At 39.4% G+C, this 71,831-nt stretch overlaps 5 protein-coding genes across 7 annotated transcripts in view; 2 read left to right on the top strand and 3 right to left on the bottom strand.

Moving 5' to 3' along the window:
* Positions 1–4,951, top strand: part of trim25 (tripartite motif containing 25) — a 32,857-nt gene extending 27,906 nt beyond the window's left edge. For all 3 annotated transcript variants that reach the window (XM_039673550.2, XM_039673551.2, XM_039673549.2), the window contains 2 exons: positions 15–74; positions 2,946–4,951. In XM_039673550.2, coding sequence (XP_039529484.2) covers positions 15–74; positions 2,946–3,478 — 593 coding nt within the window. In that variant the 3' untranslated portion in view covers positions 3,479–4,951. The remainder of the gene's footprint in view (positions 1–14; positions 75–2,945) is intronic.
* Positions 4,952–28,407: 23,456 nt separating this feature from the next.
* On the bottom strand, positions 28,408–47,080 carry dgke (diacylglycerol kinase, epsilon). The gene is made up of 11 exons (XM_039673548.2): positions 46,218–47,080; positions 45,036–45,192; positions 43,546–43,665; positions 43,231–43,374; positions 42,794–42,951; positions 42,647–42,695; positions 40,973–41,086; positions 35,542–35,613; positions 34,172–34,299; positions 33,656–33,767; positions 28,408–31,262 (listed from the first exon to the last, which is right to left on the bottom strand). Exons 1-11 carry the CDS (start codon positions 46,649–46,651, stop codon positions 31,041–31,043), a joined length of 1,710 nt encoding a protein of 569 aa, XP_039529482.2. The 5' UTR covers positions 46,652–47,080; the 3' UTR covers positions 28,408–31,040.
* A 527-nt stretch (positions 47,081–47,607) lies between these two features.
* c8h17orf67 (chromosome 8 C17orf67 homolog) lies at positions 47,608–50,695 on the top strand. The gene is made up of 4 exons (XM_039673389.2): positions 47,608–48,500; positions 49,553–49,641; positions 49,835–49,972; positions 50,434–50,695. Exons 1-3 carry the CDS (start codon positions 48,296–48,298, stop codon positions 49,949–49,951), a joined length of 411 nt encoding a protein of 136 aa, XP_039529323.2. The 5' UTR covers positions 47,608–48,295; the 3' UTR covers positions 49,952–49,972; positions 50,434–50,695.
* A 1,143-nt stretch (positions 50,696–51,838) lies between these two features.
* Positions 51,839–53,888, bottom strand: cbx8b (chromobox 8b). Its single transcript, XM_039673731.2, has 5 exons — positions 53,699–53,888; positions 53,509–53,552; positions 53,127–53,192; positions 52,960–53,026; positions 51,839–52,746 (listed from the first exon to the last, which is right to left on the bottom strand). Exons 1-5 carry the CDS (start codon positions 53,765–53,767, stop codon positions 51,934–51,936), a joined length of 1,059 nt encoding a protein of 352 aa, XP_039529665.2. The 5' UTR covers positions 53,768–53,888; the 3' UTR covers positions 51,839–51,933.
* A 4,877-nt stretch (positions 53,889–58,765) lies between these two features.
* On the bottom strand, positions 58,766–62,586 carry LOC120480512 (E3 SUMO-protein ligase CBX4). Its single transcript, XM_039673730.2, has 5 exons — positions 62,389–62,586; positions 62,159–62,202; positions 61,781–61,846; positions 60,615–60,681; positions 58,766–60,536 (listed from the first exon to the last, which is right to left on the bottom strand). Exons 1-5 carry the CDS (start codon positions 62,455–62,457, stop codon positions 59,193–59,195), a joined length of 1,590 nt encoding a protein of 529 aa, XP_039529664.2. The 5' UTR covers positions 62,458–62,586; the 3' UTR covers positions 58,766–59,192.
* Between the last annotated feature and the right edge of the window lie 9,245 nt (positions 62,587–71,831).

The following is a 71,831-nucleotide window of genomic DNA, read 5'->3' as shown; positions in this document are numbered from 1 at the left end:
TTCTCTCTTTACAGCTCAGCCTCTAAGTTCACCGGCTGCGCAAAACTTTGTTAAAAGGAGTGAACTTCTTAAATGTGAGTAGATAGTTTCTCCCTGTTTCACAGACAAGACTTACGCCCAGTCCCAGACTAAAATGCATGTTTGAACTGAAAGCAACTTTCACTGACATATCTTAAAATATATCAGTGCCATTGTTTTGGCTCAAGATGCACACCAGTAATTTTTTTTTTTTAAAGGCATATTTATAAAATCTACTTTAATGCCCTAACTGTACTAAGGCCTAATCATGGCTTAATCTAAGCCCTGTCTGTGAAACCAGGCCTTAAAGGTCCCGTATTATGCCCCTTTTCACAAGATGTAAAATAAGTCTCTGATGTCCCCAGAATGTGTATGTGAAGTTTCAGCTCAAAATACCCCACTGATCATTTTCTACAGCATGTTAAAATTGTCATTGTTTGGGGCTCAGAAAAATGCGCTGTTTTAGTGTGTGCCCTTTAAATGCAAATAAGCTGCTGCTGCCGGCACAGGGGGCAGAGATTCATGAGCTCACGCTAAGTCTCTCAGGAAAATTTCATTTCACGGAATGATGATAATATCAGAAACTCTCAGTAATGGTGTTCATTTCGAGTCGGACAATAATGCCTACAGAGTCAGAGTGCTGTATAGAGATAGAACAGGTATAGTTTAGTAGTTTAATTACGGTTATTATAACGTATTTGTCATCTGCTTGTATGTATCCATTATTTATTAATAGCCTACAAGTCTGCTGTTTCAGACCAGGGGCCTCATTTATAACCGTTGCGTACGCACAAAACAGGCCCTGAAGGAGGCGTACGCCACTTCCGACGCATAAGTTGTGATTCATAAAAACAAACTTGACGGGAAAATTTGCGCACCTGCACGCAAACTCTGACCCATGCGTACGAACGTTTTGGAGATGGAGCTGTTTGGCGACTCCGATGGTGAGCTCGAGTTAAATGTCTTTTTGGTCACTTTTAGACAGAAAATCTTAGGAAATTATACATATACAGAAAGATAATAAAAATATAATTTCACTCACCAAACCTATCACTTAAAGCAAATATCCATCCCTTTTTAAATATCCGCGCCAGCACATGCGTTGGGCCATTTAGTGAAACTGACGCACAGTCTATCTAACGGCAAATGAAGTAAAACCGTAAATCTTCATTATGAGTCCATCATAAATACAGTGCATGTTCACAATAACAGTTTAAATACATAAATGAGTGATTTAAACTATGTTTTACTTCTGATATAAACATTTAGATTAAATATGCCACTCTCATTAATTGAGTTAAACACTTAAACTACATGAAATCATTACTGAGTTACAACATTTTTACATTCAATATAAATATTTGTTGTGGATGTGATGCTTTTGAACAGTTTTCCTCTGGCATGCTGTGTGTGTTTTAATGTGTTAACTACATAGATAATTGCTTATCATGATAGCAGATTGTCGGAGATAATGGTTTCTTGCAAATAATGCACAAAGGTCTATCCGTTTCCATTAAAAATATAAATCAATTAAAATACTATTTGGCCCGTGGAAAAGATTAAGAAAAACTTTCTCTGAAATGCATTTTGCACTATTTTATTTTATTTATTTAAAAAAGAAGGGAAGGATGGGCTAAATGATTTTTATTAATGTAGTGACGGCACATTCGTATTTCATATTTTCCTAACGTCTTGTACCTTTAAACATGTTATCATGTGGATGAATAATCATATGTAAATGAAATGTAGATGAGGACATGCGTAGTAAAACTAGGCGTTGAAATCTCCATATATGGTTATTTCGGGGAGGAGACGCATGTGCGCAGAATCTTCCGCTGACTGGGATTTATAAAGTGAATTCCGCACAGGTTCTGGCGTACGCACGGTTTTATAAGTCTGAATATTTTTTTGCGTACGACATTTTTGGCTTTCGGGCGTACGTACACTTTTAGTGAGGATTCTACGCACAGTTTTATAAATGAGGCCCCAGGTCCGAATGGTGATCAAACATATACTGATGAGGTTAATAAAGTGTATTGTACATCATGCAAAAGATGAAAGGTCAGTTTTACTTCAGAAAATCACAGTAAGAGCTGAGTAAACACAGTAAGTTATAAGAAGTGCGCAAGTTGAGGGAGCATTCCTGTGGGCGGACGTTAGTCAAAAAACTGTTCTACTGACGTCATTAAATTAGGAAGTAGAGGGATGTAGTCCAAACCATAGATATCATATAGGTAGACGCCCTATCGGACGCTACAGCCTATTGGCACGGACGAGCCGTGGGGCCGCCATCTTAAACCGGTCATCCGCTCCGCTCAGTCTAATCTGTTTGGCAGGTGATATGGCTGTCAGCACATTTAATGAATCATATCTCACTGAATACAGAACTGATTTTCACGTGGGTTTTTTGTTGCAAAGGTCATACATGTAGCTATGACACAGGACACATGGGATATTTTATTCACAAAATACAAACATTAGTCAGGTAATGTTAAATGTTAAATCTCACTTGTGAAAAGTAATTCCCGAGCGATAGTCCGCCGATTTGAGTAAGAATATGCTGCACAGTGCTCTGTCATCTACTGCTGCTATGCAACACAATAGGAATACGACCGGTTTAAGATGGTGGCCGCATTTCTCAGTGCCCAGTGGCCAATAGGGCATACTCTCTATATTATATATATGGTCCAAACAGGCTGTTCGATGTAGGCTACTTCTGTTAAATAAAATATCTCGCTTGGCATTGAACTTTGAGCTTCATAATTTTACAGATATTATTTCTACTCCTAACAACAACATTACACACTAACTAAAGTTTGAAACATGGGATCACGAAGAACGGGACCTTTAATATTTTATCCAATTGTCCATCTTCATCACCTTGTGTGATAATCACATTTATGTGCTTGTTTTTCTCTCTTGTCCAGATGGCACTATCCTCAATTTTGATGTCAGAACAGCTCACAAGCGACTTTCCCTGTCTGAAAACAACACCAAAGCGACAGTTTCGGATGACCCTGTTAACTATCCAGATATTCCCCTTCGCTTTTCTGTCTGTTCCCAGGTGCTTTGCACAAAGGGTTTCTCTCAGGGCCGTCATTACTGGGAGATCAGAATGAGCAGTAACAACTTCTGTGGATTGGGCCTTGCATACGGAAGAATTGACCGCAAGGGTCCTGCTAGCCGCCTTGGGCGTAATGCAGAATCCTGGTGTGTGGAGTGGTTTAACATGAAGCTTTCCGCATGGCACAACAGCATCGAGACGGTGTTGGCAAATCCCAACCCAAGCCGTGTGGGCGTCCTGCTAGACTGCGATCAGGGAAGTGCAACTCTCTATAATGTGCAGGACCGGTCCTTCCCCTTCCACACCTTCGTCTTCCCTTTCACTGAGGCTGTTTATCCAGCTTTCTGGATCTTCTCAAATGGTTCTTCTGTGTCTCTGTGCAAGCTTAGCAACTGAAACTATGAGGTGAACTGTTATACATTTTTATTAATGGATGTTTTGTTCATCTTTGCGACGCAAAGAAGTTTCTTTTTGTAATTCTCTAATCATTTTGTCCATCCATTGAAAGTCCACACAAGCTTCAAGTTTATAAAAATATCCAGTGAGGATTGTTCTCGCATCAAAACCCTCAAAGCAAGCATATTTGAACTTGTTCATCAAGCATGATTGAGCTGCTGTTGACCGTATTAGATGCTATGTGTGTGTTGGATATTGTTATGTGAATAAAATCCTAAATTAAATTTGTTCAGCATATGAAGTGATAATTTCTCTTCAGAAGACTTGGATTAAACTGCTGGATTTATATGGATTACTTTTACGATGTCTTGAAGGTTGCTTTGACTTTAAATGGATGGACAAAAATATGCAAGTATATTATAAGTAAAAAATAAATCTTAATTTCTGTTGAATTAAAGGAAATCACAAGGGCGAGTAAATGAATACAGCACTTTCATTTATGGTGGAACTTTCCCTCTATTTTTTTATTACTATTATTATTAATTTGGTGTGTTTTATTATATGATTACAATATGGGTGTCTTTCAAAGGACCTTGGCAGACAATAAAGCCAGGGTTGTCATATTACATTTTTAATTCAAAATTTAGTATGTTGGGATTGTACAGACTTTATAAAGCATACTTTGTAGTCTATAAATGTTCATTAATATCTTTTAATATTGACCAAAAAATTTTGATTGATGGGTGGACTTCATAAAGCATACTATGTAGTCCATAAATGTTCATTAATATCTTTTAATATTGACCAAAAAAAAAAAATGATGGATGGATGGATGGACATCTAAAGGCTAATACAGTCAAACTCATTATTGCAAAATAAACCTCACCAGAGTGTCAACCAGAATCGAGTATTACAAAAAGCCACAATAGTCATATGTCATCGATCCATTAAGAGGTAAATTCAGTGTACATAGGTTTGCAAATGTGACGTTCACTGTTCTCTGAAATCTGTTGTTGCAGATTTTAGGTGTGAGTTGTTTGAAGTGTTTAACTTCATAACATGATTACTCCTGACATTTGTTGGTTTTATCACATGGGCAAAGTCCATTGCTAGTGAGCTCCAGATAGAGTTGTCTTGGTTCCTGACCAAAGTATCCTGGCTTGCTCCAGTCAGAACTGTTTTTAAGTGTTTCATGTGAAGAATTAGTCCCTTCACATAAATTCTGACACATTTAATGTGTGACAAGTGGTCAGACAAAATAAAAATAGGTTTCACTTTGGAGTAAGGAAATATTTGTCTATAAAAATATTATAGATGTTTTTTTTCTACAAGAATAGCTCAGTAAGTTCTGTAGTGAAGCATATTGTTTGATTTATGCAATATTAAAATTGTGGTTAATGTGGCATGTGAAATAATTAAACATTATGATTCAGAATTATGTCAATAAAGGCATGAACATACCAATGTTGAGTATATATGAGTACATTTAATATTGTGTAGATTTCTCTCATTTTCAGTTTTTATCACACTTCTTGTGATATTAAGTTATGGGATGACTTGATCCTGCTTCTGAAATGGTGATTGTTTTTTCAACTCATTTTGTTTTCAGTGCTGTACAATGAAATGTTCAATAATAATAATAATAAAAAACAAATCTTTAAACAAAAAATGTGTTCTGTTTTAATTAACTTTAAATAAATGATTTAGCTGAATCACCAACTTGTAATTTGATTCACAACAAATATACAAACAAGCCTACATTAAACACACTGCAGGAGAAACGTCTCGGTTACGTATGTAACCCTCGTTCCCTGAGTAGGGAACGGAGACGTTACGTCGGATGACGGAGAATGGGGGTTTCGCCTAGAAAGCCAATCCTTATCCTTAAGTATTAAAAAACGAGCCAATGGCAAAGAAATGCCATGGGTCTTTGGAATTTGCATAGCGTATCTCCGCCTCACCCCGTGAGTATAAAAGGAGGAAGTGGACGCAACCGCAGTATGTCTTCGCTGAGGAGCCGAGACTGAACTCAGGCGTCTACCCAGCGGTACAGCGGAAGTGGCAGGGAGGCGTAACGTCTCCGTTCCCTACTCAGGGAACGAGGGTTACATACGTAACCAAGACGTTCCATTTCGTAATCACTCCGAGTTACGTCGGATGACGGAGAATGGGGGTCCCCCGTGTAATCACGCCACCTTCACAGCTGTCTTCTAGTGCCCTGCGCAAGTCTGAACCCCTGTCGCACTTAGCTTACTGACGAGGAGTCCTACTTGACACAGGAATACCAAGGTACACTGGGGAGCATATCCCAGGGGAATATGCCACAGTATGCCAACCGTAGGGAGGACTTACGAAAACACATATGGCCCCGTGGGGCTCCATATGGAGGATACTGGAGTGACCAACCCGAAGGGCGGCTGGAATCTGAACTCCAGGGGTGGCAAGGTGGCTTGCCGAGGGAAGACACATGCTCAGAGAGGCTTACAGTGGAGAATACACATGTGGAGGTTACAGCAGGAACCATGCACACGGAGGCACCTAGCCGACACCCAGGCAACAGACACTGGCGCCAGCATCAACAGTGCTGGAGGACTCAGGGCTTCAACGGAAGGCTCAGCTGAGAAGAATTCGCACCTATCCAGTCCGTGGAGTGGAGTGGCGAGCAAGCGAAGACACCTGAGCGGGTCCAGTACTGGCCGGTTGAGCGAGTACAAGAGAGGACACAGGCTCCACTCGGAGGTTATAGAATCTCACAAATGTGTTAGGTGTCGCCCAGCCTGCAGCTCTGCAGATGTCTGCTAGCGAGGCGCCATGCGCTAGAGCCCAAGAGGAAGCCACACTCCGGGTAGAGTGGGCCGTCACACCAAAGGGGCATGGTCGACCTTAATGCTGGTCAGCCAAAGCGATGCTGTCCACTATCCAGTGAGACAGCCGCTGCTTTGAGAGAACCCTTCCCTTCTGGCTCCCACCATAACAGACAAAGAGCTGGTCTGAGGTCCTGAAACACCGCGTTCTGTCTACGTAAGCCCGGCAGGCACGTATTGGACAGAGCAGTGCCAAGGCTGGGTCTGCCTCCTCCAGGGGCAGCGCTTGCAGCTTCACCACCTGGTCCCGGAAGGGAGTGGTGGGAACCTTGGGCACATATCCAGGCCGGGGTCTCAGGATCACGTGAGAGTAAGCCGGCCTGAATTCCAGGCACGCTTCGTCAACAGAGAATGTGTGCAGGTCTCCTACCCTCTTGATGGAGGCCAGTGCAACCAGGAGCGCTGTCTTCATTGACAGGAACTTAATCTCAACTGATTGCAGAGACTCGAAGGGAGGCCTCTGCAGGGCACTTAAAACCACTGAGAGATCCCAAGAGGGTACGAGAGGAGGGCGAGGAGGATTCAGTCTCCTCGCTCCTCTCAGGAACCTGATGATCAGATCGTGCTTCCCCAACGACTTACCTTCGACTGCTTCATGAAATGCGGCAATTGCAGCCACATAAACTGTCAGGGTGGAGGGAGACAGCCTTTGCTCCAACCCTTCTTGCAGGAAGGAAAGCACGACAATGATCGAGCATCTCCGGGGGTCTTCTCGGCGAGAAGAGCACCAGTTGACGAAGAGGTTCCACTTCAACGCATAGACGTGTCTAGTGGACGACGCTTTAGCGGAAATGATGGTAGCCGCCACCGTAGGTGGCAGGGTACTCAAACCTGCCTCATCCCATCCAGGAGCCACACGTGTAGCCTCCACAGATCGGGACGAGGGTGCCACAGGGTGCCCCGTCTCTGAGAGAGGAGGTCCTTCCTCAGAGGAATAGGCCAAGGAGGTGCTGTCGCGAGGAGTACCGGTTCGGAGAACCAGGTCTTGGTGGGCTAATATGGGGTTACCAGCAAGACCTGCTCCTCGTCCTCCTTGATCTTGCACAGAGTACGTGCGAGAAGGCTCACTGGGGGAAACGCATACTTGCGTAGGCCCCGTGGCCAGCTGTGCGCCAAGGTGTCTGTGCCGAGCGTGCCCTTCGTCAGAGAGTAAAACAGGGCGCAATGGGATGAGTCGTGGGAAGCGAACAGATCTCTCTGTGCGTCCCCGAACTGGTCCCATATCAGCTGGACCGACTGGGGATGGAGTCGCCATTCACCAGAGACTGGACAGAACCGCGACAGCTCGTCAGCTGCCAGGTTCCGCTCTCCTGGAATGTAAATAGCACGAAGGGACCTCAGGTGCTTCTGACTCCATAATTGGAGGTGGCGTGCGAGTTGTGACATCCAACGTGAGCGTAGACCACCCTGACGGTTGATGTACGCTACTGTTGCGGTATTGTCTGAATGGACTAGTACGTGTTTACCCCTGAGCAGCGCTCGAAAGCTGTGCAGGGCAAGGCGTACTGCCAGCAACTCGAGGCAATTGGGTTCTGTCCAGAAACCCGCGGCTGCTTGACCATTGCACATGGCTCCCCAACCCGTGGCAGATGCATCTGTGGAGACAACAACATATCTGGAAACTCGCTGCAGAGGGAGACCGGTCCTCAAGAAGCTGAGGTTCGTCCACGGGAAGGTTTGACGGCAGGTTGGAGTTACTGGAACTCTGAGCGTACCACGATGCCATGCCCACCTTGGGACTCGATCGCGAAGCCACAGCTGAAGCGGTCTCATATGAAGCAATCTGAACGGCGTTGCCACGGCTACGGATGCCATATGCCCCAGGAGCCTCTGAAAGTTTCAGTGGGACCGCACTCTTGCCCTCGAACTGTCGAAGACAAGTCAGCAGTGAGTGTGCGCGCTCGTTCGTGAGCTGTGCGGACATGGTGACCGAGTCTATCTACATACCGGAATCGAGTATTACAAAAAGCCACAATAGTCGTATGTCATCGATCCATTAAGAGGTAAATTCAGTGTACATAGGTTTGCAAATGTGACGTTCACTGTTCTCTGAAATCTGTTGTTGCAGATTTTAGGTGTGAGTTGTTTGAAGTGTTTAACTTCATAACATGATTACTCCTGACATTTGTTGGTTTTATCACATGGGCAAAGTCCATTGCTAGTGAGCTCCAGATAGAGTTTTCTTGGTTCCTGACCAAAGTATCCTGGCTTGCTCCAGTCAGAACTGTTTTTAAGTGTTTCATGTGAAGAATTAGTCCCTTCACATAAATTCTGACACATTTAATGTGTGACAAGTGGTCAGACAAAATAAAAATAGGTTTCACTTTGGAGTAAGGAAATATTTGTCTATAAAAATATTATAGATGTTTTTTTCTACAAGAATAGCTCAGTAAGTTCTGTAGTGAAGCATATTGTTTGATTTATGCAATATTAAAATTGTGGTTAATGTGGCATGTGAAATAATTAAATATTATGATTCAGAATTATGTCAATAAAGGCATGAACATACCAATGTTGAGTATATATGAGTACATTTAATATTGTGTAGATTTCTCTCATTTTCAGTTTTTATCACACTTCTTGTGATATTAAGTTATGGGATGACTTGATCCTGCTTCTGAAATGGTGATTGTTTGTGCAACTCATTTTGTTTTCAGTGCTGTACAATGAAATGTTCAATAATAATAATAATAAAAAACAAATCTTTAAACAAAAAATGTGTTCTGTTTTAATTAACTTTAAATAAATGATTTAGCTGAATCACCAACTTGTAATTTGATTCACAACAAATATACAAACAAGCCTACATTAAACACACTGCAGGAGAAACGTCTCGGTTACGTACAGTATGTAACCCTCGTTCCCGGAGTAGGAAACGGAGACGTTACGTCGGATGACGGAGAATGGGGGTTTCGCCTAGAAAGCCAATCCTCTTCGAGTATTAAAAAACGAGCCAATGGCAAAGAAATGCCATGGGTCTTCGGAATTTGCATAGCATATCTCTGCCTCACCCCGTGAGTATAAAAGGAGGAAGTGGACGCAACCGCAGTATGTCTTCGCTGAGGAGCCGAGACTGAACTCAGGCGTCTACCCAGCGGTACAGCGGAAGTGGCAGGGCAAGGCAAGGCAAATGCAAGGCAAGTTTATTTATATAGCACATTTCATACACGATGGCAATTCAAAGTGCTTTACATAGAAGAAATTAAAATAATCAAAAGAAATCAGAATAATTAAAACAGTTTAGAATAAAAAATAAGAAATAATGAAAAATAAAAATTATGATAAAAATAAAATACAGTAAATTAAAACCATTTAGAATAAAATGAAGTAAAGTAACAGTCGGACGAACAGTGGTACAGTGCTCATTCAGTAAATGCACAGCTAAACAGATGTGTTTTGAGTCTGGATTTTAATGTGACTACTGTAGGAGCACACCTGATCTCTTCTGGAAGCTGGTTCCAGCTGCGGCTGGCATAATAGCTAAAAGCAGACTCTCCATGCTTAGAGTGAACCCTTGGTATTTCTAGCTGATGTGATCCTAATGATCTGAGTGATCTGTTGGGTTTATATTCAGTTAGCATATCTGCAATATATTGAGATCCTAACCCATTAAATGATTTATATACCAGTAATAATACTTTAAAATCAATCCTAAATGTAACTGGCAGCCAGTGTAAAGACCTGAGGACTGGTGTGATGTGTTCATATTTTCTGGTCCTGCTCAGAATCCTGGCAGCAGCGTTCTGTATGAGCTGCAACTGTCTTATGGTCTTTTTGGGAAGGCCAGTGAGGAGGCCATTACAGTAATCCACCCTGCTGGTGATGAAAGCATGCACAAGTTTCTCTAAGTCTTGACTGGAAACAAAGCATCTAATTCTTGAAATATTTTTCAGATGATAGTATGCTGATTTAGTTATTGCTTTGACATGACTGTTGAAACTAAGGTCTGACTCTAGAGACACACCAAGATTCCTGACTTGGAACACAGATAATTTGCCTGTATCAGTATTTAAGCGAATATCGTTTATTATCTTTATGAGCGCTGTCTCCGTGCTGTGATGCGATCGGAAACCAGATTGAAAATTGTCAAAATATCCATTTGAGCTTAAAAATTTGTTTAGCTGATTGAAGCCTATGAAAGGAAGATTTGAGATCGGTCTATAATTGCTCAAGATGGTCTTATCCAGATTGCTCTTTTTCAGGAGGGACTTGACAACTGCAGTTTTCAGGGAGTTCAGAAAACTCCCAGAGCTAAGTGAGGCATTTACCACTTCTAGGAGATCTGCTTCTAAACAGTTTAACACACTTTTGAAAAAAGATGTGGGAAGTGTGTCAAGGGCGCAGTTTGATGTTTTAAGGTGCTGTACGGTTTCTACCAAAATTTTGCCATCAATTTCTTCGAAATCAGACATAGTAGCTACTTTCTCAGGTTGCGGTCTGATCTGCCTAACCCCAGAGCAACTCAAGGATGTGCTGATCACCTTTCTGATATTATTGATTTTCTCAGAAAAGAAACAAGCAAACTCACTGCACTTGCTGTCTGAGAGCATTTCTATGGGAGTCTGGCTTGGGGGGGTTTGTCAGTCACTCTACAGTAGCAAAAAGAGTTTGTGTTGTTGTTTATATTGCTATTGTAAAAAATGTTGTTTATATTGCTGTTTATAATATCTGAGAAGAAAGTCTGTCTGGCTTTGCCTAGTTCCCTATTAAACGCATGGATGCTGTCTTTGTAGATGTTATAATGGACTACAAGTTTTGTCTTCTGCCACATGCGCTCTGCTTTTCTGCATTGTCTTTTCATATTTTGCACTGCTGTTGAGTTTCTCCAAGGTGCTTTTTGTCTACTATTCTTCCTGACTTTTACAGGAGCAATATCATGAATTACACTCTTAACTTTTGAGTTAAAAGAATCAAGGAGAAAATCAACAGAGTCAGCAGATATGCTTGGTTTTAAAGATATAGCCTTCATAAATAGCACACCAGTGTTTTCATTTAAGCATCTCTTCTTGACAGACACAGCTCTAGCTTCAATGGCAGGAGAGATTAATATATCAAAGAAAATACAGAAATGGTCAGACAGTGCTACATCCTTAATAACAATCGATGAGATGTTTAAACCCGTACTGATAAGTAAATCTAGAGTGTGTCCACGATTGTGTGTGGGACCGTGTACATGCTGTGTCAGATCAAAAGTTTTTAAAACAGTTTTGATTTCTTTTGCCATATTGTTTTCTGCATTATCTATGTGAATTTTAAAATCTCCAGCAATGGCAAAACAGTCAAACTCAGAGGCAATTGTTGATAGCAGTTCTGTAAAGTCCTCAGCAAAGGCTGGAGAGTATTTTGGAGGTCTGTAAACAATGATAAGTAAAATACGTGGAGCACCTTTTAACACAATACCCAGATATTCGAAAGAGGGGTAATTCCCAAATGATATTTGCTTACATTGATAAACATCTTTAAAAAGAACAGCTAAGCCCCCGCCTCTCTTAACCGCTCTGCAGACACTCATATAAGTAAAGTTAGGAGGGGATGTTTCGTTTAGGACTGTTGCACTAGCTGTCTTCTAGCCAAGTTTCAGTTAGAAACATGAAGTCCAGGTTGTGTGTGGTTATTAAGTCATTGACTAGAAGTGATTTATTTTTAATGGAGCGGATGTTTAAAAGTGCTAACTTTATAGTCTTACTTTTTGTCCCCACAGCAGTCTTAGTTTGGCATGTAATAGGCACCAGATTAGATGGGTTTGCTGTACGGCTGTTGAAGGCCTTAGATTTTCTATCATGTAAATGAACAGCAATAGAGAAAGATTCAGGCACACTGGGTTCCCGCTTGTTCTGATAACATTTGATAAAGTTATTGTTTTCATAGAGAGAACCCAAAATATTTCACTTAGAGCTGGTATCAGTTGTTTTTGGTTCACCTCGAGCTGATGGAGGAGGCTGTTAGCCCTGGCGCTGTGGCAGAGGCCGAAGAGCTCTCCGAGGAGGAGGGAGAGGGCGAGCTGGGCCCGAAAGCTTTGGTGGTTTTGGGTCCTGCCGTTTTTTGGTTGGTATCTGGGGGCTTGCAGCAAAAGAGTGTGATGAGTTTGGTTCCAGCAGACACCAGTTGTTCCATTTTCTCTGAGAAGCACAGAAGTGGAGATGCTGAAGAGAGTGATAACGTGTCAGGTGAGATGGGCTGTTGCTCTGGTGTTATTGGAAGGTGTAAAATGCTGTCCTGGTTTCCCTCGCTGTTTTCCAGAAAGTCGTCCTTGGGTGCTGAATCTGGGAGCAGTTCTGATATCATGTCATAGTCTGACTGTGGTGAGCTCTGTGGGCAGGGCTCTGCTGAGATTGTATCCGTGAGCAGAGGTTGTTGTTGTGGCTGAGTGGTGTTATCATTGTCCTTGTGTGATGTGTCAGCAATATGTCCATTCAGGTGCTGAAGTTAAGTCCTGTGGTCGTTCATACTGTATCCAGGTGTGTGTGTGCCATCCAGGTTGAATGGATTGGCACACACAGCAGAAGTATGATGGAGGGAGAAGTAGATGTTGTCCTTTAGTACTCTTGAACCAAGTTTGTTTGGGTGATGGCCATTCCGTTGAAACAGTTGCCTCTGACTCCAGATAAGATTTAAGTTGTCAATAAAGTTCACTCCTTTTATATTGCAGGTTTTTTGCAGCCATGTGTTGAGCCCAAGCAACCGTGAAAACCTGTTTGTTCCTCTTGCTGGGAGTGGTCCACTGATGAATGTTTCAACTTTCAGTCTTTTAAGTGTTTCAAAAAGTTCATTGAAATCCTCCTTAAGGAGTTCCGACTGCTCTTTATGAATATCATTTTTCCCCACATGAATGATGAGTCGATTTGCAGTCTTATGTTTCATCAGAATGTTCTGAAGTTCCCTGTTTACATCAGAAGTTGTTGCTTGCGGAAGGCAGCATGTAGTTGTATCCCTGATACTAATGTTTCTGATTATGGAGTCGCCCACTATCAGAGTCCTGGGCCCCGCTGTGCTCTGAGCTGAGTGCCGCTGTCTGCTCGACCTTGAGCGCCGGTTAGCATCAGTGTTAGCTACAGGCTGACTCAGTCTGTGTTCGATCACATTCGTCAAATTCAGGGATTTCTCATTCATTAATACTTCGAATCTGTTCTCAAGATGAATAGGCGGTGGTAGGAGACCAGTGGTTGCAATCCTGGTCAGAGTCATATCTGGGGTAGATGATGCTACTGCTGAAATATGTGGTGCTCGTGACAATCTGATGTCTCGAATGCCTTTGGGTCTCGCTCCCTGTTTGTGCCATCGATTTGTAAGTCGACCGGCTTGTTTCTCTACAGTCAGTATAGCCTGTTGAGGAGCACTAGATTCATGGGACTCACCGGCTGTATGCTGAGGGCGTCCATGACGAAGCTCTGTTGTGCCTTCTGTCTGGTTTGTCGGTCCCGAAATTAACTTTGTTTCAAGAACTGCAATCCTTTGTAAAAGTCTGTGGCAGTTAGAGCAGCAAGTAGATTCCCGAAGAGGCATTTTCTTATCCTTATGAATGTAGGGAGTTGTGTTTTCTCTTCCCCGGAATGTAAGCAGTGAGAGGCTGGTTGAATAAAAGTGTGAAGTACTTTTTAAGTAATCCCAGCGTCTGAGCACTGTGCTGATTTGCTGAAGTTAAAATTAGGTGAAAAGGAGATAAAATATATAAAAAATATTAAAGCGATAGAGCAAAGCGCGGAGCAGTAAGCAGGAGCGTCCGAACAGTAGCTGAGCAGGAAGTGTAATAGCTGAGCAGGGAGGCGTAACATCTCCGTTCCCTACTCAGGGAACGAGGGTTACATACGTAACCGAGACGTTCCATTTCGTAATCACTCCGAGTTACGTCGGATGACGGAGAATGGGGGTCCCCCGTGTAATCAGGCCACCTTCACAGCTGTCTTCCAGTGCCCTGCGCAAGTCTGAACCCCTGTCGCACTTAGCTTACTGACGAGGAGTCCTACTTGACACAGGAATACCAAGGTACACTGGGGAGCATATCGCAGGGGAATATGCCGCAGTATGCCAACCGTAGGGAGGACTTACGAAAACACATATGGCCCCGTGGGGCTCCATATGGAGGATACTGGAGTGACCAACCCGAAGGGTGGCTGGAATCTGAACTCCAGGGGTGGCAAGGTGGCTTGCCAAGGGAAGACACATGCTCAGAGAGGCTTACAGTGGAGAATACACATGTGAAGGTTACAGCAGGAACCATGCACACGGAGGCACCTAGCCGACACCCAGGCAACAGACACTGGCGCCAGCATCAACAGTGCTGGAGGACTCAGGGCTTCAATGGAAGGCTCAGCTGAGAAGAATTTGCACCTATCCAGTCCGTGGAGTGGAGTGGCGAGCAAGCGAAGACACCTGAGCGGGTCCAGTACTGGCCGGTTGAGCGAGTACAAGAGAGGACACAGGCTCCACTCGGAGGTTATAGAATCTCGCAAATGTGTTAGGTGTTGCCCAGCCTGCAGCTCTGCAGATGTCTGCTAGCGAGGCGCCATGCGCTAGAGCCCAAGAGGAAGCCACACTCCGGGTGGAGTGGGCCGTCACACCAAAGGGGCACGGTCGACCTTGCTGCTGGTCAGCCAAAGCGATGCTGTCCACTATCCAGTGAGACAGCCGCTGCTTTGAGAGAGCCCTTCCCTTCTGGCTCCCACCATAACAGACAAAGAGCTGGTCTGTGGTCCTGAAACACCGCGTTCTGTCTACGTAAGCCCGGAGGGCACGTATTGGACAGAGCAGTGCCAAGGCTGGGTCTGCCTCCTCCAGGGGCAGCGCTTGCAGCTTCACCACCTGGTCCTGAAAGGGAGTGGTGGGAACCTTGGGCACATATCCAGGCCGGGGTCTCAGGATCACGTGAGAGTAAGCCGGCCTGAATTCCAGGCACGCTTCGTCAACAGAGAATGTGTGCAGGTCTCCTACCCTCTTGATGGAGGCCAGTGCAACCAGGAGCACTGTCTTCATTGACAGGAACTTAATCTAAACTGATTGCAGAGACTCGAAGGGAGGCCTCTGCAGGGCACTTAAAACCACTGAGAGATCCCAAGAGGGTACGAGAGGAGGGCGAGGAGGATTCAGTCTCCTCGCTCCCCTCAGGAACCTGATGATCAGATCGTGCTTCCCCAACGACTTACCTTTGACTGCTTCATGAAATGCAGCAATTGCAGCCACATAAACTGTCAGGGTGGAGGGAGACAGCCTTCGCTCCAATCCTTCTTGCAGGAAGGAAAGCACGACACTGATCGAGCATCTCCGGGGGTCTTCTCGGCGAGAAGAGCACCAGTTGACGAAGAGGTTCCACTTCAACGCATAGACGTGTCTAGTGGACGACGCTTTAGCGGAAGTGATGGTAGCCGCCACCGTAGGTGGCAGGGTACTCAAACCTGCCTCATCCCATCCAGGAGCCACACGTGTAGCCTCCACAGATCGGGACGAGGGTGCCACAGGGTGCCCCGTCTCTGAGAGAGGAGGTCCTTCCTCAGAGGAATAGGCCAAGGAGGTGCTGTCGCGAGGAGTACCAGTTCGGAGAACCAGGTCTTGGTGGGCCAATATGGGGTGACCAGCAAGACCTGCTCCTCGTCCTCCTTGATCTTGCACAGAGTACGTGCGAGAAGGCTCACTGGGGGAAACGCATACTTGCGTAGGCCCCGTGGCCAGCTGTGCGCCAAGGTGTCTGTGCCGAGCGTGCCCTCGGTCATAGAGTAAAACAGGGTGCAATGGGATGAGTCGTGGGAAGCGAACAGATCTCTCTGTGCGTCCCCGAACTGGTCCCATATCAGCTGGACCGACTGGGGATGGAGTCGCCATTCACCAGAGACTGGACAGAACCGCGACAGCTCGTCGGCTGCCAGGTTCCACTCTCCTGGAATGTAAATAGCACGAAGGGACCTCAGGTGCTTCTGACTCCATAATAGGAGGTGGCGTGTGAGTTGTGACATCCAACGTGAGCGTAGACCACCCTAACGGTTGATGTACGCTACTGTTGCGGTATTGTCTGAATGGACTAGTACGTGTTGACCCCTGAGCAGCGCTCGAAAGCTGTGCAGGGCAAGGCGTACTGCCAGCAACTCGAGGCAATTGGGTTCTGTCCAGGAACCTGCGGCTGCATGACCATTGCACATGGCTCCCCAACCCGTGGCAGATGCATCTGTGGAGACAACAACATGTCTGGAAACTCGCTGCAGAGGGACACCGGTCCGCAAGAAGCTGAGGTTCGTCCACGGGAAGAAGGTTTGACGGCAGGTCGGAGTTACTGGAACTCTGAGCATACCGCGATGCCATGCCCACCCCGGGACTCGATCGCGAAGCCACAGCTGAAGCGGTCTCATATGAAGCAATCTGAACGGCGTTGCCGCGGCTGCGGATGCCATATGCCCCAGGAGCCTCTGAAAGTTTCAATGGGACCGCACTCTTGCCCTCGAACTGTCGAAGACAAGTCAGCAGTGAGTGTGCGCGCTCGCTCGTGAGCTGCGCGGACATGGTGACCGAGTCTATCTACATACCGAGAAAAGAGATCCTCTGCACGGGCCAAAGTTTGCTCTTCTCCCAGTTGACCCGAAGGCCCAGACGGGTTAGGTGCCGGAGCACAAGGTCTCTGCGTTCGCAAACCTGATCTCGAGACTGTGCTAGAAACAGCCAATCGTCGAGGTAATTGAGGATGCGAACCCCGTGTTCGCTAAGTGGAACAAGGGCTGCCTTGACAAGCTTCGTAAAGACGCGAGGGGACAGAGCCAACCCGAATGGGAGAACCGTGTAATGATATTCCATGGCCCCCGAAAGCAAACCGAAGAAACGGTCTGTCGAGGTAAGATGGAGACATGAAAGTACACGGCCTTCAGGTCCATCGCTGCAAACCAATCCGAGGACAGCAGCACAGACGAGCCATCTCCAGAGGACTCCAGCTCACCTTGTGATGCGGTGATAAACATGATGTCATCAGCTGGGGGACCAAATAAGAACGCGGGCGGGCACCGCCCACTCACTCTGGACCATGTGGGTTGCAAAGTGAAAGACGGGGTGTGGGCCGAGGAATTTTCGTCGGTTTAGTTTCAGACCTGACGACTTTTGGTTACCCTGGCCACTAGCCGAAGAATTATCACACGTGGAGAAAAGTAGTTCGGGTTGTGGATGAGGGGACTCTCACTCTAGCTCACTGAGTCTCAACCGTTATACATTGCGATGATCACGTTCCCACTGAGAGAACGTGACACACCCACGAGCGCTGTCTGAGCGTGATTAAAGCCCAAACACGTCAAACAGCGCTCGCGGCCATCAGCTGACTCTATCAGAATACCGCACTCAGGAATACACGGGAAGATCTTCTTTAAAAAGACGCGTCTTTAAAAAGACGTGCCGCGTGCACACTCTTTTAGTGAGAGCAGAAAACTCCACGGAAGGGACCAGGGAGAGACACACACACTGGCAGACCACTGCTCAGATCGCAGGCAATGTGAAACTCGCTGGGTACCGCCGTCACACCAACACCAGAGAGTTCGCTCGTCTCGAAGAGGTGCGTCACAGTAGTAACTCAGATTGTGTGGCTTGTGGAGTGAAGAAGTTCTCTTGGCTCCGAAGCGAAAACATACCGTCCGCTTCATCCTTTTATACTCATGGGGTGAGGCGGAGATACGCTATGCAAATTCCGCAGACCCATGGCATTTCTTTGCCATTGGCTCGTTTTTTAATACTCGAAGAGGATTGGCTTTCTAGGCGAAACCCCCATTCTCCGTCATCCGACGTAACTCAGAGTGACTACGAAAGGGAACTACAGATCAACACTGCTTTATTTGCATTTGAAATATAAGCCATAAGCCATGGGTGTCAACCATGTCATGTTTCTAGCAAATAGAAGTCAGTGCAAAATATCCCAGCCTTCAATATTCAATAATAATAATGAATCATTACATTTATATAACGCTTTTCTTGGCACACAAATCGCTTTACATAGAAGGGGAAATCTCTTCAAACACCACCAATGTGGATAATCAACTTGGATGATGCAACAGCACGGCTGCCATATTGCGCCAGACATAAGCTTATTTTTTTTAAGGGACATTAAATAACCAGAGAGATGACATTGTTTAATGTCTCATTCGAAGAACTGTGCTTTTTGACAGTACAGTGTCCCCATCACTACTGGGGTGTTAGGACCTACACAGAAACACAGGGTGAGCATTCTGGCCTCATTCTTGCAACCTAGTTTTCACAGGTACTAACCAGGCACAACCCTGCTTAATTTCCGTGGGCAACCAGTCTTGGGCTACAGGGTGATATAGCAATACAGTGAATCCAAATTTAACACTCCCAAATGATTCAAATGATAAATCATTCATATTCCCACTGAGAATAATATTCCTGTTTAAAACTCATTAGAGCGTGTATAAAGAGTGTCTAGTTTTAGTAACATTACAGGCGTCTTCAGGAAACAAAACAACAGTTAGAAAATGTAAATATACAGTTCTAAAGAGGTTTGCATCACAACCACTGCTTCAGTATTTATACACATAAACATGATGGAAAAAAGTAGTTACAACATGTCATTTAAAAATAAATTTTCCTTGACTAAATAGGTGCTCTTCGGTCATTTCGGACCGAAAAATTTTCTGTTTTGAAATTTTAAAAATCACAGCTTCATCGGAATCTTACGAAACTTGGTGACTTTTATGGCATTGGGTATGTGAACACACAAAAAAAATTGAGGTCATGATCCGAGCAGGCTAAGTGGTCATAAAAAAAATAGTCACACTTGTGCTCTTCAGTCAAAAATGACCGACCATAGGAAATGAATGGGAAATTGACAAAAACACAAAAACTTTGAGAATTTTTGTGTGTACAATTTACAAATCGGCCACAATGCAGAAAAAAGTGCTCAGCATTGAAGGGGTGACACTCTAAAACATCAATAGTGCAAAACAGACATACCCACCCCTACACACACACACACACACACTTTTATGCACAAAAACACCAATAAATTGTGATTAAAGAAATCTGTTTTGAATATTTAAAAATCACAACTTCTTCAGAAAATTATGAAACTTGGTGACTTTTATGGCATTGGGTATGAACACACAAAAAATTGAGGTCATGATTCGAGCAATTTAAGTGGTCGTAAAAAAATGAGTCACACTTTTGCTCTTCTGTCAAAAATGACGACCCACTTTTGCTCTTCAAAAGCAAAAGTGTGAGCAAAAGTGTGACTCAAAAAATGATGTACAAATATAGATTTGTGTGTACAATCTACAAATTGGCCACAATTCTAAAAAAAAGTACACCGCAGGAAAGGGGTCACACTCTACAACATCTAGAGTGCAAAACAGACACACCCACTAACACACACACACACACACACACACACACACACACACACACACACACACACACACACACACACACACACACACACACACACACACACACACACACACATATAAACACACTTTTATACACATACACACCAATAAATTTTGATTACAAAAAGTGTTTTGAATTTTTAAAAATCACAGCTTCATCGCGATATTACGAAACTTGGTGACTTTTATGGCATTATGTATGTGAAAAATTGAGGTCATGATCTGAGCATGCTAAGTGGTCTTAAAAAAAATAGTCACACGTGTGGTCTTTGGTCAAAAATGACCCCATAGGAAATGAATGGGAAATTGTAAAAAAATGAAAAAAAAAAAAAAATTGTGAATATTTGTTTGACATTTTTTTATAAGAAATAGTTTTTGAGATTGTTTCAACTATATATACAAATCCACCAAAAAAAAAAAAATGTGTTCATAAACAGCTGGGAAATTCACATGTCTCTCCATAGAGAGCTGTACATGACATCTAGTGGTTACACCATGATTCTACGCTTTTTCTCTGTAATCAGATGGTGCTAATTTTCTTCAAAAAATATTTTTTTTTCTGAAGGCCTAGACTCTATATTAAACTAAAATACTGCATTAATATTTTTGAAAAAAATAATATATATATAGAAAAATATATATATTTTTCCATGGCAAAAATAAACCATAAATATTGCATAAATATTAATAAATTCTAAATTGTCTCAAAATACTAAATTAAAAAGAATAAATATTATAGAACAAAAATAAATTGCATTGGTTTTACTGGGATGGAGAAAGTTTCATTTTTAGGTGTCCGGTCACTTTTGACGGGGAAGATAACAAGTGTGATTCCGAAACGAAGAGCACCTGAGGGTTAATATACACATTGCAATTTAGATTTTATTCTTTCCTAAGGTTTTCAGACATTACTGAACTTGTTTTAACCTCCTCCACTCTGATCGCCCGTGGGCGGGCAACAGAGCTACGTCATTATATTTAAACTTATTTTTTTTGTGTTTCTGGAGATGCTATCACCCCATATATAGTATCATTTTAAATCTTAAAATCTCATCTTTACACAGAATATAATGATATTTGTGTATATGGAAAAAATAATTAATATATAAAGCTTTAAAAAACAATCGTCACAAAATCGCTCCTCCCCCAAAATGTCAATGCAGAAAAGTAAATATTAATATACATGTCTTATGCAACTTACAAAACAGAAAAATCCTATATCAAAAGAAAGCTCTCATTCTCAGAAATGTGACTGTGTAGTTTGTTTTATTGTTTTAACGTCTCAGTTCAAATTATCTGAGCTAATATAGCTCACATTATCAACAGAATCGGGCAGTAAAATATGATTTCTGTGAAAAAACAAAGACAAACGTCTCATTTCTGCGTCGATTACATGTGCTCTGAGCTAAAATCGGCCACAAACTCTATATCATCTTTTACCTTAGGATGTTTTATTTCAAATGAGCCCATTTGTACTTTTCTGTGAGCTCATCTTGGTAAATAATCCACTGTTATGCCGCGGATGTCCAAAACACAAAACGCGCTCGACGGAAGAAACATGCGATCTACACATCATCATCAAACCGTGCAAGCGTCCTTTAGCAATGACGATGGTATATATATCAGGCATGTGTTCAAAGCTGAGGGTGTCAGCTTTCCAATCACATGTCAATCATGTATCTAGTTTAGTCACATGATGAATCAGCCAACGAATCAGTGGAGTAGGTGGGTGGGATCACGACCGGTTTTTTTGTCTTTATTTTGCATCATGTGATTCACGACGTTGTTGATGATAGGCGAGTAGATAGGAAGTGAATGACAAGTGACAAAGACGACTGACAGACAATTTGTGGATATATTAGTATTTTTCGAGCGTTTTGAATAAAAAAAAAATGCATCTGAAGATGGAAAAGCAGCTAAAAAGGTGTTCTCCTGCGTCGAAGCAATATTTGAAAAATCCAAAGGACGCATATATGCACTAAAAATGATGCTTTGCATCCCTTCGGTTATATTTGAATAACTCTTGCTCAGAATGTGATAGAGAAAAAATATTTTTTTCTGGTGGATACAGTGACTTAGTGTAATCAAGTAATATAATCAGCAGGTCCCCAGAGCAAACAGTACATGCATCACAGATTTTTCAAAAACAGGATAAAAAATAAATAAATTAAAAAAGGCCAATTTTTTAAAGTTTATCCTAATATTTTAAAACCTTACAATGCTATTTATGATTTTTTTCAATCTGATTTAGTAAATTTGAAGGGTTTTCTGTACAATGACACTAAATTTTTTAATTTCCTATACTGTGTGTGTCTAGGGTGAATATTTAAACTTGGGTGTGTTAAATGTAGGCGGAATTCCAAAATATGCCTTATACAGCAGTCTACAGTGCACAACTGTTACAACCCCTTGGCTCAAGGAGCAGCAACATGAATGGAGAGGCCATACAACGTAATCAAATTTGCACAAATTTGTATTTAATCAAAACAACAACATGACTACATTAAAGTATACAATAAAACAAAGTTAACAAACAACATCAAGCCTTGGACTGGAGAGGGTGAGAAAGTCAGGACAACCAAGCAGCAAGACCAAGCTCCTAGCAGCTCCCTCAGGAGCTATCCTCCAACTTCTTATGAGCAGCATGGTAAATCACCATCAATTCTCCACACCTGTTTCACAGCAATTAACCTGAGGACACAAAAAGTGTTACCCAGACACCTACTGTAAAAAATAAAGTAGTACACCCCATGATCCATCACACCTCCCTCCTAAAAACAGAGGCCCTTTTACAAAAAGGTACTCTGTGTAAACAATACATAAAAACACATACAAAGAACAGATTTGACCAGAAACATTTTTTTCCAGATTCAGAAATTCAACAAAATCATGGGTTACACTTAACCTCTCCTTCACCACCTACCCCTTATTTCTTCACCTCCTAATGCTCTCAGGCGCCTTGAGAACATGGAGATGAGGTGAAAGAAAGGAAAAACCCACAAAAATGTAATACAGCACTAGTTCGATGAAGCTCGTGACAAGGTATCCGCCATAATACAAACCCAATTCCATAAAAGTTGGGACACTGTACAAATTGTGAATAAAAACAGAATGCAATGATGTGGAAGTTTCAAATTTCAATATTATATTTAGAATACAACATAGATGACATATCAAATGTTTAAACTGAGAAAATACATAATTTTAAGGGAAAAATAAGTTGATTTTAAATTTCATGGCATCAACACATCTCAAAAAAGTTGGGACAAGGCCATTTTTACCACTGTGTGGCATCCCCTCTTCTTTTAATAACAGTCTGCAAACGTCTGGGGACTGAGGAGACAAGTTGCTCAAGTTTAGGAATACATAGTTCCCACAGGCAAAAAAATTGTCACTTGACCTCCCCAGAGACGCCATCTTTGAGGGCAAAACCGCTGTGTTTACCATAGGTGTTTACAACGTTTTATCAGAGAATGTCGTTTTACAAACAAATATTTATGTCTGTTTATATTGTTATGCAAATCATGAAAAGACAAAGTGTAATAGATTATAAAGAGACTATTAAAACAAGACTTAGAGAGGTACAATGCGAAAATTTCATTCATAAATGGTGTGTATCCTTATGCAACAAAAGAAGCACTGAGCACCGATTATGCAACTTTGCCTCAGATACAGTATTTTCATGTGTACAATTATCTGGTATTGGTGAGGAGTTTTTACACATGTGAGCAATTCCAAGCCTGGAAATCACTGGAGGCGTACGATCAGATTGACGTGGGGTTGGTTTGGTGACGTTTGCTCAAGTGCAATCAATGGAAAAGTAACTTAAGTCATCATAGCGAAGTAGCATGATGCTAATCTGTCTATTAAAAAGCCATAGCCTGCACAACTTAATTCCTATGTTCCCCAGTCACCGGTGATTTCTGTAATATGCATGTACTTGCGGGCGTCATGGTTCGGTGCATGAATATTAAAATAAATAACTCGCGTGCAATTTAATTAATGTAATGAGGAACTACATTATACGCGGGATCTTTAGGGACATGATCTGAGATTGCAATGCTGGAATGTGAGATCAAACAGTGGAAACAATGTTGTTTTGTATGTTTTTAATACCTTTGTTCATACAGGACATTATTCAAACTGCAATGTGTTAACTTATATTTATTTACACTCGCAATAAAACACAACATTGTGCTTTTGTCAAACAAATTCTTGCGTGTTTTGAGTGAGTTTCTTTCCTGTTTATGCTCGCCAGCCATAATCTCCGTCGTTGTTCGGACAAAAGCTTAGTCTTCTCACATCCATATGGAGTCTAATGACGGGTATAGTGTAAAATCCCAATTTAACTGAACCTCCGGCACGATTTTATCATCCATTGACTCAGCAGGAGATGACCATTTTCACTTTATAGCACGAAACTCATTTCACTTCGTTCAGCTCGTATTGCTTCTTCTTATGTTTTGCCCTAAGCAATGGCGCCGGGTCGGCAAATGCCCGTATGTTGTGACGTCATGTGGGAACTATGTATAGGAATGTTGTCCCATTCTTGTCTAATAAAGGCTTCTAGCTGCTCAACTGTCTTAGATCTTCTTTGTTGCATCTTCCTCTTTATGATGCGCCAAATGTTTTCTATGGGTGAAAGATCTGGACTGAAGGCTGGCCATTTCAGTACCCGGATCCTTCTTCTACGCAGCCATGATGTTGTAATTGATGCAGTATGTGGTTTGGCATTGTCTTGTTGGAAAATACAAGGTCTTCCCTGAAAGAGACGATGTCTGGATGGGAGCATATGTTGTTCTAGAACTTGGATACCTTTCAGTATTGATGGTGCCTTTCCAGATGTGTAAGCTGCCCATGCCACACGCACTCATGCAACCCCATACCATCAGAGATGCAGGCTTCTGAACTGAGCGCTGATAACAACTTGGGTTGTCCTTGTCCTCTTTAGTCCGGATGACATGGCGTCCCAGTTTTCCAAAAAGAACTTCAAATTTTGATTCGTCTGACCACAGAACAGTTTTCCACTTTGCTAGAGTCCACTTTAAATGAGCCTTGGCCCAGAGAAAACACCTGCGCTTCTGGTTCCCATTTAGATATGGCTTCTTTTTTGACCTATAGAGCTTTAGCCGGCAACGATGAATGGCACAGTGGATTGTGTTCACTGACAATGTTTTCTGGAAGTATTCTTGAGCCCATGTTGTGATTTCCATTACAGTAGCATTCCTGTGTGTGATGCAGTGCCGTCTAAGGGCCCGAAGATCACAGGCATTCAGTATGGTTTTCCGGCCTTGACCCTTATGCACAGAGATTGTTCCAGATTCTCTGAATCTTTGGATGATATTATGCACTGTTGATGATGATAACTTCAAACTCTTTGCAATTTTTCTCTGAGAAACTCCTTTCTGATATTGCTCCACTATTTTTTGCCTCAGCATTGGGGGAATTGGTGATCCTCTGCCCATCTTGACTTTTGAGAGACACTGCCACTCTGAGAGGCTCTTTTTATACCCAATCATGTTGCCAATTGACCTAATAAGTTGCAAATTTGTCCTCCAGCAGTTCCTTATATGTACATTTAACTTTTCTGGCCTCTTATTGCTACCTGTCCCAACTTTTTGGGAATTTGTAGCTCTCATGAAATCCAAAAGGAGCCAATATTTGGCATGGCAATTCAAAATGTCTCACTTTCAACATTTGATATGTCATCTATGTTGTATTCTAAATATAATATTGAAATTTGAAACTTCCACATCATTGCATTCTGTTGTTATTCACAATTTGTACAGTGTCCCAACTTTTATGGAATTGGGTTTGTATTATCTACCCCTCTAATATGGCGAATATCCAGGCTATAAGACTGCAAGAATAAAGCCCAGCGAATAAGTCGTTGATTTGGACTATGCAAGGACTGTAAGAAAGTAAGTGGATTGTGGTCTGTAAATACTACCAAAGAGACAGAGCCTCCCCCCACATAAACATCGAAATGTTGTAAAGCCCAGATCAATGCCAGTAACTCCTTTTCAATGGTTGAATAATTTCTCTGACACAAATTAAACTTCTTAGAAAAGAAGCCAATTGGTCAATCAATGCCGTTGTCATCCCTCTGCAATAATGCAGCTCCAGCACCCAGTCCACTCGCATTCACCTTTAAATGGAAAGGACGGTTCCAACGAGGTGCCGTTAACACGGGAGCAGAACTCAGCAAAAGTTTGGCATTATCTCTTCTGCCCTCAGCTTGTGTTTGCTTTTGCAGCGAGTTAAACAAAGGCTTAGTAAAAATCGTAGACAGTTGTCAGGGTCAAACTTTCTTTACTGAAGCCCAATTTGTGAAACTGTAACACAAATGAACAATGATTTCAACAAAAATATATCTTACAATATTACATTCAGTTCACATAGATCAAAACAACATTTAAGATGCACATAAATTGCCTTTACATAACATAGACGATAGCTGTGTTAAGAAGGACAATTAAGCCTCACAATTATGTGCCTATAGGGTTACATTATCATGTCGCATGTAATCATTCTCAAACGTGTATAACCTATCAAAACACATGTAATCATATTGTACTTTTTAGATTAATCTTTTAAACTTACAGATTGTGCCATTTCAAGAGTGAAACAAAAGGGATGGACGTGGATGCGCCTCTATACTCTGCACCATGGGCTCTAAAATCCAAAATGGCTGATAAACTATTAAAGGCATTGTACTCCTTAAAGTGACCACAAGAGCTGTGTCTAAAACCGCTCACTCGTTCACTCATTCACTAATCCCTATATAGTGTATGGCATTTGAGTGCACTATATCTGCAAGGAGTGAACGAGATGAAGTGAGTGAATTCGGACGCTGACGTTTACACTGTGCGTCGGAGAGTTGGAGCTGTCGCAGAAAAGGCTTCGTCACGCGTACTGATAAAACTCCTTTTATCTTACATTACCTACTTTATAAAATAATATTAACAACAATAACAATCATAATGACTTTATTTTGTAATTATACCTCCGTGCCAGCTTTGTAGTTTCATCGACTGAAATTGTACACGTTCACAGATGACGTGTCGTCGAGCGCCCTCCGGCGGCCGTTATTATGTTCAAAACGTCGATTAACGGATATTTTTCAAATCCTCCACTGGATGTAATGTAATCTCTGGTTTAAACTTGCTCGCGCCGAACTTTCATGCGCGCTCAGTTCTCTCCGCATTGGATTGTGGGAAATAGGGCTTCAGCGAGTGTACATCGAATGTACACTCGAATTCAGAGAGGATTGTGGGTAAAAGTAGTGAATGAATGTAGGGAATGATGTCGTTCACTCAGAATTCGGACACCACTACAAAATGGCCGACACCCGATATAGTGCACTATATAGTGGATAGGGAGCGATTTCAGACACAGCTATGGTGTCAGTAAAGTAAACTATAATATAACTAAGGCCAGGATATTATCAAAAGCATTTTGACAATCTGAGGACCATTCATATTTCCGTTAGCCTTTTAACAAATCCGTTAAAAGAGCAATCACTGTTGAGAAATTTTCACAGAATTTTCGATAATACCCAATCATTCCTAGAAATCTCATTAGCTCTTTCTTCGTAGAAGGAACTGGGAAATTATCAATGGCCTGGACTTTTGCCCTAACAGGACACACTTTACCTTGTCCTACCACATTTCCCAAATAAACCACAGTGGCACGTGCAAATTCACATTTCACTAAATTTATCGTCAACTTTGCTGCCTCAAGACGAATAAATAAAGCACGCAATTGGCAAAGATGTTCCTCCCATGTCTGGCTATACACCACTACATCATCCATACAGCACATCCCTCAAGCCCAGAGATTACCAAATTCATCAGACGCTGGAATGTAGCGGGAGCGTTTCGAAGACCAAAACTCATACGTTCATAAGAATATAATCCCGAAGACGTAGTGAAAGCACAAACTTCCTGAGCACGAGAAGTTAGAGGTACCTGATAATATCCCTGAAGTAAATCAATCTTCGTAACAAACTCAGCTGACCCCACCGAATCAATGCAGTCTTCTACTCGTGGAAGTGGAAAAGAGTCAGATTTGGTAACGGAGTTCAATTTTCTATAATCGGTACAAAACCGAAAGGTTCCATCTGGTTTCGTAACTAAAAGACAAGGAGAAGCCCAACTGAAACTAGATCGTTCCGCAAGTCCATTCTCCAAAAGATACTTAACCTCTGATTCCAAAAGTTTTTCAGGAGACACACGATAGAATCGCTGTCGAATAGGCTGGAAGTCACCGACATCAATATCATGCTGAATCATGTCAGTGCACGAAGGTGTATCAGAAAAAAGCACTTGAAACTCTGTTATCAGATGTATTAATTCCTTACCCTTATCTAGAGATAAATGCCCAAGCATAATCTCCAATCTCTTCAACTGCTCAGAATTACAGAGTCTAGGTAGAATTAAATATTCGTCAAGAACATCCTTCTCAACCCCATCTAACAGAGAACCACTTCCACCCCCTACAGCAAAAGCAACAGATTTAACTTCAGCACCTCCAACAGTGACATCTTGTCCAGCTGCACGGAACAAATAAGGCTTCAGTAGATTCACATGGCACAGCTGAGCCTTTTTCTTCCTATCCGGAGTGGAAATCATATAATTTTGTTCAGAAAGCTGTTCAAGCACAGTATACGGTCCAGAAAATCTTGCAGCAAAAGTGGAACCAGTCATTGGAAGCAAAATTTGTATTTAATCAAAACAACAACATGACTACATTAAAGTATACAATAAAACATAAAGTTAACAAACAACATCATCAAGCCTTGGACTGGAGAGGGTGAGAAAGTCAGGACAACCAAGCAGCAAGACCAAGCTCCTAGCAGCTCCCCCAGCAGCTATCCTCCAGCTTCTTATGAGCAGCATGGTAAATCACCATCAATTCTCCACACCTGTTTCACAGCAATTAACCCGAGGACACATAAAGTGTTACCCAGAAACACCTACTGGAAAAAATAAAGTAGTACACCCCGTGATCCATCACAACAACTGAATGAACAAAATTTAACAGGGAAAAATAATCAATCTTTACTGCAGAAAAAGGAAATATACAGCATATACTATATTTGGTCTTGTAAACATTTCCAAAGTATCAAAATCTCCTTCATAATTATCTATGAGAACTGGCTACCATTTTCATTTTCATTACTTTGAATATGAAATGAACTATGAAATGAAGCAAAATTATGAACCATTCAAATACAATACATCAGCAAAACCTCAGATGTATCAAGTTTACAGCAACGTTTTCCTTAAAGGATAGTTCTCTTTGAAGTTAATTTTTGGTATGTTTTAGCTTACCTCAAGGGCAACCAAGATGTAGGTGTCTTTGTTTCCGCAGTAGTTTCAATTTTGATATTTTTAGGTCTATGGTCACCACCACCCTTAAGAGCATCCACAGTGAAGTCCAAATTAAACATGATTTAATGACTCATAAGTGTAAATACACATTGATGGCCTAAGACACGAAGCGAGCATTTTGTGTGAGAAAACAAACAGTATTTATATCGTTTTACCTCTAGTAACCACAGCCACGTCCAAGTGATCTGAGGGTGCGGGCGCTTCAGTCTGCGTAAGGACTGGAAGTGATCTCTCGCGCAGGTGCGAAAAAAAATGTAACCTTGTCCGTTTATATATTGAAATCGTCTTCCATTGCAATTTCCTGTATATCTAAATATATTTAGATCTTCACAGTGAAAGGTAACACTTCCGAAATTTCTGTGTAAACAATGAGTGACGTACATGCGCGAGAGGTCACTTCCAGCGCCTGTGGAGACCAAAGATCACTTGGACGTGGCTGTGGTTACAAGAGGTAAAAACGATATAAATACTGTTTGTTTTCTCACACAAACCGCTCGTTTTGTGTCTTAGGCCATCAATGTGTACTTACATTTACAAGTCATTAAATCATGTTTAATTTGGACTACTCTGTGCATGCTCTTTGAGGTGGCCTCCATAGACTTCCATTATATGACTGACAGACACGAACGGTTTGACCTAAAAATATCAAAATTGAAAATACTGCGGAAACAAAGACACCTACATCTTGGATGCCCTTGAGGTAAGCTAAAACATACCAAAAATTAATTTCAAAGTGAACTATCCCTTTAACGTCATGTGCTTGAGCGCTTTATCAAAGTCGTAAATAGAGATAGATGTAACTCATGATGGCATTTCATATTATCACTCCTACAGCTATTTCTCTTTTCCAAGAACATCACTGATAATAAAGCATGTTATCACTTAAGCATGACTCACACAAAAGCTGTTTGTCACAACCGACCAAATCATTGTTGAGTCATGGGACTTGATGTCATGAAACTGAGCCTAAGTCAGCAAAAGATCAGGTGATGATTAGGTCACGAAGAGAAGCCACTGTTGCACTGAAACGAGAAGGACTTGGAAGAGAGGAATAAAATAATCCTATTAGAATGGTCATATTATTCTATGCAAAGTTAATCTCTTTATGTGCCACCATAAAGTGATTTTTTTTTTCACACACAAACAAAAGATGCATAAAACTAAGATATCTCTACAAAAAATGAGAGAACATTTAATAAAACATAAAACATCTGATAATCAGCATATGCAAAAAAGAAAATAAAGAATGGTTTCTTAATCCAGTGCATTGAAATTTTTTTACTGTTGTTTCATAAACCCAATAACACGTATGGAATACTTAAAATAATAAGATATCAATGGCACATTGTTCTACAATCTACTTTAGATTAAAGCAGTGCAAATTTGTTTCACAAAAGAAGTAACAAAAAAGAAGAACCCAAGCAAAATTATTGCACAGCTTAATTTATACAGCTCAAATACTCGACTTTCTGGAGTGAGTTGTATATTCACAGGCCTATGGCACTCACTATCAGTGAAAGACATTCATGTCTAAGCAGCTTTGGTTGCAACATTCTCCATTGGACTAATTGTTTCGATTGCCCGAGCTCTGCTTACAGATACATATGATTCCACGTTGGACTAATAACGGCTAAAACCTTAGCCACTTCCGGGTAACACTCCCTGTGAGTAAAAATATACACACAAATGTACAACAACAATGTGTACATGTACAACAAAAAGATTTTTCAACAGAGACAGACCTCTTGTGGACAGTTTTAGTAGAGGGGGTTGCCTAATGCTTGAAAGAGAAAGGCTTTAAAAATCATGAATAACCACTGCAGATGTTATTACTAGAGTAGCACATGCACATTATGTACATTTACAACTATGACATCATACACTTATCACATCAGGGTTTCTTCTGTTCATGCTGTGCTACTTTCTGGGGTAGATTATATCCTTACTAAGACTCTGACACGGTTTCCTGTGTGTTGCTAGCGGTGGTATTGTGATCGGCTGAGGGTTCTTCTGTCTCTGAGGTGCTGGAGTCGTCATCATCTGTTTGTTCTGCACTGTGGTACAGCATGAGAGCCTGGGTCTTATGGGTAATGGTGATGGTGCATGGACCCTGCGCCCACGGCTCTCCATCCACCTGCATTGGCATCCGAGAACTCTTCAATACCAGCTACCACAAAGAAAAGAAAAAGGATAATCATGTTTTTATCTTTCTGTTTGTTGTTGGACAGTATAGGTGTATATGACACAGAATGACTAACAGTGTGTGTGTCCACTGGCACAGAACGAGCAGAGCAGGTGTTTTCGATTAATTGAGTAAAACTATGGGTGTTAAGCAACATGTTTGTGCAGAGGCTTGTGGGATTGACAGCAGATAAGAGAAAGCATTGAGAGCTTCCGAGAGCATAAAAAAGTTGAGAAAGGCTCACCTTTATGCAAATGAGGAGCGGGCAATGTCAGCAGCAAATAGCTGTGAGGTTACGGTAGTTACGTCAGTCTATTGTAGGTTTTGCAGAAAAACCTGGTTTTAGACCACAATAATTTATTAAAGTCCCTGTAAAGGCAATTCTACAAAAAAGTTCTAAACACATTATAAATGTTGAATATGTATTGCTAAAACATATTACAAAGACTGTGAACTGTGAAGTACTGAAATGTGGAGTTAGGCCGTTAAACAGTTTTTCACCATTGCAATTTTACGGATTTTTTGGGCGGGGCTGAAACAGGGCTCGATGACGCACTGGAGCCCATGAGCTCCTGGACAAGCCCCTATTTGATGACCTCATCTCTCCCCTAACAATAGAGCACATTCGCATTCGCCGCTCAATCGCGAGTTACTGTCAGTCCTATTAGTAACTACAGCCTACAGTTTTCTAGCTAGCTATTCGACACAGAAATGCATAGGCTATTACCTGGATGCGATCATGTACAAAACGGATCGGTATCTTCATTTAAATTCCCTAAAAACGATCACATCAAGAAGAGGTTTTTAGAGAACCAACCTTGTTGACGAAGAGCTGAGGATAACTGCCAACACCCGTCTGTGATCGTTTTACACTGGATCGTTTTATAAACTTTCCTCAGAGACAACTTGGATTCACTGATTCTTCACTGATAATCCGCTGTTACTGGTAAACGGGGCCGAAACGACGATCTCCCGCCTCAGCGTTCATCCTCGCGTCTGCAAAAGCTAATCAGCTAATATCACCGTCAACAGCTTTCCCGCGAGTGGGCGTGGTTTCAGCACAGCCAGCGGACACGCCCCCAGCGTTTGAGAGCAGAGATAACTGCTCATATTTTCATGATTTTGATAGCTTATTTTATGTACTTGCCGGCTTTTTTTATAATTAAAATTTGGCTGGATGGCTAATAACACATTTTTCTGTGGTGTGACAAACTCAGAACACATACTTAATTTTGACTTTACAGGGACTTTAATATGGTGTATGGCATTAGTAAATGGTTAGTATGGTCATATCTTATTATGACCAAAACAGCATCAATTCGTCTTGGGAATTACAGATACAACAAGTCATTCACAGTGGCCAGAGGGAGTTTAAGCCATTCTTCTTCCACAACAGTATCAATGTCACTATGTGATGCTGGTGGAGGAAAACGTTATCCAACTTGCTCCTCCAAAAGGGCACAAAAATTCATAAAACCAAAAAGCTTGCTGTGTGTATTGGTGCATAGTCATGCTGATACACGGCGTCTTCTGGGTACAATGTTTGAACCAAAGTGCACATGGTCCTCCAGAATGGTTTGGTAGTCCTTGGCACTGGTGCTCATAAGGCACAGTAGAGAATGCCATGAAATTGCAGCCCAAACCATCACTGATCATGCTTCAACCCAATGCTTCACTCTAGGCAGTAACAGTGCAAGTGTAAAGCCACTTTAGGGCTTCTCCACACCGTCCCAAAGACTTGGGAAAGACAGTGACGGAGGACTCATCAGACAAAAATACATGTTTCACATTGTCCCAAGATTTGCACTGTTGGCAACAATGAAACATTTGGCATTGGCATAAGTGACTGAAGTGACTGACTCTTCTGTTTTGGTGGAAACAGGAGAGTCAAGGTACGAGTTTAATTCTGCAGTCTGACACACTGCTCTTATTGATGGAATATAAAATCAGTGAAGCTTGGCCACCAGACCAAGCATATATAGGCGTGAAGCTTCAAACAGTGTCTTGGCCAGTATTTCAGATTCATTGTCCAACCCCTGTATATGATACATTTTGAAGTTTGGATACTTCCATTGTGAATAGACTGGCTGTTAACAAAAGTTTAATAAAAATGACACCATTTGTTTTTGTTTTTTTGATTTGTTTTTTCAGGCAAACAAAACTTGTATCTTTCCAACAGTAATTCTGTGTATATATGATGGTTATATTTGCCATGTACTGAAACCAAACATAGATTAAACAAACTTGCTACAGACTCCCCGAAGGCGTTGTAGCAGTTTGAGTTGCCCTGAGTGGAGTTTTGCCGTTGCAGTGTACACGTCCACTTAAGCAACATTAAGAGTATGCTGTATGAGTAAAGAACATTTTTATGGTCTCACCCGTACAGTATGTGCCTGTCCCAGTCTCACAGGATTGGCCAGTTTCACCTGGATCTGTGCACAGTGGAATGATCCATATACCCCCACCACCTCTAATAAGCCATCATCCACACTGAAGAAAGAAAAATTAAGAAAATATTAAACCAGCAGTATTTTCAAATATCATCCTACAGTGATCCAGATCTATGAAGTTTCAATTAGTTTTAGCCTATGTTCACAAAGTCAAACTAAGGGCGTGTGTCCACCAAACACACGTTTTTTCCATGCGCCTGGCGTATGTAATGGACGAAAAATTAATTTTTTGCATGAAACAAATTATCTGCGAAATCAGTATCAAGTAAACTGTGATATTCTGTATTATAGCAATGGACCGTCTTAACGGAAAAAACGCTGCGCTGACAAAACGCTCTCAAGCGCCCAAAGCACGGCGTTTTCAGCTGGATAAAAACACTTTGGTGGACACACACGGCCTATGAGTCACTAAAGTGTACAATACAGTGATGTCTGGATTCTCACCGTGTTGGAGGATAAGGCTCATCTCCCATTCCCTCCCACAGTCTACATCCACCACCCCAGTAGCCGATATTACACACTATTATCCCCTCCAGATTGGGCAAAGTCACTTGCTCTCCATCCAGCTCCAGCTAAAGAGACACAATTATGCATTAACAATCATTATAACTGTAATTATGCAGTACTATGTGTAAAGATAAAACTATAAACACAGTGTCATCTATTAGAAAGACAATTCAGTACATGCAAGACTTCACCAATAATTTAGTTAAAGCCTGACATTTTTCCTGTTTCACTTGGATGTACATCAAAATATGGAGGAAATGATATGTTGCTACTTCGATTTCATTGCAACTTTAAAATGCACTTTTGGTCTGAGATGTGGTCGAGTGGTTACAGCACATTAATGCAGACTCAGTCACATATTCTCAACAACTATATTTTATTTTCACCTTCATAGCTGAAAACCACCCACCATGGATATTATTACTGTTTTAATACTGAAAAAACTACATGCTTCAACTATTTCTCCTATTTCTGATCAATGTGAGGAGCAGATGTGGCTACAAGTAAGCTATTCATATATAAGAGTGTAAATACTGATGCTTTCAAAACGGTTTAGTCCACTCGAGTCCATTTCTGTCAAATGGCATTTAGGTTGGATCTTAAGTAACTTTTTTTTTTGTATGAACCGGTTTAGAAAGTCATTATGTTTACAATCCCATTTGGTTCTGCTGTGGCACAGAAATAACCTGCAGATTAACAATAACAATATAGAGCACATTAACAATATAGAGCTTGATAATGTTTGCTAGAAATAGATTCTTAGTATTTGTAAAGAGTCTAATAATATAATATGCCAGTCTATTATCACACTTCAATAGAGTTTGTATCATCAGTTTTACTCGAGTTTGAAATGGTTATTAATCATTACAGCATTATTTAAGACACAACAGTGACCCAGTCCCAAATGGTACCCAAAAAACTTGCAGTCTTCCTACGAGTCCACACTTTCGTGATGCAACACTGCTTTGACTGTCAGGAAGAAGTCTGCCTTGGAGCTTGCTTCAGTGTGGGCTCGGCAAAAGTACGCATTGAGAATGCTAAATCATATGATGACTATAATAAAGGAAACCATCAAAGAACACTTTGCCTAAAAAAATCTTTTGTATAAAACATTGTAAGTCCACAAGTTCGTAAGTGCATATGAAGTGTGCCATTTGGGCCAGGGCCAGTAAGGTAGTAGGAAGTCAATGTCAAGGCTACAGTCTTCCAGAGAAAATGCTAATCATATGATGATAATAATAAAAGGCAACCATCAAAGAACACTTTGCCTAAAAACCTTTTCTCAGTGAGCCAGTTAAAATGTTTACCTCTATCTTCTTATCCAGATCTTTACATTCTTGCACTAAACAATCTTTGGTACCATAGAGGAAGTACACTGCCTATGGGAAAAAACAATTGGTAGTCTTATTAGCCATAAATTCACAAAGAAAATCTTATTTAATGAAAATGTAGAACATGGCAGTGCATTAATACAGGATAAATTGTGTAAGCCTACAAATAAGACATTAGTATTATTAACTCATATGTTTATTTTTAGCTTCTATTTATATTAGGTGTCTTTAACTACTATGTACTGGTGTTAAAACATCACAAATGTTTGGTATAATGCACTTACTGTCTTCATGTTATATTGCAAAACACCTTTGCTGCTATTGAGGTGAGATATGGTTAATGTTAAGGACATGTTTGGTGGAATGGTTGTTTAAGGCTAGGTTAAAGGGTTAGTTCACCCAAAAATGAAAATTAAGTCATTAATTACTCACCCCCATGCTGTACCAACCCCGTAAGACCGTCGTTCGTCTTCGGAACACAAATGAAGATATTTTTGATTAAATTTGAGAGCTGTATAACTACCACATTGGCTGCCTAAGGGACTGCCTCTTGACGGCCCAGAAAGTCAATGAAGAAAATGTTTAAATATCCCAAGTGACTACCGTGGCTCAACTATATGTTTATCAAGCGACGCGAATACTTTTTGTGCGAAAAAACAAACAAAAATAACGAGTTTATTCGACTATTTCTTTTCTTCCTTGTAGGCCAGAAACGAGACTTCCTTAGATTTCCACGACGCATGCGCGAGAATTGCGATCTGCTTACACCAGCTTACACTACTTCAGATCGCAATTCTCGCACATGCGTCGTGGAAATCTAAGGAAGTCTCGTTTCTGGCTTACAAGGAAGAAAAGAAATAGTCGAATAAACTCGTTATTTTTGTTTGTTTTTTCGCACAAAAAGTATTCGCGTCGCTCGAACGAAGGTCTTACGGGGTTGGTACAGCATGGGGGTGAGTAATTAATGACTTAATTTTCATTTTTGGGTGAACTAACCCTTTAAAGGGTAGGGGAAGGGTTTACATTGTAGTTATAGATGCAACTGCAGAGTAACTACAAATAACATGCATGTACACCTGCATTGTGCATTGCAAGTGCATTGTATCAAACATTTAATTAAATGTTAGTAGATTATGGTTATAAACGGTTAATATAAATCATATATAAAATTGTTTTTTATTTTATAATTGTGGATGTATAATCCAAATGCAGAATCATATTTTCTCAGTTCCTTTTCTAAGTGGAACTTCAAAGCTGTGTCTTGGTGTTGATGCTAAGGGGAATGCCATCAGCGTGACATCAATAATTTTTGGCAGATGGCAGTTGATGTCACACGTGGAAAGCCAGAGAGTATAAAAGGGTGCCTGGGTTACCATTTACCAGCTTTTTTGTTTTTAAAAGCTGTTTGTTTGCAAGCGTATGAAGTAAACAATACAGAGCATCGAGACAGTGTGTTCCTCCATGTAGGCGTTATCCTACACCTGAGGGCTTACATGAGCTCTGCGTCATCTGACTTGAAGTGGAGCAAATGTGTTCTGTGGGGTGGGGGGTACTCAGGGTTTGGGCCGAATTCCAAGCTCGGATCCCTCCCCCCGGACAGCACGCCAAATACGCATTAAACTTTACTCCCTCTAATTCACCTTTGGCTAAGCCCCGCCCCTCTTAGTTGCAAAAGGGGTTGCAATATGCGTTCGAAGGCTATAATAAAGATATACAGGTGAAACGCAAGAAACAACAACGAGGCTTCCAAAATAGAGGCAAAAGCATAACGTTACCGGTCAGTCAAAAAAAGAAACAACGCATTTCCTAAATCGAGATGGAGGCTGGGAATAACAATATCAGGGAGCAACACTGTTCATGCAAAGCTGGGTAGGTCTCTATTCACTTCTATAATCGTTATTACAAAGCAAACGGACTACACGAGTATAACGTTGTATTTAGCGTGTGCTTTCGTGTCAACAACCGGTATGAGAACCGAAATCATAACCTAAAACATTATAAAACTAGTATAACTTGTAATACGTATAACTTGTTATAGTATAACACACTCACGGTAAGGTTATAAGTAAAAAAAAGATGTGCTTGCTGATCTTTGCGGGGTTTAGCTGACTGAGGACGTCCACACAGTTTCCAAAGACGACACTTGTCAGGATTTTACTTCGGTTTTGGGAAGGCAAAAAACGGACACCCCCCTCCAACCTCTCTGGGAAACACGTATCTGTGTTACAAATGCCCGAGGCACAACGTTTAACCATATTTTGGATAAAACTACGACGGTAAGAGCCTGCCGAGACCAAAAATATGAGACGCCTGTGTTGAAAGTCAATGAAGCGCTGTGAAAAAGTGTCCGACCTCTGTGGGAGCTCGTTCTTGGCTGCGCTGTGATTGGTCAATCTACATTCTAGGGCGTGGCTTAGCCAAAGGTGAATTGTATGCAAGTGTGAACTTGTGAAATCTGTGCCAGACCACCTTAAGGCTTGTAGACAAAGCATATGCGGCAGTGGGTCAGGCTTGTGGTGCCCTACACAATCTTTGTGTCAACTTCACAGGATGTAATGTCTTCTTGAACTACATCGATGACTCGTCTGTGTTTCATAATTATTCATGAGGCATGTCCTTTTCCTACGAGAAGACGCCTTGCTTAATTATTCATGACAGCACACATTGATTTCCAATTACAGGTGCTTCAAACAGTGAGATCGCAATCAGTAAGTGAGAGATGCATTAATGGATCAAAAACGAGTGTTTGCTTTTGCTTTTTAAGAGTTTCTGCGTCACATAAGTTCGCTTCAATAGATTCTGTGTCTTCAACACAAATGCAATTCATCAACAGTGTAACCGGTCTTTATGGCCCTTTAAACGATCAAATGGTTTATAAAAATGCAGCAAAATAAGTCTCAAAAGTTATTAAAGATGCAACGGGGTGTTCATTTATAATTTTCAAATGCAGAGAACAAATGTGAATGGCTGTGCATTTATTTGTGTATCAAATTAACATTGTCACAGGCTATGTACTGTATACATCTGTGTAATTTATAGTGAGCTTACAAAACCATGTGTCCATTGTGTTGATTGTAATGGTAATGTGCAGCGTGCATTAGTGGGAAACTTTGATACTTTTAATGAGAGTGAAATAAAACTGTCTGAATCAGAAGCTGTTGCTATGTTGTCAGCCTTTCCCCTCCACTCTGCACACCACGCCCTCTTTTGTAGCATTTTCTCAAAACTGGTGAGAACTGACTGCTGCTATAAAAGGGGGTTAATGACCCTTTAAAATTACAACATCAGGCTTTGTCTTGGACTGATGATTCAAGTGGTGCATGTCGCACTCTTGTAATCTTGATATGGTCATTGGACAATGCTTGATGTTAGCACTGCTGAGAGTCACTGCTTGAGAAAGACAGTTGCTGTGAGAAGAAGCAACCACTCTTTGATTCAAGTGGCCTTTGTCATGTTCACTGGAGATTTCAGTAGTAATGATTATTGGATTATCTATCCAATAGAACGCTACGCATCTGATAGTCATTTTATAGGAGGTCACAGTGAACCTTACAACCCATTCGGTTATTCTTTATCATTACTGATCTGAGATTTACATTTACATTTATTCATTTTTAGCTGATGCGTTTATCCAAAGCGACTTACAATTGCTATATATGTCAGAGGTCGCACGCCTCTGGAGCAACTAAAGGCGCTTTTCCACTGCATAGTACGGTACGGTTCGGTATGGCTCACTTGTGGTGCTTTTCCACTGCATGATACGGTACAGTACGGTTCGCTTCGGGTCGCTTTAAATGGTACCTGGTCTGTTGAGGTTCCAAGCGTACCGTACCGGTACTAAAATGTGACGTGAAACACTGCAGATCACTGATTGGTCAGACAGAATCGTCACTACCAGCGTCACTAGCGTCATTGGATTTGCGACAAGAGACACGAGACACTTTTTTAGCAGTATTTTTGTTTTGCTGCCATCAGCCTCATTTTAAACACATTTTTCAGTCTAGCAGTTAAAAACAACCACATACCGAGAATCAGGAACACCATCCCTCGATAGTCTCCATTGTTCCTGTGTTGTGGGTTTGAAAATGTGGTGCTTTTAAGGTGATGTCATTGCAGTAGAGGCGCGCGCAAATAACGATCAGTCCCACACACTTTGAAGGGGTACTACTGCAGTGGAAACGCAAAGCGATCCGAACTGTTCCGCGCCGAGTCGAAGCGTACTGAGCCGAACCGTACCGTACTATGCAGTGGAAAAGCGCCATAAGGGTTAAGTGTCTTGCTCAGGGACACATTGGTGTCTTGCAGTGGATTCGGACTCGAGTCGCTCACACCAAAGGCATGTGTCTCATCCACTGTGCAATCACCACCCAGAGAGATGAATGATAGTAGATATTACTTAATCCTTATTTTGATTCTCTCTCCAGTACTTCTAGAGGGCTATATCAGTCGACTGTGAAGTCCATATGCACTTTTGGGATGATGTGAACTACCTCACATCCCTCTAGGACTTGTGGTTGTTAACAACTGTTGCAAAGAAAGCACAGGAATAAAGCAGGTTGTTCAGTCTTTTTTTTTTTTTTTTGGACAAATTATAAGGAAAAGAGAGGTTGGTAGCTGACTGGTTCTCTCTGTCTCCTGTATAGCGCACTGATGTGCAGATTTTGTAAATATAGTGCATATATTGCAGTCATGCGATGTAGACTTTTTCACAGTGTTATTGGTAGGTTGCATGTCCGAGGACATCCCGTCCTCTTCACTTGGTAGGAGAGTGGGCTGCCACAATGGTGATAAATTAGTCATGCCTCTGTTGCTACCCAGGTCAACTATTCTGCTTAACTTTCTGGAGGCTCTTGCTAGCAAATGATGAAGATAGTACCCTCTCTCTTTTTCCTCTTGCATAAGTCACATAGAACTTGGATGTTGACGCATTCTTATGACTCCAGCTAGATCCTTAGAGTCACTTAAGTGCTATACCTGCTCGGTTTGTGCATACTCACTCTGAGGCAGGCATTCTTCTGCATGGAGTAGCAGGTATTCCCCATAGCGTCAACACTAAGACTATTGAAATTCCTGCAGTCCTTCAATACTACAGTTCCTGAACTGAATTGAAGTACGTCATAGTAAACGTCATAGACTGCCATCTGCCAATGATTATTGATTGCTGTTTGTTTAGACACGTCCAGACACCAGTCACACAGACATCGTTCCCCATTGCGTCAACACCAATACTGGTCTTGTTCCACTTCTCATGGAACCCAGTTGCATTCGCAATCTGAGACATTATACAGAGGGAAGAAGAGCAACAAATTCTTACATATATAAACATATTTACACCAAAATATAAATATCTCAATAAACATACATTTCATTTTCCTGTCAAATGAGATGGATAAGTAATGCCTCAGACCTTATTGATGATTCGGCTGGAGAAAAAGGAGGGTGTTTTTTTTCTGTGTGCATGGAAGTTCAGTGCCATGAGAGCATCAGGACCCACTGAGAAATAATTATTCATGGCCAACACCTGGCGAGAAAACAGCCTTGAACTCAAATCAAAATCTCATTTTTTAAAGGGGTCATCAGATGCACATTTTCCACAAATTGGTATGATTATTTAGCATCTTCATGTAAAGTTTGTAACATACTTTGGGTAAAATTCCTCTTTAAATGATATGAGCCACTGCTCACCCCACCCCTCTCTTCTATGGGGTGAGTTGACACAAGACACAAAGTGCTGCCTTGGCAACCTGCATTGGGGGACAGTATAGACCCTTTCAGCAGTGACAACATAAACAAACGGTACTGCGCATGTGCATTAATCTGGCCCAAATTTAACTTCCGGCAGACTTGCGGAGAAAATCCATAACAAGTAAATAACCTAGTTGCTGGTATTTCTTGCCAGTCAAAGAAAATAAATGTTACCTGGTCAAACTGAAATGTGACACTACCAGAACCGTTGAACAAAAATTGGAGACAAGATGTTTTTCTACCGACGTGTCTGATTTACCGCAGTGTTAAAAAAACTGTGGCAAGCGCGACGGCGGGGTTTGATAAGGTTAACATAGCTCTCCTTATAATTATTAGCTAGGCTTCTTACATGCTTGCTAACCTTTTTTTAAGGTGGGTCTCCACATTGACAGCATGTTGGATGGATCTATGCAGCGCTGTTTATGATACTAACCATTCAATACACGGACTGGTCCGCTGTCAATGTGTTTGTGAGAGAGAGAGAGAGCGCGCGAATATGCGCTGCACGCAACTCTGCAGTCAATTACAACTTTTCCCATCTTAAATTATTAAAAACACGGAAATCAATACGTGGCGGTCAGCGCTGATAATGTGGTGGGCTGCCACTAATAAATGTATGGGAAACACTGTACCGGTTATCACTCAGATAAACATAGCTAGGCTATTTTAATACCGCCGTCTCCCTCATAGGAAACCTTGACATTTTTATTTTTAAAAATTGCGTTTGCTCCCTAGGTCAGGTTGCACCCCACAGCTCAACAACCTGCTCATCACCTTAACTTTCACTGCATTTGTAGTCAATGCCATATTATCCAGTAAACACTAATAAACGGACAGAACGGAAGTTAACTTTGGGCCAGCTCATCACCATGGCAACGCGTCTGATGAAAGCGTCTATACAAATGGTAAGGGCGGAAATATGCTAATACGGGACAGTCTGTTTGCGGTCGTGGGCAGAGCATAAGCAATATGACATCAGATTGCTCAGAAAATCCAAACGGCTTGATTATTGAGAGTGTTTAGTGTTTTTGAGGATTTAAAAAAAAAGGAGAGAATGGATTTTTTTTTCATTGTAAGGTGGTTGTCTCCACACACTGCAAATGCACATTTATATGCAAAGACCATATAAAAGTTAATTTTGCATCCGATGACCCCTTTAACCACCTAATAAATCAAAAGTACCCTGACTGATTTGACAAATACTATTAAATTAATACAGAGGTATTTCATGTAATTTTATGCTAATAAATTAGGTATGTTGGTTTAACATATAATTTTTTGCATACTCTGAAGAACTATAATGTTCCTGCTGGTTGTTCACAGACTGTATACTGACCTTTGGCTTACGAAAATAGTTTCCTTTGGAGACAACTTGAACTTTCCACCTGAAACATTCAAAGCAGGAATTCAAAATAAATTGAAGAATAACAAAATCCAACCTTCATAATTAATACAAGACTATACAGCACAGCCAGGGTCTCACCTGTCCATATTAACTACTTCAGCCTCTAGAACATTCCTGATGACCTGTTCTACTGAGATCTCACCAGCGTATCCTGCTCCCCATCCCAAAGAGTTTGATAAATCATTGCCTGTGCCCAATGGCAGGATGGTCACAAAAGGGATAAACTGATCTTGACCCTATATAGAATAAGAGACCAACAAACACAGGCAATATTTTAAACCCAAAAAAATAACAAATGACTTCTTTTTTTCAATGAAATAACACCACAAATGTGAAAATAATGCATCGTATAATGAAATTACACATCCTACTAGCCAGGGCACATAAATATATAGCATTTATATATTACAGCACTAAAACACACAAAGAAAAAAAATGCTTAGCTGATTCACAACTGATTTGAATCTAATGTATCTAATGTATCAACTAAACTATTTTGCTCATCCAGCTCTCACCTTCAGCTTCATGGTATCAATGGCATCCAGAACCCACCCCACTGTGCCGTCTCCTCCACACACCAGAACACGCACGCTGCCAGGGGGCAAAAGAGTACACAGCTGCAGGGCTTTAGAGGGGGGCAGCTCAGACAGATCAAACACCTAGGAGAAACAAATAAATTCGATTATCCATAAAAAAAAAAATAATAATAATAATAATATATATATATATATATATATATATATATATATATATATATAAAGAGACTGAATACATAGAAACAGGAAAACACTGGCCAGGTGTGTGAATGTGAGCACAGAGTCAACTTCTACCTGTACAGGGTTCAGAAGGGTACGAAATTCTCCCAGTAGAACCTCCCCCATGTTGTTGCCACTTCTTGTGTTTGCCAAGATCAATACCGGAGTCCAACCACAACCGCACAATGCAGCAAGCTACGTGCATACGAATAAACAATTAAACATTCAATTAGTTTCATTTTACATTCATCCAGTGGACAGTGCACGAATTTATCATTTCACTACTTTAGAAAGTTTCTTGTTTTGGTTCTCAAATTGTAACTTTTCAAAAGACTTCGTGCTCAGTTTGGAATTGAATCAAAAGTATAGTTGGTAAAAAGTTTATGCATATTTTATTTTGGCATATAATAAGCGAATACTTTTCATGTCAAGTAAAAACTTTTGTGGCTTTTTGCAAAAAAGAGACGCTGCACTGAATGTAGGAAGTGAATGCAGGGTCTTGTGATGCATTTTTTCAAAAGTAGAACTTCATTTAACTTAATGCAACGATTATACACAATATGCTGAAAAAGCAACAAGACTGTACGAAACGTCAAAGACGTCCATCTTAAAAATTCTTTCATAGAAAAGTACATAAGCCAGAAATTCATACATCAATACACAGTATGCACATGTTATATGCAGCAATACACAGTAAACACACTACTTCCACAACTTATACTACACGATGGTGTAGCACAAGTGCAAAAGTATATAAAATGGGATGCATATGAAGTATTATACTCTCGGAATCCGCTGAAAATTTCATAATGATCTGATTATTATATTTTAATTAATCACATCTTTTGATTACAAATTGAATGGTATTACAGGCACAATGGAAGATTTTGAAAGAATGGGTGGCTGTTTTTCCAAGTAAATTTTCATTAAATCTACCACTACATGTAAAAAAGTACCAGAGGTTATAAAAAAAAGTGTATCAATTTTAAAAAGTACCACTCTCATTCAATCAGATTTATTTAGGTGTAAAAAGGAGAGAAAATCTGTTATGCAAATTAAAAATGTTTAAATCTTAAAAGAGTCTTGAATCTACATTTTAATTATTTTTGTATGGCATGTATGCTATATATGTCGCTGCCGAAAAATACTTAGCAAGTAAAGTGAAATTACTCGTAGAGTTAGCAAACGTCATCGAGCATTGTAATGTTTGAAGTGGAAGTCCTAATAAATGTCAGTAGAACAGGAAGAATTTAAAACGAGCGGTTCATTCATAAATTCGTAACATTACCTTTATGATTTCCTTACCTTTATCATGCTGTGGAAATACAAACTGGAAGACAGAACAGACTAACAAGGAAGTTTAAGTTCTGAAACTTACAGTATGGTTTTATAGCACAATGATGTCTTGTCAAAAGATCAAGGGAAATTTGATGAACCCTTTAAATACACATTAAACAATTGATTGGCAGAGAAACCAGCCTCTGTGCACAGCTAAAACCTTTGAAAAAAAGAAAAGAAAAATGTTTCTGTATGACAGATGTTTGTGTTTGTGAATAGCCCCTCACCTTGCTGTACTCATCAGGGTGTCTTCGGCGGAGTTTGTTGACTTGATAGAGGTAATATGGAGGTATGATAACAGTGCGAAACTCTCCAAGATCACACAGATCATCACTCAGACTGGTAATGCAGTCGTCATGCACTGTTGCCTGACACCATACACACCTATTCCCGAATAAAAGCAGCAAATGTGATTGAGGGGGCACTTGTAGCTTTTTATAAAACACTGAAATGGATACTTTATTGACTGCAAACCCTCTGAAGAAACATCATAAGATTTATCTTCAACAAGATACAACCTTTGTAAATCGAAAAATAATGGCGCAAATTATTTCAAAGTGATTTTAAATTCACAAAAACTGATCTGACACAAGTTTAGTGCTATCTTTGACACCGAGGATTAAGGTGAAAGAAACTGGTCCTGGTTCGCACATTATTGGATTACAGGGATTACTGACCTTTTAATCAAATTGTGCTTTGGAAAGATTAAACACATAAAGAAAGACAGGCTTAAGTTCCTGTTTCTGACTACAGTCAGTGATGGATTTTCAGATGCTTCAACAAAAATAGATTTCTGTGTGCTTTCTTTAGCTATTGCTCTCCAGGATATTGCCATCCTTCTTGTTAAATCAAGTTGCAAAGAAACTTTGCTTCATTTTTTTTTTTTTTTTTTTTTTTGTGTGTGTGTAAATATTGATAAAACTATGGATGCAGCAGGAAGGTGGGCGTTCTAAGCAAAATAGTTGTTCTGTTTATGGTTAGATAAATTTTTAGTTAAAACATTCAAACCCCTATTAGAAAGCATTTTGTTGTTTGCCCTTTTTCTTCCTCAAGAATTGAGTTGCTCATTGGAAAGTTGCTGCTGTGCTGACCATCTGAAAGTTCCATGACAGAAAAAGGGAACACCTGCAAATATCTACTCTTTCACTATAGCAGACTAGTGTAAATGTAACTTTTTTCCCAGGTCTATGTTGATTTAAATATGAGCCAAATTCTCTTTTACTTATTTACCTCCCATGAATATTCTCCAAAAGGTAAACTTATTAGTTTTTGTCCAAAGTTGAGTGCAAATTTTTAATATCTCAGACAACATATAAGACCACTGTTTTAAATCCTGGTGTAGCCTATGTTACACCAAGAGGATCTTGTGTGCTTCTCTGTGACTCCAATAATAATACTCTACTAAGTACCTATAGTCGCAGAGTTTAGGTTGAGTCCCGCACTGCTGTTTGCATTTGGCACAGTAGCTGGCAAGGGGCACATTTCCTCTGACCCACTGGTGGCAGAACCTCCCACATGTCTTACTCTGGGTCATGATCTCCTTGCATGAGAGGATGCGATCTGCTCTGTGTATGCACTGCTCATCCGCACATATGCCGCAGCAGTCACAGAACGCCCCCTGCAGGATGGCCTGAGAGCATACGCAACAGTAGGTGGGCTTGTTGAAGAGGTCCGTGTAGTGCCAGCCGTGTTTGCCCTTTCGAAACAGATCTTTCAGCTGAACTTTGCGTTTGGGACGCTGGAAGCTGCACCACAGCGTGATGAACACTGGGACCAGAACAGCAACAACGGTCCAGAGGAGCAAAGTCCACTCCTCCCGTAGCTCATCTGTGCTATCCTCCATAGCCACGATTCTAATTTTACAGGACCTTCGTCACGCACAAGTCAGACCAGCTGAGAATGATCAGTCATCAGTCATTGTGCCGAAGCTATATGAGAAGCCACAACTATCTTCAATTTATAACCCCCTCCGAGCAGCACATCATTACATCGACAGGCAATGCAACAGACCTGAGTCACACTGATGTTGCAGACCAGGCGTCGTAAACATCCCTGCTGTCAAACACTTGGTAGCTACAGCAAGACAAACTGTAAAGATAAATTACATCCACGTTTATATTCTACGTTTTGTTTTCAAGGGGCAGATCTCGTCGTCATCTTTGTTACCCACGCAGTGCACTGAAACCAGTGGAAAAATACAAACAGCGGATAAAAAAAATCCTTACTAGATTCATCTAGTTTAATATACGGAAACGGAAATGATGACGTAGGTCTATGACGAACCATTTTCAGTGACCAATGGGAACACACTACGTGAGACAAAAAGCGATTTGTAAACTATGTTTGTAACGGTCCGAGACTGTCTGTGTGACTGCGTCCCAGGATCACAATGGCAGTTATAGGCTATTATAAGAATGAAAAATAATGAATGAGGTTACATAATGATATAGGTGAAAAAGTTATGAATTATAATAAGAAGGCTAATAGTGAAAGCCAGACATATTTCTTTCTTTTTTTTCTGCTTTTTCCTTTTTTAGGCTATAGAACTAACAAAAAAAGGTCCCCAGAACGTCCCCTATTGGCCTGTGCGAACGTCCCCATGTGGAGTCCGCTTGATGTCCCGCGGACCTTCACGTCCTCCGCACGTTCAAGAGGACGTTCCCAGGACCAGCAGCGGCCATCCGGGACAAAAAAAAAAAAAAAAAAAAAAAACTGTTAGGCCTAATTATATTATCTGCCTATTACAATTAGGCAGATATTTGATTCGTCGGTGCACCCTTCAGGGTAATTCAGTGTAGAAATGTGTTTTTCAAAAGTATTTTAGCATGTTATTATTTAGGTAGGCTATGTTGCCTATTTATTTATTGCACATAGCCTATTTTGTAATTTATGGTGAAAATATGTAGGCCTATGCCTATATTTAATAAAAAGACAGGCTGTGTATAGCCTACATTTACAGCAAAATGAGCCCATCATTTACGTGAACATTTTTTTTCGCAGAAGTCGCATTAGCCTGCATTTGATTATTTAATCAGTCATGTAGTCCATCTTATTATTTTGTTAATGTTGTTTTTTATGTTGTTAGGTCGGCTAATTAAATAGTGTCTGTATTGTGTTATTCTGAAGGTGTTTTGTATTTTGTTGTATAGGGTGTTTTGTCCGGGTTTTTGTGCACTGTCAATTCCTGTTTATAATAATAAAATAATAATAATAATAATAATAATAATAAAAACATTTCCTATAGAAGTAGGCCTTTCCTATCGTTTTCCACCTTGGTGCTTGTCGGGTGCAAAGCAGATTGTTCGGGCAGATTGGTAGAAATACACCATAATGTCTGAAACATTTGTATCAATACATTTCTTGCACTTCCGTATGTTATCAAGAGTCAGACGTCATAGTTTAGGTGAAGGCGACATCTTGTGGAATATGTCTGTAACTTCATCCAGATGTGCAGGCAGGAGCTTCTTTTACTGTCTATGGGATCTGCATGTATCCAGTGGCCTTTGAGCAACGGTGCTGTGGGGGGCAACATCTAAATGACGTTGCCATGTATTTCATTCTCCTCCTCATAAGTTGGGGAGTGAAAAACTCAAGTGCAGTTATTTCGAGCCGAGGACGGACAGAAGTGACAATGACGTGCCTGAAATTGGCATGCCTTTTTTGCGTTGTCTTATTGGTCTTCTCCTCCACTGGTATGTTTTTTCTGTTTATCTTATAACATGGATTCTATTTGCATATCACATTTTTTATTGTTTTTTATTGTTTTGTTGTTGTTGTTATTTAGCTTTTTTACTATGGCTCGTGACGTTTAGGCCTATATGCAGGTACCTGTTTTACAGAGTTTCATTTTCGTGCAAAATATGATTTTGTTAACACTATTTCTATAATAAGGGCCTTTGTAAGTACTTGTACTTGCATTTGTAGCTACGACTGAAATAATTGAATAGCTATATTTTTCATTAGGCTTTGCCTAGCCCTATATCCAGCATAGCATTGTTTTAGCTGCTGAAATTGTTATAGCATAAATTGTTCCGGACCCTCTAATAGCTAATTAATCTTATACTATAAGATGGCAAAAACGTAAATGCTGCTCGGCTATATTCTGCCACGTTGGTGTTTACATAACGGGCTCATTTTCATACCCCTCGCGGGTCAGAGCTCCGGGTCACGCGCGGGCTAGGGCGTGCTCCCCGGGGAGACACGATCATGAATGGGTACTTTGTGTTCTTCCATAGAGAAACACCGCTGGGAAAGGGAGGGAGGGGTTGAATTTGGGAGGGAGGAGAGAAAGTGAGTGAAGTGTTGCCTGTGTGTATGCGTGCGTGTCTGTGTGAAAGATTGAGAAAAGAGCGAGATAGATGAAGAAAGAGGGAAAGAGAACGGCCAAAATTCATACAAATTAGACCCCCAAAAGACTCGAGGAAATCTGAAAGAATAAAGGTTCAGACGAGAGAATGGCCTGGGGAAGAATAGAGAAAAGAAAATTAGCATGTTGCTTAAAGAAAGAAAGAAAGAAAGAAAGAAAGAAAGAAAGAAAGAAAGAAAGAAAGAAAGAAAGAAAGAAAGAAAGAAAGAAGACTTTGATAATCTTATTTGTTTGCATAAAAATATAACTTTAGTCTACAGCATGTAGCCCCTTAAAGTGTGAACCAATTTTTATCTATTCGTTAATTTTAGTCACAAAAAATGAATTATGAAATTACAGTATGAAAAGGTGACCTTGATGCAGTTGTCATTTTCCTAGATGCAAACCCCATAATTAAGGAGAGCTTTGCAAAGCAACTACTCCGCACTAAGAGACAGAAGCCTGGACACCCCGACGAACCTATGAGGGTGGGGAGCCACCTCTCCTTTTACTAACATATTTAATAATAAAGCTTATTCAAACATCATGCATGACAGCCTGCAATGTTTTTTTGTGTGTGTGTGTGAATATGCATCTGTGATCACATTGTTGGTTTTAAGAACAAATAAATGATCTCAGCTCCATGTCAATAGAATTCAGAGTCCATTGTGTGTATTTCAGGAACACATGCTACATATGCAGAGGCTGGAGCAAAGGGCTCGAGAGACCAGTATGGAGAACTGGCTGAACCCTCACTGCTTCCCTCGTTGTGACCGCAGCTACGGCTACCCCGTGTAACCGGCCCGCAGTGATCCAAAGGTCCTTCTCATCTTAAGCTTTAGGCTATATCTATCACTGTAGACTAGTGTTTGAGCTTATGGTTTCAGATAGGCTATACATTGTGCCTTCACTCTTTTCTTTATAAATAAAATAATTTTGTTTTTACAATGGATCTGAAAAAAAAAACAAAAAAAAAAAAAAACAGGATAACGTCTTTATTCATTTTTATTCAGGGTTTAAATTATTATAATGATTACTTAGCCTACTTTTGTGTTTGGCTGTTATAGGAATAGGCTAGGCTACTTATACACCATGGTTAAATCATATCTTTTCTTTTGACTTTTGTTGCGCTGTTTTGCCATGGATTTTAAAGAAGGCGTACGATTAAATGTAACCGCAACCTCATTGCTTTTATCAAGGAAACGGTGTAGCCTACATTTAGGCTACTAAAAACCTGCTTAGCTGATTGCAAAATCAATGCAAAGGTTTTTTTTTTTCAGGCTGAAGACAAGAATTCCGGTGACGACAATGCTGATAACGAAATGGATTGCAATCAAAGAAAAAAAAAATGCGGAGGAAGCCAAGGACAAAAAAACAAAACAAAAAAAACCACGAAGACATCCACCCATCGATAGTTTAGGAGCATTGTAGATGTGTTATTTAGATGGAAAATCTAAGAATCGGTGTTTTTTAAACGAATTACCAAATTGCATTTTTTAATAAGAAACCAATAATCAACATTAAAAATAATTTGCTTTCTGATTGTGACTGTGGTTTTTCATATTGCTTGCGGAGTATTTTAGTAATATTATTGGAACGTAAACAACCTAGTTCAAACTAAAAAGATAACTTAGAAGATTCAAGGTGTCTATAAACATGCCAAGAGTTTGACCTTTACACTGCAATATCTGAAGGCCCAACAGTGACTGTTTAAAAGCACGTTAAATGTTGTATAAACCTAAAAGTTTAGACATTTGTCATCTGTCACTCATGAAACCATAAATGCCAAATAAATAGAAATACATATTTAAAAGGCTATAAAATAAAATCAGTAAGTAATTGTATAATTAAATTAAAGGTTTGGATTTTTTTCAAATATCCCTTTGCATTCAATGCAACTCTGCAAATAAACATTTAGGTTTGTTTATTTGCAGAGTTGCATTGAATGCAAAGGGAATTGTATTCATCAAAATTGTTAAACATCAGGTTAACAAATAAATAAAAAAATAATGTAGAGATCATATATATTTTATATTATCCTCTATATATTTGTAAATATGATTCAGTATGACTCGTTGATATGGACATTGGAAGTGCGATTTTCTATTTAAGATGCCATTAAATAACTTTTTATTCACACTTTTTACAGATCTTTTATACTTACAAAATCGCCCATTAAAATAGAATAAATAAGAGATAATTTAAATGGACTAATTTAATTAATTATTAAATATTTATGAAAACTAATTTGAGCTGAAGCAAAAAGAAATAAAAGAAACATGTTCATTATTATTTTACTTTTTGAGTTTGAGATGAAATCCAGATTTTTATTTTACACTTTTATATCTGTAAATTGATATGATTGTTGTACCATGACACAAGGTAACTGACAATATAAACTTTCCAAAAAAAAAAACAAAAAAAAGTCCACGTAAATTACAAGATTTCAAAACGTTCAAAACGCAATAATATGACGCTAAATGTGTAATATGTCAATTTTAAGGCTAAATGTTTGAGGGTAGAACTAATAGACATATATATATTTGTTACCAATTTGTAATTAAAATGTACTTACAGCAAATGATCTAAAAACTCATTGGGAGGCAGTTCTAGCATTGTTTGACATGTCTAGCATGCAAATCTCTTAAAGCAACAATTTCACAATAAATACAGATTGCAATAGGACAGAATACGATTTTTTTATATATATACACAATACACAATACAGAATATTTTTGATGATAAAAAGACTTCTAAAGAAGGCTATACTGGCTGCAAACTCATCTTTTGTCTTTGAAAAAGCCTTTATCTGTGCTGCTCTCTTTGATTGTTACAGTCAGGAAGTTTGTTGTCACATCAGTAACTAAAACTTTTTCCAAATTGCTAAAGGAGGGTCTCCAAGGATATCCCTCCTCAGGCTCTCCAAAAATGCGCGACACTGGTATTTTGGCAATAAGTGAAGGCTGTCTGCTGGTGGAATCACCATGTTCAAATGTCCTTCGTTTTGAATGATGCTTTAGGTGTTTGTGGTCAAATAGGCTTGTTTGTGGATTAGTCCTGCTGGAATGCAAATTCCACTTTGGAGAAATGTGCTGGGTACTCCTGCTCGGAACAACTCTGTTTTGTTTGTGTGAATGGGTAGCATCCATTTGCTTGTGAGATATTTTAATTCTCCCAATCATTTCAGAGCATCTCTCTTCATCTTCACCCAAACCCAACTTCGCCATTTTGGAAGGAATGCTTGCCATGGTTTCATCTGCAGCTATTTTTGCATGCCCTGGATGCAAGGAGCTTGTGTAGCCATCTGTGAACCGTAATTTGGGTTTCCGTCCTCTCTTTTTTGGCGCAAGGGTAAATGCATCAGTGCAGGGTCTTGGTGAGGATGGAGAACGATCCCTTGGTTCTGGAGGTGAATGCTTTACACTCTCCCCTCGGTTGACTGTGCTGGGAGGGAAAATGGTGGGAACCACAGCACGCAGTCCCTCTCTCGCTCTAGGGGTTATCACAGGCTCTGGACTGGGATTTGCAACATGAATGCCCCTGGATGATTCATTCCTAAATTCATAACAATTTGCCTTTTCTTTAGCTTGGGCCTGCAAAAATATATGATTTTAAAAAATAAATACAAAAAAAGTATGCCCTTTTAAAAAAGGCTTGATGATATATATATATATATATATATATATATATATATATATATATATATATATATATATATATATATATATATATAGCCTATATATTTTTTTTTTTCAACAAAAAATGTGTTAAAAATCAATTTTAATAAATAAATGACAATACAATACCTTTAGAAGAAAAGTCTTCAGCTTAGGTCCTCTTTTCTTGGGTCCAAATATTTCTCTCTCACGCTCCCTGAATGAAAATACAAAAGGATGTGTGAAAATATCAGTTTTTTTGACGGCCTAATATGTATGTATGTATATGCATGTATGTATGTATGTATTTATTTCACCGCTCTTCAAAGGCAACGAAAAGGCGCGAGTCAAGGATATTTTCCTCTGGTTCCCAAGTGCTGTACCTGTGAGAACAAAAAAGTTTCACGTGATGACTGTCAATCTCTAGCTGCATTTAAACCACTGCTTTATCGGCCACTAGCAGCAGGGCTAGCAGTAAACCAGTCTGCAGTAATAGCATGTTAACCTGCCAGCTGATCTTTTTTTCTTTTTTTTTTTTTAATCAGTTTTATTTTGATAAACATGACACAATATAACATTGCTACCTGCCAGCTGATCTATGGCCTTAGCGATATTTAGCAGAGTTGACAGCCATCGCTGTCTAAAACGATAGACAGGCACGATAGACAGGATGGACATGGGCATGCATGAATTACTCACTTGGGTGACCAGCCCTTCCATTTAACGAGATATTCCATTCGACCCTGTGCGTGCCATCAGACACACACACACACACACACACACACACACACGCACGCACGCACGCACACAAAGAATTCGTTAGCGTGAGCCGAAGACATGAGCACATATATGCAGAAAAATGTCGATATCACTCTTATTCAACACATACCCGTCGTATTCGTCTCTTGATGATTGATTCGGCCGCGAACACCCTCTCTCCAACAGCTGATAGCTCCATGTTTACCTTCGTCTACCGTTAGCTTGCAGCAAAGCTAGCTGTCTGTGAGCGCGAGTCCAGTCCGCCTGCTCTAGCTTCAGAATTCCATACAGCCCATAATACTCTCGTGCACAGCGAGACGTCATCACGTTCTTTAGCATGTTGCCTTAGCACCGCTTGTAGGTGGAAACATTTTGAGGCCGTTCATTGGCTGCGCTGTTGCTAAGTGGCCGAGACTTGCTTCTTAGTGACATATATGCATTCTTGACAAAAAATATGATAATATCTCGTCGGCTGAGCCTGCCCTGCTGAACACATATAGGATGGATACGTTAAAGTTTGATCGTCAAGACAGCAGGAAAACGTCATGATTTTTTAACAAATCTGTAAAAGCTATCATAGGCTAAATAATACAATATAGTATCCACCTGTTATGATAGGAAGAAATGTAGCCTATAGGCCAAGCATCTTTTTTTCCTCAATAGCCTATTCTACTATTCACAAAACAGTTCCGCTAAAATTTTAATAATTCCGCTAAAAGGTCTTCAATCGTCATGTCATTGTTGGGTTATTGCTCAGAATGTCATGTGTGTCCTACTGCAGAGTAATAACCTAAATGTGTAGGCTACAAACGAAATGATTCTTACAGACTAAAGAGGCGGTAATTAAACAGAATAGATCTGAGGCTATTCGTTACACATGTGAAGAAAAACGGGCCGCAAAGCCTATTTATGTTTATTCCGTAGCCACACGTTTGCTCAAAATTATTCGAATATTTAGATTTGGTCTCCGACTGGGTCTTTCGAAAATAATAATAGTCTAATAATAATAATAATAATAATAATAGTCTAATAATATTAGTAATATATAAATAAAATAAAATAAAAAAATAAAAATAATTGTATGATGCTTTTGTGTAAGGTTTACCACACCACATTTGGCTGCCAAATGAGAATCAAAAATCAAATCGGCTAAATCGAAATAGAATTACAGCCTTTATAGGCCTATTCATAGGATGGAAAACTGAAACGGCAGCGTCCGTTGATGGTTAATAAAAGAAAATGTGCAATACTGAACTACTATTTTTATATACTACAACTAAACTACTTCATATAGGCCTACTTCTATTTTAGGCTATATTTCGCCTATTAAATACCCCAATTTATTAAAAACAAACAAACAAAAAACAATGATGGTGTAATAATGTAGGCTATGCTAATAATAATAATAATGAATGGCTCATAAGATGACAACAAGTCAATAGTAACTTCTGGTAAAGACAACTTAAACAACGAAACATTTCATAATTATATTTTTATATCTTTATTGGGCCTCTAAGAGTTAGCTATGTACTTCTAAAAGTAACCTATAGTTTCCCTTACAACGATTACAGGGTCAGGTTTTAACGCTAGGCTATTTACTTTGTTTTAATTGAAAACAGATTTTAATTTCAGAGAAAATATGTAGATAATATAATATTAGGCTATATGTTATATAGCCTACTTATGTATAGGCCTATGCCTGCATAAAATGAATATAAAAATATGTATATATTTTTCTTGTAAGTGAGTCTTCCATATAGCCTATATTTCAATGAAATATTTCACATAATTATGTTGGTTTAAAGGAAGAAAAACAAAAGATGAATATATAAACAGGCTATAAATAGCTATAAAAATAGCTAGATAATATAATAGGTTATATTTTAAATAAATTAAGTAGCTTATAGAGGCCCTGCATTAAATAAATATAACAATAGGTTTTCTACTTTTTGTAATTGGATATTCCAGATAGCCTATAATTAAATTAAACAATCTCACATAATTTATGTTAGTTTAACAAGAAAAAATATGAATATAAATAGGCTAATAAATATTACTACCTAATCATTAAAATTGCATTGTACATTATTGTCAGCTAGACATGTGAAGGAAAAACAGTCATTATTTTTTATGACCCACTCCATAAAAAGGGAAGTATGTTATCGAACATTTTCCGAAAATGTTAACCGATGTGATGATATATCTAAATTACTTTATTAATAATTTCCTGGGTGAATTACAGACATTTTCACACTGTAAGCAAGAGTTTAAATGTATTATTTATAAATAAAATTTGGGCAAAGATAGGCTTATTTATCAATAAAGATAATATTGATGGATAACATGGTGCCCTGTAAAATTAAGCGTTGGATGAGCTGTGGTTCATTCGGTGTGTGAAAATTATGTAGGCTGGCCTATCCGCTGCAAAACAATAAACAAGATAGACCTATTTTGACGATTGTAAAATAATTTTCTTCAAAATAAAATCAAGGCATCGGTTTCAGTTTCAGGTTTTTTTTGTCTCTATAGGCCTATGCATTATGGTTAATATATAATATAGGCCTATAATATATAATATATATATATAGTTAGTTAGTTAGTTAGTTAGTTAGTGGAAGATGATTGGTGGTTTGACTCTGCAGTGCAGTTGTTATATCCGTACGCGATCTTGATCGAGCTAGAAGGTTATTGGTTCGCTCGTTTCTGGGCAACCAGCATGAGAAATTGTGCACAATTTTCAAAGCAATTAGGCCTACCTAGCCTACTATTTTTGCTACAGACTGGAAATGTTCGTTACAGTAAAAATAAATAAAAATGAAAAACATTAAAAAACAGAAGGCCTATTCGATGTAAATGTTTTTTTTTTTAACATAATCATTAAATTGATTCCCAATTCCCGTTGGATTATTTAGGATCCACTAAGACTAGATATTTAATGGGACCATAGCCTAGTTATCATATAGGCCAATTTTGGATTTTAAATCGAGCGCTTTCATATATAGGCTATATATATATATATATATATATATATATATATAGCCTGTGTGTGTGTGTGTGTGTGTGTGTGTGTGTGTGTGTGTGTGTGTGTGTGTGTGTGTGTGTGTGTGTGTGTGTGTGTGTGTGTGTGTGTTATAATTATACAATTTATATCAACCTTGATGGATGTCGGAAATATCGTGCGAACGCTACGGTTTACAAAATAGGCTAGGCTATGTGCCAAATAAAATTAATCTAAGCCTCGCCAGTAAGCATGTGGGATAACCTTATTAACAATATTTATTTTGGATTTTAAAGTAAATAAAAAAGAAGAAGAAATACGTACAGTAGCTAGTCCAACTTATTCTGCTGATTAGCCTATTTTATATTTACAAGTTTCCTGAAGACGACTTCTAACATATTTGATGAGATCATATGTTATTATTTTAAAAAGTGATTAAACATATGTGGGTATTTTAAACCTAACCTCTTTTCTCGTCATCAAATAGGCTAACTTTATAAAGCGATCTTTGGAAATTTCAACCACAGCTTTCAGAACGTTCTCTCATTATCCAACGCTTTATTTTACGGACATGTGCCCATAGCCTATAAGTAGCCTAATGTTTAACTCAAATAAATTGTATTACTTTATTATTTCAAAAGAATATGCTCAAAGCATTAATAACCCTGCGAAATTAACAATCGACTAAATGCGCGGCTGTAAAGCTGAATTCATAAGATGATCGCAAATAAAGTGGATGGACGAAAGGAAGCCATTTTATAACCGCAGCTAAAGCAGCTTTATCTCAGACGGTGCAGCATGAGGAAATGGTTGATTCTGTTTCATTGCTTTTCCGAAGCCCATCTTTGACATACATTTCACCAACCCCTACCTAATTTTTGGATGGACAAATAGACTAAGCAGTCATGTGAAAAACACGTTTGCTGTCCGCCATGTTAGCGCTGAGAAGAAAAAAAAAGTCTGGTTTTATACATCAGGCTGTTCAAAGCTGAACAGTTGATCCATGATAGTAGCAAGCGAAAGCTAAATCCTAATTAATATTCTAATATTCTAGCCTAGACGGTGTGTGTTAGCCTATCGATCAACCTTTGTCGGTGCATAGCCTAGTCTTGCCGGGGTAATATGGACCGTCTTGCGCATAATAAAGTTGTCAATAGTCTAATGCTCGCATATTATATTTGGAGGACATAATCGTAGCCTATACAATAGTCTATTTTGTCTGTAAAAGCGACATTCATTCACGTTTTGGAATGCTTTATGGGGTAGGCTTACGACTACTGCCTAAATGCCTGTGTAATTGTTTAAATGTCAGCGCTGTTTTAGGGGTTCTTGGGGTTCTCGCCACATGTCTTAAGTAAAATGCTGTGTAGGATAATCTGGGCTCAACCGTAAATCTTATAAACAAAATGGAAAATGCATTCGAAGCCGGGATTAAAGTTTCGCTCTTGCTTTCCCTGGTCTGCTTTAAGTGCCTGATAGTTGCAGGGAATTTCTTTTTATGGGTGTAGAGGCAATAGCTATTCAGCATGAAAGCAAGATTTTAGTTTTCTTAGAAAGGCCTATCCCTGTTTATGTTTCTTGTAGCAAGTTGAAACATGACATCTCTTAAAAAAATGAATCCAACGTCAAAATTCTTGACAGACCCTAATGTTTTAAATTGGATGATTTACGATCTCGATAATATCCAAATGTAGGCTATGGTATAGGCTACAGTAGATAAGCTTAACGCATATTTATACACTAAAGTCATACTGTAGCCTACTTTTTTATAGAGAGGTTTTAAGTTAGGCTTTGACTATAACGTAGCTTCGAAAAGTGAGACAAAACTGCTCCAAAAGACGTGCCAAATTTTTAGCGGATGATTGTAACTGTATGCGGAATTGCCATGTTTCTTTTTATTGAATCAATTAACTGTGACAATAGGCGAACCCCGTCAGCTAATGATACTAATAATAAAGTAAAAACACATGAGTTACACTTAAAATATGAGTTACTCCAAAACACAAAAGTCTTAAGTGTCAATCACCTCCCTGCTCATCAAGGGTTGAGTTCAGTCTGATATTGATATCTTATGCATTTACATGATAGTAATGATGCTTTGCTATCTCTCACATGGCCTATCTGTTAGCTCGTCTAACATCAGTGCAAAACTGCAAATGGAACTTATTCATCATCACACACCAAAAATGTACTCAAAAATATAAAATAAAACTTTTAATATGCTTAGACAAACCTTAAAACACATTTAAATTGACTTTTTTTTACAAGGACTATAAAACAAATATCAGTAGAAAACATTTCCTAGCATTACATGTGTGGTAAGTGCTCATCCTTATAGTTAAGCCTTCTGAAATAACGGCACTTCAAATAGCTTTGAGCTAAAATGAAACAAGCTATTATAACAGGAAAACCTGTTTAGTTTATTTATTTTTATCCCTAACATGGAATAGTTAAATGTATGAATTTGAAAATCAATTCATTTTTTTGAATGCAGTCTGAAACTATCAAAATTTACACTAGATTATTTCAAAATAGTCAGGCAAGATTGAGGACTTGATTAAACATGCTTTACATGTTTTACAAATTCACAGTAAATAGTCAGTAGTCGTTATAGACTTTATATCCATCATATATTCCTAAACTTAACATACTCCTTGAATGTCACTGTGAGGCAGTTTGCTGTGACATCAGTGATTATTATATTCCCCAGAAAAGGAGTAAAGTTTGGAACAGATTTTTTCATTTCTATCTCTACTTGTCCTGGTGTGGACACCACTTCTTTCCCAGTTGCTATATAGTTTCCAATCTGAGAAGGTGTAGAAATGTTTCTCTCTTCTCTCGACCTTACACAGCTGAGGTCTATGGGTTCATCTTGGATGAAGTCCAGGATTTCAAAGTCATGTACGCCAGAGTGCTTATGGTTATTGGAGTCTGTGGTGCCATTGCAAGAGTGAGATAAGTTAGTATTTAGTGCACTTATACTCTGAGAACTTAAGAACATCTTAGCCTCCCCTCTACCACTATCTGCCTCAGAGCAGCAACACTTTTGAGGGAAGGTTTGTGGACCATATTGGGTAGATTGGGTGCCTCTTTGATCATTCATATCAAAAGGCAATTGAGTCAAACTGGTTTTGGTTGTCAGTTTCAAGGGTTGTTCATCAGATGGATGCTCTCCAGTGCTGCCAAGCTTCTTTGACTTGTTTGGTTCAAATACTACGGAGCATGCTTTTTTAGGATTGTCCGCCCTACAAGATGATAGTCCACTGGAAAGCCTCAAACAAGCAGACCCAGCTTTACTGTCCTTTTTTATCACTTTCACAAGACTTTGCTTCTTTGTGTGTTTTATCTTCTCCGTACTCTCGTCCTGTGCTTGCCTTTTTTTCTTAGCATCAGCCATTCCCTTCTTAATTTTAGCAGTCTGTGTGCCATTTTCCATGTACTTGCTCATGACAATGACAATGCGCCCGTTTTTATTCTTGTTCTTCACAATCTTCAGTTTTCTGCTTATTCCATTGGCAGGTGCTGTGTCCTCCTTTGCATTGTTTGCGGTAACGTTTACGTCATCACTACTGTTTAGTTTAGAAAATGTTTTCAACTCCATTGTAATATTCCTCACTTTACTAACGCATTTATGCTGTAGAGCTGGAGATAAATTCCATTCCTTGTCAATCAACTCAGGAACTTTTGTCTCTTTGAGCCTCTGATATAGGGAGTCATACATTTTAGGGTTTGGTTGATAGTGGTGGTGTTTCTTGCTGTTGAGCTGGTAGTAGTGCTTCTTTTTCCCATTTGTTCGTGCATTTCCCTGCTTGTCTTTTGGTTTGGGCTGGTAGGGATGGTGCTTCTTACTGTTAAGCTGGTATTGCTGGCTTTGAACCAGGTCTGAAGTTGCTTTGGGTTGGTTATCCTCATCCTGAGACACACCCTGAAGGTCTGTAAGAACACTAGATCTTCGGGCAAATGATGGTACCTTGGAAATTACACAAGTATTGACATGACTTTCACAGAAGTTAATTAGGTACATTGTATTCATGACATATTGTATTACCTGCAGGAGAAGGTGTTTTGGTTTTGGCCCTCGTTTGCGATAGCCCATTAACTGTTCTTGTCTTTCCCTGAATAGAAACGAGTTTTAGATTTGACAAAGTCATGATAGAAATAAACACATGACACAAATATTGAACTTTTGATTTATTCAGACCATTGTCCCATTATGGGGCATGTCTGTTTTGTGTATTATTTAAATATGCACTTAATTTGCCCACCAGTGGCATTACTTAAATCTGATTACATAAACTAAAGAACATTCTGTGTTGGGTCAGACAGCACACACACCTTGTTTACTAATTTGGTGGACAATCCCAGTTAGAAAGAAACAGTTAACAAAAAAGAAAATCAGAAAGATGACAAAAATCATGAAAAATATATTCTGTCCCATTAATATCAATTACACTGCTATTTGACGGATATTTTGACAGGCTTTTCAGGCTTAGGCTATATTATTTGTTTATCTCAAACTATGTCCATAAGCTGTAGAGAAATGGGCCATTAGCTCTTTTTCCATCGACCTTCTATAAAAAAATAATGCAAAAACCTAATTAGACGACCTAAAACGATTTTATACTCAAGGGGCGCGTGCAATTACTCCAGAGAGAATTCCTCGTCACGAGGGAGACCGCTAATGGCGCACGCAGATGCCAGTCAAATGGGATGAATACCCGACAAAAATGTGTGCGGAATTTCGAGGAGGCTGAATGCCTGTGTGTGTAGCCACGAACAATGTCAATTTGTAATGCAAAATACAGACAATTAGAGTGTGTGTACACCTCGCCTGTAAGCTTAAAGGTGGAGATATCTTAAAGCGAAAACTGTCAGCCCCAGACGAAATGAATAATAGTAGGCTACAATATTGAAACAACGTTTGTTTATGCTACATGGTTCCGCACGGATTGCAAGGCGTCTCATTTTCTGGCCAAGCCTAAACATCCTTTAATGGCTGTGTACCGCGCAATTAAATTCAGTCACACAATTCAGGCACATACATGGCGCGCCTGCGCACAAGTTCTCTCCCGCTCTTGTGTGCTCCCCCTTCTGTCACTGAGAGAGAAACTGAAAAAGAATGAACACGAGCGCAGCAGTAGTGAAAGCATCTTCCCTCCTCTCCCCTTTCGGCTGTACAAGGTCAGAGCGCCAAGCAAAGCGCATTGGTCTTACCGGTTTTGGAAAGCGACGAGAAGTCTCGGGTCCAGAATATTTTCCTCTGGCTCCCACGTGTTATATCTAGAGAGAAGAAAGGAGGTGGGGAAGAGGGGGAGACCAGAGAGGCATGAATATAACCAGCTCTCTCAACCGAACTAGTAGGCTCTAACAAGGTCCTGTTGAACGATCCGATTCAAAAATATTAAGTAAAAAATACTGTTAACTGTTTGGTAAGCTACTGTTAACATCGTTAGTATGCATTAAAAGAACCGTATTTAGCATTAAGCTTAAATACGAAATGATTTACCAGAAAATACATTATTATTAAAATCCCCCCTCACATAGACACTGAAATAGCACAGCAAGCAAGTGACATCTTGAAGGGAAACTTACTTGGGAGACCAGCCTCTCCACTTGACTAGGTACTCAAACCTTCCCTGCAAATATCACATAAACACAAGCAATTAGAAATTAAAACGAAGCCTACAATTATTCCGAATTTGGGAAACAAAACCATACTTCTGTGTTCTCGCTGTTAAAATACAAACATTAGTCTACTTGCACGTTTAATACGCTTACAACGATAACAATGTAGCCCTATGTGTTAAGAGAAAACCGCAGACCTTTCTAATGCGTTTCTTTTCGATGCTTTCCACCGCGAAGACGTGCTCACCCGCGGCGGGCAGCTCCATTTTCAGCGCTCGCTGGAATACTTCTCAGTGCCCGCGCGATCGCTTCTCAAGAGAGACTCAGTTTTACTCAAATGAGCAGTACAACGTTCTTCATGCAAATAGCTATGTGATTGACGTCACACTAAGAAGGGGCGGTGTAGAGGCTGGTCAGAGGCTGTGCCGCGGGTTTACCGAATGAATAAAGAGTCGTTATAGCAGCCCTACAGGTCCGGGGCGAGAATTCTTCCTTAATGACGCAAAGTAGGGAACAATCGTGGCAATTAAACCATTTTTTAAATCATGTTTGATTACTTCGTCCTTTGTCATTTAGCAGTTTCGGGTGTCTGACAGGCTAAATCATTATCAGCATCAGAAATGTTTTTTTTTTTAATGTGTGAATTACCCTCCATTCTAAGTTTATATCAGTGAAGGGACAGCTTTGAAGGAAATAATATTATAAACGAATAGCTGCTCTCGACGATGGCCTAAAGTGAGTTAAGCTAGCCTATGAACACATTGAAAACATGACCATAAATTAGATTATAATATTAGCATCTTTTGGTGTCCACGACATGGCTTGACCAGGACGAAGACTTCTCTAAATTTCGTTTGGATATTAAATTTGATGCATTTTAAGTTTAAAACGTGATATTCTGTCTAGGGAGACATATTCATCCTAAGGTTAGCTATTTAATGTTCTGTCTTAATTTGGGAAAGGTCTTAGTTCGGGAAAATTGCATCAAGAGGATACAAATTATTTCGTTGTTTGGATACAAGTTGCCTACATTAGACTTTAATCAACAAAATGTAGTTGTTTAGACTAATTCAGAGCACATTACTGCGAGTTTACTGCAAATATAGGCTACAATATGTAGGTCACAGTGGTTGGTCTTCAAAGCCTAGCACTCAACTAGCTGATGGCATTTTCATCTGACATCTGCTTTCTGACGGCCAACGGCTGCTGTACCTGTGAAAAAAACTGCAGTGGCAAACGAACGTGTGGAAACCCTGGGTAATGCTTACTCATTCACTGCATTCACTGTAGCCAATGTGCCACAAAGGCTGTGCGTACAATCTTAAGAAATCTCTCTCTCTCTCTCTCTCTCTCTCTCTCTCTCTCTCTCTCTCTCTCTCTCTCTCTCTCTCTCTCTCTCTCTCTCTCTCTCTCTGTGACTTTGCGGCCACAAAACGGTACAAATCTTCAGAAAAATTCAGCATGATAAGGGTTAACTGCAGGCGGCAATTCTCAGCCTATTGCAGAGAGGCACGACTACCTTTCCTTATAAGGCAGTGACTCCTGAATAGCAGCGAAAAGCCTTGAATATGTTATTAAATTAAACATTAGTAGCCAATGTAGTCACTGACATTCTGCAGTTCAAATGAGACAAAGAGTTTTAAAATGTTATCTTCTATTGAATCTTGTGCAGGACGACGAATTGTAGCATTGCAAACATGGTTTAATCGCACGAACCCATCTGTGTAATTTTACCGGAGATTCTGTTGTGTAAAATAAAGTTTAACCAATGCAATAGCCAATTTTAGCATAGATAATCTCTTGAGATAGCCTACTTGGTTCATTAAAGAACAAACAGTTTTAACCTGCCGATCTCTGGTGCATGCTCATATGTGAGATGTTACTGGGCTAATTTAAATCATAATGTTAAATAAGAGTTGAGTCAAGTCTTTCTCATATGTGCCTCAAGTACTAGTTTAGGATGGGCTGCACTTAGCAAAATAAAATCAAAGTAGGCTAATGTAGCCTAACATCACCGCAAACAACTGTGGCTTCAGATCCAAGAGAATTACCTCTCTGATTATGCCGGTGCGCATAAAACTTTGAATGCAACGACATATTTCGTTCTATCCTGTTCCCTGTCGGCGCACTGTTTAGATGTATTTCACGCTTACAATGAGAACATTAAACATTGTTTAAAGACTTTTCAAAAAGAAGCAGAACCTCTCTGGGTTGAATGATTCGATCAAGGGATGTTTTTAAGAATGCATTGTCAGATCTTAAATCCTTGACGAAGTTTCTGCTGCCTTCGAATGTAGGCTATAACGTTGAATAGGCTATGCGAAACCTACTTGTCGCAATTATTAAAAAGGTTGTAATTAAGGCACATAGAGCCTGACAGTTTTGAACTCGAGTTTGGCAGGTTGTTTTGTGGTTTTATAAAATGCATGACACCGCGCAGTCTCAACTCTTAGCAGTCATTAAAATATCATACAAACTCTTTAAAGAAATTGCCGGTGTTTAGCCAATTGAAACATGTTAATAAATAGATCATCTTGCAGCCTCATGTAACATCAAAACATGCTTCGACTTTTTCATGATTTTTTTTTTTTAACATACTGCCCTGCTGAGCAAATATTCTAGACAACGCGAAAAGACACAATTTGGGGGACTTATGTAGCAGTTTTTCCTGCATTTTCCTCTCCTTAAGAAAAGTGCAGACAACAAAAATATCTTTAAAAATAAATAAAGAGCATGTAATAAACAGCCTCCATCAGACTTAGTTTAAAATTATAGCTTTGGTTGTAACTCATCAGTCAACACTATTATATTACACCACAGTGACTATAAAGTTCAGCATTGAGCGAGCATTGAACTTGAACAGATTAATTCAAATGGAATGTTGCTGACTTTTATGAAATTAAACTAAAGATAGAGGTGGGGTAGTGGATGAATTACAACAGAAGTGTGTGAGGAAATGTTTAACTGATAGATCAACCTCTAAAACATTTGTTTGGAACTCATTTGGCTTGCTCACACACTGTAAAAAAATATTTTCGATATTTCGATATAAAAAAAAGATTTGTTATCACAACATTTTTTCTTTTGTCAAATCAACTTAAATAATTTATTTAGTTGAGATAACTTATTATTTTGAGTTTCTGATGATTAAATTAATCACCTTCGTTGTATTAATTCACTTTTTCCAGTTCAATCAACTTAAAATTTTTAAGGCAACCAGGTTACTTACTTTTTTAAGTTAAACCAACAATAGTTTTTTTTTTTTTTACAGTGATACTATTTTGGGTAAAAAATGCGTAGTACTTTGGTTCAATCAGTCATGCAGGTTGAATACAACCAAAGCTGTGGGAAAATGACAGTTTATAATATTTTGAGAATTAATTTGATATCACCATCAGTCTGTCTACCAATGTTTAATTCATGAATAATCATTGAACACCTATCACACATATATTTAAAAAAAAAAAATAATAATCATTATCTCTCCCTCAGCTAATATTTAACAAATGAAAACTTTGTTGTACAGGACCTACATATGTTTTAGAAGGGTTTGTGCCCTTTATATTTACAGTTTTTCTCAATTGCTTAAACACTATAACCAGGCTTTTGAACTAAAATGTCAAAACAAGCCATTTATCAAAAAGCACACCCATTTCCCTAAACTATAAACGCTATTCCCTGTTTTGACACATTAGTCAGAATTGTTGAACTGTCACTGCAAAACTCTACACACAAATCCCTTAATTTCTCATTGCCTAGACCATGCGGTCATTTAGAAAGCACTAGCATTCAATATTGTTCACTCAAGTCAGCATAGTTTTAGCTCAATTAGCACACCATTACCCAGATAAAAACACTAAGAGTCGCAATTTAACACACACCAGTCAGAACTTTCAAGATACCTAAAAGTGTCAGGCGCAGTTCATCTGATTTTTGGAACAATGGATCCACAAAGAAATGAAGGAAGAGGTCGAGGAGGGAGCGGAAGAGGATATGGTGAAAGAGGAGGAAGAGGAGGAAGAAGAGGAAGAGGAGGATGTGGTGAAGGAGGAGGAAGAGGACGTGGTGAAGGAGGAGGAAGAAAAGGAAGAGGAGGATGTGGTGAAGGAGGAGGAAGAGGATATGGTGAAGGAGGGAGAGGAGGAAGAAGAGGAAGAGGGGGACGTGGTGAAGGAGGAGGAAGAGGATATGGTGAAGGAGGAAGAGGAGGAAGAAGAGGAAGAGGAGGACGTGGTGAAGGAGGAGGAAGAGGATATGGTGAAGGAGGAAGAGGAGGAAGAAGAGGAAGAGGAGGACGTGGTGAAGGAGGAGGAAGAGGATATGGTGAAGGAGGAGGAAGGGGACATGGTGAAGGAGGGAGAGGAGGAAGAAGATGAAGAGGGGGACGTGGTGAATGATGAGGTAGAAGAGATGGTGGTGGAGGAGGAGGAGACAAGCAGTCTCGGATGAAATTAGAGCCACTTTAGTTGATCATGTCCATGGCATGACTATGAGGGAGGCTGGACAACGAGTACAGCCTAATTTGAGTCACTTCACCGTCGCCTCCATCATCAGAACTTTCAGGGAGAAAAACAGGAAAAAAGGGGTGGATCAGGCATGCAAGAGGATTTTAACCCCGCTGCCGGGCTAGGGCTAAAATAGACTTTGATGTGGATGTGATTCTCTGGCTTGACCCAGACCAAAGACAGGAGGCTGAGGCAGAATTTTTTTTTTTGTGTGTGTGTGTGTGTGTGTGTGTGTATTGTACTGTGTAGTATATGAATGAATAAAAAATGTGCCAATGTATCCATTGGTTGTGTCTTTTGTCATGTGAAAAGGTTTGTGAGGAGGGGAACCACAAGTACTGTAACATAACTTACCAGTTTTGGAAATGTTGTTTTGAATTTATTGCACCAGTGTGTAAGACTATGTTGTAATGTGTGTTATTTTGAGGGCTTGTGTGTCCTGTCTGAGGGCAAAGTTTGTTTTTTCAGCAAGAGTGAATGGTTTTGAATTTAGAGTTTCATTTTGACCTGAAAATAGGTTGTTTAGGAAACTGGGTGAGACGTTATGGATTTGTGTTTACTGTTTTGAGAATAAGAGGCATAGTTTCAAGAAATGTGTTTAAGCAATCGAGAAAAACTGTAATACAGTCTATAGCTTAATAACATTACCAGAGTATGTTGTCACATTGTGATGTTAAAACCTGACTTCTTTCATTCTTTCAAATATATATAAAAAAATAATAAATTAAATAAAAGAATGAATTAATTATTTTCTTTTATTCACTAATTTCTCATATATTTCAAGTATATTTTTTATTTTAAATGCCTTAAACATTTTCTTCCATTTAAGTATAATACCAATGTTAAAGTGTGACATATTTTTAACTGATGTATCTGTTTATCAGTTGCATGTTTTTTTTAAGTTCCTTTGTCTAAAAAGGACTGAATAAATCAGAATAAATGTACTGTGGTGAGAAAGGTCACAATGACAGTATTGATTATCTGAGTCATTAAACCTCAACACCTATTCACTCCTAATGAATCTATTTGCTGAGGTTTTGTGAATAGACAATATGTATCAACACGTCTTACTAATGAGATCTTAACAGACAGTGAGGTGTGTGTGTATGTTTGTCTTTGACCCCACTTGTGTAGACTTTTATGAGCTTTTCATGTCTCTATGGTTGCTCCTGGCTCCTTTTTTGTGTTGGGGTGTATGTATGGGTTTTTCAGTGGCTGGGGTCTTAAATGTGTCAAAAGAATAGGAAAATATTGTGATATTCCCCGGTTCAAATTAAGTTTTACTCATCCAATAATGGGGCCAATTTAAAACTGAAATGTAATTTTATAAGTACATTTAATTCCCCTGTTAACTTCTGTATGAGCTGTAAAGTAGTTCTCGTATGTTTTGTCGTCCTTTAGGCAAGACAGTCATGTCAGCAAAAAAAAAAAAAAAAAAAAAAAAAAAATCGATATAGCTTTAGTCATGTCAAGTTGCCTTCATTTATATAGCACTTTCAACAATATGGATTGTTTACACAGTTAATGTTGGTAAGTTTTTGGTTGGTAAGTTAATGTAAGGTAAGTTTTTTTTTTTTTTTCTCCAGTCAACATGCATTTTGTTTATCTAATGTCAATCCGCTTTGTCAAGTTGTGATGTAAGGGATACTATTTCTGGGTCCAAGCCTCTTAACTCAACAGCCATTTATGAGCACTGTTGATTCATTTCACACATTTAACCCTCATGTGGTGTTCAAAACCCTATAACACTTGTGGTGTTCCCGGTCAAAAATGACCGGCCCATAAAAAATAGCTTATAAATCACTCATTATACCATATTTTCAACCAATCTTGGATTCAATCTTTTTGTCAACTTGTTCTCTTTCAATTAGGACTGGTTTTACATTTCTGTTTGCATCTGATTAATCGTGTGTCTTATTTATCTGAGAGTAGGTATTTCATTTTTTGAGTGTTTTTTTTATTATTTTTGAATAATTTTGGAAATATTAAATAAAATCTGAAGAAAATTGGTATTGTTGATCACACTAGTCAACTTAAAATTTTCACCAGGAATTTTGTTTTGAAACTTTTGTTTTGTAAAATATATGGCACATAGTCACACTTGTGGTGTTCCCGGTCAAAAATGACCGGTCTATACAAAATAGCTTATAAATCACTCATTATACCATATTTTCACCGAATCTTGGATTCAATCTTTTTGTCAACTTGTTCTCTTTCAATTAGGACTGGTTTTATATTTCTGTTTGCATCTGATTAATTGTGGGCCTCGTTTGTCTGAGAGTATAGGCATCTCATTTTTTGAGTAAAAAATAAATAATTTATGAGTAAATTTGGAAATATGAATTTTTTTTTTTGAAAAAAATGGCTACTGTTCATCACACTAGTCTACTCTAATATTTTACCAGGAATTTTGTTTTGAAACTTTTGTTTTGTAAAAAATATGGAACATAGTCACACTTGTGGTGTTCCCGGTCAAAAATGACCGGCCTATAAAAAATAGCTTATAAATCACTCATTATACCATATTTTCACCCAATCTTGGATTCAATCTTTTTGTCAACTTGTTCTCTTTCAATTAGGACTGGTTTTACATTTCTGTTTGCATCTGATTAATCGTGGGCCTCATTTATCTGAGAGTAGACATGGTCAAAAATTGTCACAATGGGCGACCATTGAAAGTGAATGGGAGAGACTAAAAATAACAGAACAATTTAGTTTTCAGGAGCATGTTCATCATTTTCATGAACACATATGAGCATGTGTGCTTGCAAACATCGAGCCCTTGGACCTGTGCATGTATCGATACATTTATACACACGTTACCCAGACACACACACACGTTAAAACACACAAGCTTTTTTGCGTATTACACACATTCTTTTCCACAGAGAGAAATGATCCTCCCCACTATTTTCTGAGTCAAAAATCTGATGAATAACATCATGTGCAGAAAGCTGCTTTGCCATTGTGCTGCCACAAATGAATGACAAGCAAGGTGCTGTGAGGCATTTATATATGCCTGTGCTATCACATGATATATATTTGTAAATATTGTCTAGTTCTGTGTGAGAACCACTGTCTATGGTGAGAACCTCACAGTTCCAAAACAAAATGTCATAATATTTTTTTCTGGAAGCTGTGATGAAACAAGAACATGAAAGAAAGATCGGCCAGTGACGGCCAGTTTGTGTGTGTGTGTTTGTGTGTGGGTGTGTGTGATTATGTCAGATGGATAAATGTATATTAGATGCAGGTTAGGGTAGGATCAAATTTCTCTCTGTGGAAAAGAATGTGTGTAATACTCAAAGTTTGTGTGTTTTAACGTGTGTGTGTCTGGGTTGCGTGTGTATAAATGTATCGATACATGCACAGGTCCAAGGGCTCAATGTTTGCAAGCACACATGCTCATATGTGTACATGAAAATAATGAACATGCTCCTGAAAACTAAATTGTTCTGTTATTTTCAGTCTCTCCCATTCACTTTCAATGGTCGCCCATTGTGACCATTTTTGACCATGCCTACTCTCAAATAAATGAGGCCCACGATTAATCAGATGCAAACAGAAATGTAAAACCAGTCCTAATTGAAAGAGAACAAGTTGACAAAAAGATTGAATCCAAGATTGGGTGAAAATATGGTATAATGAGTGATTTATAAGCTAAATTTTATAGGCCGGTCATTTTTGACCGGGAACACCACAAGTGTGATTATGTTCCATATTTTTTACAAAACAAAAGTTTCAAAACAAAATTCCTGGTAAAACATTAGAGTAGACTAGTGTGATGAACAGTAGCTATTTTTTTTTTAAAAAATGTCATATTTCCAAATTTATTCATAAATTATTTATTTTTTACTCATAAAATGAGATGCCTACTCTCAGACAAACGAGACCCACGATTAATCAGATGCAAACAGAAATATAAAACCAGTCCTAATTGAAAGAGAACAAGTTGACAAAAAGATTGAATCCAAGATTCGGTGAAAATATGGTATAATGAGTGATTTATAAGCTATTTTGTATAGACCGGTCATTTTTGACCGGGAACACCACAAGTGTAACAAGGTAACAGAACTCCCACAAAAAAATACGAAAATGTTCAAAAAACAAATGAGATATAGTTATACCACTTGGGAACAAAGTCACTAAGTTTCAGTCCCAAGCGATAACATTAACTAGTATTTTCAGGAAAAAGAAAATCTTCTCCCGGTCAAATTGACCCGAACACCACATGAGGGTTAAAGAAGTAAATAAATAGAGGTTGATGTTTGGTAGCTGTGTGATGTCAGGTATTACAGTAAGTGGCCATTGATTTCTTTTTTTTGTTGTGAATGAGATTAGATGAACAACCCAATCTCATAAGAAAACATGAGTATGTTACAAATCAGCTATTGCGTATGGATTTACAGTAAATGATCTGATTCGTACAAAATTGTATTATTTTATGAAATAAGTAAGCAGGTTCACTCTAGGTCAGTGTTGTGCAAGTTACTTCCAAACTGTAATACATTAGGTATTACTTGTTACTGTTATTTAAAAGTAATTCATTATACAATATTACTGTCCCAGAATTGTAATGCGTTACATTACTCATGTATTACTTTTTAGTTACTTTCACCAAAATAACTAAGTAGAACTTAACTTTTGGGCTGTAACGATATGCAATATGAAACCGAAATCGCGATTCGCCACACGACTCAGATCAACGAACCTACAGAATCCCGACAAACCTCTTCCAACTCCAGCGTTATTCTCCTTACCGTCCATATCCAATGCTGCCTTATCTTCAAATTAGGCTATTAGTATTATTTGAAGTTAACATTATAAAATACCTACACCACAAAACTAGTTGAGGATAAATTATTTAAAATTGGGGAAGTCCAGCATTATGGACATGATGACATTTGCAGTCAAAACTTGAAATAAAAATTATCATAAAATACATGTATTGAAACGTATATAGGCTACTTCCTTAAAGGACTCCAGACATTAGACAAATATCAGTCTATGTTTTATTTTTAATATTAGGGAAAAGACACACATTCATGCGTGACAAAAAAATAGGAGGCAAAATCGATTTTTTGTAATTCTGTTAATTACACTGCGCAAATCGGATGAGGAAGGGTTGGTTCTCC

This window comes from Pimephales promelas, chromosome 8 (assembly GCF_988280905.1).
Source record: "Pimephales promelas chromosome 8, fPimPro1.hap1.1, whole genome shotgun sequence".
Lineage (NCBI taxonomy): Eukaryota > Metazoa > Chordata > Actinopteri > Cypriniformes > Leuciscidae > Pimephales > Pimephales promelas.
Note: the sequence above shows the minus strand (reverse complement) of the source record. Positions and strands in the feature narration are given on the sequence as shown.

Excerpts from the sequence above, each read along its gene's own strand:
- c8h17orf67 (XM_039673389.2), top strand. The coding sequence starts at position 48,296 with ATGTATCCAGTGGCCTTTGAGCAACGGTGCTGTGGGGGGCAACATCTA. Across the intron at positions 48,501-49,552 it reads ATTGGTCTTCTCCTCCACTG|ATGCAAACCCCATAATTAAG; the intron begins GTATGTTTTTTC and ends TCATTTTCCTAG. Across the intron at positions 49,642-49,834 it reads ACCCCGACGAACCTATGAGG|GAACACATGCTACATATGCA; the intron begins GTGGGGAGCCAC and ends TGTGTATTTCAG.
- dgke (XM_039673548.2), bottom strand. The coding sequence starts at position 46,651 with ATGGAGGATAGCACAGATGAGCTACGGGAGGAGTGGACTTTGCTCCTC. Across the intron at positions 42,952-43,230 it reads TTGATACCATGAAGCTGAAG|GGTCAAGATCAGTTTATCCC; the intron begins GTGAGAGCTGGA and ends TATTCTATATAG. Across the intron at positions 35,614-40,972 it reads CCAGCCGAATCATCAATAAG|GCAGTGTACTTCCTCTATGG; the intron begins GTCTGAGGCATT and ends TTTTTCCCATAG.
- cbx8b (XM_039673731.2), bottom strand. The coding sequence starts at position 53,767 with ATGGAGCTATCAGCTGTTGGAGAGAGGGTGTTCGCGGCCGAATCAATC. Across the intron at positions 53,193-53,508 it reads TGGAAGGGCTGGTCACCCAA|GTACAGCACTTGGGAACCAG; the intron begins GTGAGTAATTCA and ends TTGTTCTCACAG. Across the intron at positions 52,747-52,959 it reads TGAAGACTTTTCTTCTAAAG|GCCCAAGCTAAAGAAAAGGC; the intron begins GTATTGTATTGT and ends ATATTTTTGCAG.
- LOC120480512 (XM_039673730.2), bottom strand. The coding sequence starts at position 62,457 with ATGGAGCTGCCCGCCGCGGGTGAGCACGTCTTCGCGGTGGAAAGCATC. Across the intron at positions 62,203-62,388 it reads AAAAGAAACGCATTAGAAAG|GGAAGGTTTGAGTACCTAGT; the intron begins GTCTGCGGTTTT and ends TGATATTTGCAG. Across the intron at positions 60,537-60,614 it reads CAAAACACCTTCTCCTGCAG|GTACCATCATTTGCCCGAAG; the intron begins GTAATACAATAT and ends GTAATTTCCAAG.